This window comes from Amblyomma mixtum, chromosome 5 (assembly GCF_055824585.1).
Source record: "Amblyomma mixtum isolate Tamu chromosome 5, ASM5582458v1, whole genome shotgun sequence".
Lineage (NCBI taxonomy): Eukaryota > Metazoa > Arthropoda > Arachnida > Ixodida > Ixodidae > Amblyomma > Amblyomma mixtum.
In genome coordinates this window covers 200,855,373-200,927,461 of record NC_143016.1, presented here as the reverse complement: position 1 = coordinate 200,927,461, position 72,089 = coordinate 200,855,373, and the positions used below count along the sequence as shown (strand labels likewise).

Sequence of the window (72,089 nt, the reverse complement as noted above, 5' to 3'; positions counted from 1 at the left end):
TTTTCATTTTTCCGAAACAGAGAAACACAATATGCATCGCGCCCGTTTCCTGCATCCGTGCAGTATTATGGAGATAGCGCAACTGAAACATATAATCATTTTCATGAGATTTGCCATCGCATACATGATATAGTTTGATGCCCTTACATAGGAATAGCGCTTGCATTCACGCAACTTTTTGTTGACACTCTTCGCGCGCGCTCACACACGCACACACGCACACGCACACACCTAACAACTGATATAGGCCTAAGAGCTAGACCACCGATAGGCCTCCACCAGTGCTGGTGGAGCCTTACCAGCGGTTAGAAGGCGTTGGATCGGCACAGGACGTGATGCTTTGCAAGTGCAGGCGTCTGTCTTGTGATAGTGTAAATAAAATTCTAGAACGCAACAGGCAACCAGATCCTCCGGCTGTGTCGCTTTCGTCATCTGCAAATGATCTGTAGAGAAATGGATACCTTGGTCCATACGACTGGTTTCATGACACAGGCTGATAACACGTGGTTTCCGAAGCTTTCACCAATTACGTGACCGCACAAAGGTCTCGCCTGTTCATAATGGTTGTGTAATGGATTGTTTACGAAGTAAAGGCTCTAAGGTAGAGCTTTTTCTTGTACCGTCTTCTTCATTAAGTCAACAGACGAGAACCATGGCCGCACGATGATGCGTTTACACCGGGCGGTCGGAGAACACCTTGCCGTTGCCTCCGCATGGCTTATTTTCAGCATGAAATGCTTTTAGCTCCCGTTGTCGGCAGTGTGGTGACGTCACGCCGAGACCGAGAGCCATCATCCGGGCTCTGAAACGAGAACATCCGGGCACCGTACGAGACTTAACGAGATTTAACGAGACTCTCTAAGCCCTCCTACGCGACCGGCTTGCAAGCGCCGGTTGGTCTCCAGACGAGTCAAAAAAATAACTGCTGCCAGTGCCTTCTCAATGTTTATCAAGATATCAGTCGAGCTGTGCGTTTGATAATGCACGGAAATATAATTTCCGATTTCTAATAACGTGCAAAAAGCACATAAATGCCATGATACACTTCGTTGTCATACGTGATCTCTTAGGGGCTTCGCGCATCGAAGCAAAGCCGCGCAGGCGCACAGGGGCCCGGGGGAGAAGCGCTGCGTTCAAAGGGCAAGGCATCGCGCCGAACGGGTGGTGGCGTTCCTCCCTTCCTTTACTGTGCGGTTCGGGTGTCCACCGAGATGGCAGAGAATTACTGCGCCATTTCCTTTCCTCAAAAAACCTTGCGTTCAAATGGCAAGGCATCGCGCTGAACGGGTGGTGGCATTCCTCCCTTCCTGTACGGTGCGGTTCGGGTGTCCACCGAGATGACATTAGGCCCGTAAACATTTCATGCATACTCTACTCTCTGTTACGGGAGAGGAAGAGATTTTTTTATCCGGCGGTGAGGCTTTCAATCTTAGTGTTCGCCGAGGTCCGTCTGTATGTCTGGAGTTTTCTTGACCTTAAATAAAATTAACTAAAAGAAAATACCTTGCGGTCGCGAGTGGGTTTCCAATACGGACGGCGCGATTAGATTAGTTTTGCTGGCCACTGCATCAGACCACTACATCATCGCCTTTTGTTCTATGTACATGAACCATGTACAAACCATGAGGAAAACAGTGGCAGATGGACATGACACGTAATACGACACTCTACAGCAGCACAGCACTCGCTCTTACATCGCCGCAGCCGATCATCCCGTGTCCTAAACTACCAGTCTCTTGCGCTGTGCTTTATCTTCTGCATCAACATCCAGCCGTGAGCAGTAGATCCCAAATCGAAACTGCAGAGCTAGCACACCTAATTCGCATTTGCCGTAGCCTCGCCAAATCGACCAAAATTTGTTTTTGGGCCACCCTTTGTGCCTTGCACTGCGCTCTTCACAAAGCTGGTGGCAGTCCTGCGTAACCAGGACGTCAACGAATGCAACTGATTCTCTCCAAAAACTCTGATGTGATTTTTCAGAAATTTTTGACCGCTTCAGGACTGACCCTTCGCCAGGAGTGACACATTAGCCGCTGTAAGGTTTTTTTAGGTGAGCCGGCAAGGATGCGTTCATGCATGAGACCTTTCAGGACCGGTTTGGCAGACGCGCCAGCTTTGTCGTTCTTCAGCGTCGGAAGTAAAAAAACAGCGCACTTTAGAAGAATTCTCGGCCTGCGGTCCACGGCTCGAGAAAAAGTAAAAGGGGAAAAAGAGAAAGGCGCACGCAAAGGAACAGCAGGAGACAGCACCCTCTCCCTACTGCCCTTTGCTCTCTCCTCCCCCTTACCCCCGCAACCGGTCACCCACGTACCTCTTGAAAATAACGCCCATTTCTCCCTGTGACCCTGCTCACGTCCTTCTTCGCGCATAACACCATCGTCCCTCCCTATTCGTCATTCATTTAATTCTGCGAATCTTGTGTCGCGTTGTCATAGCCTTTTTGAGAGGAACTTTGTCAAAGAGTTGTGTCGGAAGGGTACGGTGAAATTCAAGCAAGTTTAGGTTGAAAGCGATTCCCAATTCTTCCTTGTTTATTTTGAAATCAGCGACAGCAGTGCTTTGCACATGCGGTTGGCGGGCGGTTTGGTTGTTCGATTCCCAGTGTCGCCGGGTAGCTATCAGTTTCCAATGCATACAAATTTTCTCGTGGTTTCTCTTAGGTGAAATGATTCAAAAAAAGTCTTTCACCTAACCTTATGTAGAAGAAAACACTGTTCCATAGCGCTCTTTGGTGCAAGGCTGCCCTTGCACCATTAAAACTCGTCGACAAAAGAAAACATCCTTATAGAAAAACACGGAACGAAAACAATTCTATGCATAGGCTAAGTATGCGCCAGGAGCAAAAACGCGTTTGCAATCCGTAGGTAAAAGGCGTCAGCAAAACCTTGGCCAGCATTCTCGGAAAGGAAGCAGTGCAAACTGGGTACCAGCCGGACACCATTATCAGGTGCCTCCTCCACTGTCCCAAAGACTCATTGTCCTATAGAAAATATGCAAGGCGTGGTACACAAAAACCCTGCTCGAGTGCTTGGCGTCTAGAGTGGCGTTTACTTGACGGGATTGAGTTGAGGAGTTGTGTTGAAAACCGGTTACTGGTTTCATGTAAACATCGCACAGTCGGGTCCGGGAGTCGAGGAAGTGAGTACAGTCGACTCCGCTGCCGAAGGGGGGTGGGTTGACTCGCTCAACCCCAACGGAAGATAGCACGTAAACCAGATCGAGATGAAGAGTCGGGTTAGCAGGAGGGGAGAGGATAAATTGCGATCCTGTTTTTACGCTTGTGCCATCGCGCCTGCGAGACAGCGGTGATATGCCGCAATCTTGGAGGCTGCCACTGCCCTCACCGCTACGCTGCTCGACGTTTGGTGTCGCTGCATTCGAACCGGTCTCGACTCGCTAAAATCTAGTTCATGCAAACACGAAATCGTCGAGTCGGGCTGACCTTACACAACTCGACCCCCGGATTCAATCTACCGCAGTCCGGTTCGTGTAAGTAGCGCTTAGGCTGGGGACACCAACAATATGACGGAAAGGGTGAAGCAGCACAAAGCTTATGCCAAGCAAATGAACAGCAGCACAGTGGTCGTACTTCCCAGCCATGCCACCACAGAGGTGACTTTGACGGCACTTCACGGCGGAATTCACGGAATTCACAGCGGGCGGAAGTCACAGGGAGAGCATAGCGAAGAAAAGTACACAGGACAGCGACCGGCAGAAAAGACGGGGAAGCTTTGTACACAATAGACCTCTCCCGGCCACACAATACACCTCTCCCAGCGCACGTGTTTCTGGTCGAATGGGCAAAACATGCGCCGTACCGTGAAGGCTCACACCGAGAAAAGAAAGGCTGCGAGGCGTTTCGAATCGGGGAACAAAGGTGGTGGGGGAGCGCTCGGCACCAGAAAAACCGGTTCAGAACCGAAGTCGACGATTTTGCCTATCGGGGCACACCTTTTTAATGTCACACTGTTTACATCAGGGAGAGGTATATTGACAAAATACAAAAAAATCAAGTTCGCGTCGCTCGCAAGCTAGTGCCTAAGCATTGTTGTACACATTTACAACACGCATAAATGCACTGCATATTCAAGGCCGCGTGCATGTCGCGTCCTGTCGCTAATGAACAGCGTGAGCGGCGCATTGCGCAAGTGGCCCGGTTGGAGCGCCCAGCTGCTGCCTTAAAGCAGAAACAGGGCCAGTTTTGAAACATCGTGTTATCCTACAAGATCTTATTTAGCTGGCGTTTACTTCTCAATTAAATGGAAATTATAATCATAAAATTTAAATTGGATTTGCCTCTGCATTGCAGTTTTCTGACAAAATTTGTCAGAATAGCTCACAACATGCCGTTCTATGAACTCTTCGTTATTGCTTCACAGTTTGCACACACTTTTGACATAAAGGCAGAAATTAGCAGCGATTAGCGCTGCTAATAAGTTGAGAATATCAGACTACTCAGCATGTGTATGGCCGGTGCGGAAAAGGCTTCATGCCACATGGATACTTTTATTTTCTGCAGTCTGCAGTCTCTCTTCTACAGACCTTCTCGTTTAGCTTTTTGAAAGAAGCAGGCATACATGAAAAACTAATTTTTGATCCGCTCGCACACTTTATTGCATGACACACCTCAGCTACTTTTTCATTCATAAGAAGGGTGAGGTTTTTATTTACCTGTTTGGGAGCCTCGGGATCCTTGCCCAGCCATGGATTGGTGCTGAGATGACCTGACCTTCTTCATTCCCAACTTTTGCCAGTTTCTTACTGCAGGCCATCTACACCAGCGATGATTTTTATCATTTCTGAAAATTCTACAGTAAACATATCCTAACCTCGAGCTTGGCACAAGATGGCCTAACCTGCCTAGTGCCATAAAACCCAACACAACACCCAGTCTCCAACATTTCCACCATGCCCGTCATTTCCACCATGGCTAGCATTTCCAGCCCACTCTCCTTCCGAGAAGGACAAGAGAACTTTCATGATGAACGAAAACAGATTTGGGGGCCCCACCTATTTCTCGCATCGTTATACAATAGCCATCATGGGAAGTAGCGGGGCCAGTTGGTTCATTTTTCTACTTCAAACAGTGCGCAGGGACAGGACGTAGTCGAGAAACACAGCAGACACAGTGCTCGAGAAACACAGCAGTCGAGAAACACAGCAGACAGTGCTGTGTCTGTGTGTTGCTCGACTGTGTCCTGTCGACCAGGCTCAGGCACTGGGTGAGATGCCACTGGTGGAGATGCCCGTCATTTCCACCATGCCCGACATTTCCACCATGCCCGACATTTCCGCCCTCCGCGCACGTTCATCACCACTATACCGTCATCCCATGCTACATGATGCCCTCATTTCCTCCCCCGGATACCTGTCAAACCGCATTGATCATTGTCACAAAGTTGGCATTGAAACGTGTAACACTGTAACTGCATTTCAGTCTTTCTTGCCTTGTACATCACGGGAATGGAACCGCCTTCCCGCAGATATCGTCGACATAAGTGATAACCAGCATTTTCGTTCTCCACTAGCTAACATTGTATAACAGGAATATGATAATACTTTGTTTTGTATCATGTATTGCATATGTTTATGTATTTGCTTATTTTTGTAACCACTCCCCTCTTTAATGCCTTTGGCCTTGAGGGTTCAATAAATGAAACGAAAAAATGAAATTTTCACCATGTCCGTCAGTTCGATCATGCCCACCGTTTTCATCATGCCCATCTTTTCCAAAATTCCATAATTCTATGCCTTTTCACTATGTGCACGGAAAGTCATTCGTTCACGAGAAATTTTCGTTATGCGATAGCCCCGACGTAGCCAGAAAGCCATGGAGGCCAGAACTACTTAGGCTGAAAGGCACATCTGGAAACCGCGCGGGAGTGATGTCATCATCATCATCAATGCGACTCTCTCCTTCCGAGAAGGGCAAGAGGACTTTCATGTGCAACGAAAACAGATTTGGGGGGCCATACCTTAATCCTCGCGTCGTTATACAATAGCCATCATTCGTATAACAAAGATGACCAGGCTCAGGCACTGGGCGAGATGCCACTGTAGGGCCTGATTTGACAGGACAGAATTCCGAGAGATGCTCCACAGAGCAACTTGCAAAAACAAATTAGAGAACATCGATCGACATGCATGGTATTCAAATATATGCTTATTCATGCGTAGAGCATATGCAGGGTTAAAAAAAGAAACGGCAGTCGTAATTTTCATGTAATCCCTTTCATCAGCCATATGATGAGTTTACAAGAAAGACAGAATGGGCGGTAGTGCTTGCTCCTCAACGGCGTGGACATCTTCAACCAATATTTTGACAGCCGACGTGCTCCATTCTCTCGCCGCCATTCTTTCACGCGAACCACTTAGCTAATCAAGGCCGTGATTTCGTGACATAAGTTGTATTTTTTTATGTTGTACAGCTTTAGCCAGGCACACCGCGAGGACAGAGGCACGCGAATGCGTATTTGCAAATTCTAGGAATAAGAACAGCAAGAAAACTTATACACATGCAGAGATACTTGCAACAATGAGTTTTTCCCCTTTCCTTAACGGCGACAATCATTGTTTACACAGGTTGGTCCCTACGATTTGGGTGCATGTGGCGTTGTTGTCGTGACTGCCTGGTGGCGTGTCTGCCACATAGGCAAACGCATCCTGGTTGTGCCGATATATTGGCACGAACAACAGTTTGCTGTGTCAAATGGTACGACTAAGAGTTTGTTCGCGTGTTCGGATTCCAGCACGGCCATAATTTCCATTATGCCCAACATTTCCAGCATTCCCAACATTTCCAGCATTCCCAACATTTCCAGCATTCCCAACGTTTCCAACATTCCCAACGTTTCCAGCATTCCCAACATTTCCAACATTCCCAACATTTCCAGCATGCCCATCATTTCCAGCATTCCCATCATTTCCAGCATTCCCATCATTTCCGGCATTTCCGGCATTTCCGGCATTTCCGGCATTTCCGGCATTTCCGGCATTTCCGGCATTTCCGGCATTTCCGGCATTTCCGGCATTTCCGGCATTTCCGGCATTTCCGGCATTTGCAGCATGGCCGGCATTTGCAGCATGGCCGGCATTTGCAGCATCGCCAACATATCCAACATGCCCGTCATTTCCACCATGCCGTCACGCCCGTCAGCTGTATTTTGTAAAAGTGCAGTTGCCTCCAGCTCCTTGATACTAACTTGATACTAAGATTTTTCAGCAGACTCAATAATTCCATTCTTCCAACACAATGGAAAGCCGGGAAGGTGGTTCCATTATTCAAATCAGGAAATTGAACCTCCCCTACAAATTATCGCCCCATCCCGCTTACTAGTGCTTGTTGCAAACTATCACAACACGTCATCTTCACTAACCTTCTGAACTTTCTCGAGTCTAATTCCTTTTTTACATCCGCACAGCACGGCTTTCAGAAGTCACTTTCTTGCGAAACCCAACTTGCCATCTTCACATCAAATTTCACCATATTTTCAGATCGCGCGTCAGAAGCTGACTCCATTTTCCTTGATTATTCTAAAGGGTTCGACAAGGTATGTCACCGCTTATTATTTTTAAAGCTAAACCTACTGAACATCGACTACAGCGTTCCGAAATTGATTGAATACTGTCTTCTTTACCGATCGCAGTTCGTTTCCACTAATAATTTTAACTCACCTTTCGGCGAAGTTTACTCGGGCGTGCCACAAAGCTCAGTGCTCAGACCCCTTTTATTTCTTATTTACACCAACAACCTCCCTTCCATTGTATCATCTAACATTCTTTTCTTTGCTGACGACTGTGTTGTTTTCCGCGAAATAAAATCCCCCGACGATGCTAACCTTCTTCAGCGTGATCTCTCTAACATTTCTCTTTGGTATAATGAATGGCTTATGGATCTCAACACTAATAAGTGCAAAATTATGGAAATATCAAGAAGTTCCAACTCTCCGCCTGTGTGCAACCTAAATAACGTTCCCTTAGAAGCGGTTACTTCATATAAATACCTGGGTGTTCATATTTCTGCTGACCTTAACTGGACGCGCTACATTGAGTACATTGCTAACAAAGCTAACCGAATGTTGGGCTATGTGCGCCGTAACTTTTCAAAACCTCAGTCTTCCTTAAAATTATTGCTTTATAAAACACTAACACGAACTAATCTGGAACGCCGCCGCCATATGGCATCCCGATCATGAAAAACTGATACCCTTGCTTGAGCAAGTTTAAAATAACGCTGCTCGCTTTATCCCGTCCAACTTTAACCGTACCGCAAGTGTAACAAGTATGAAAGCTAATCTTTCTTTGCCTCTTTTAGCATCCCGCCTGCAGACAATTCGTTTGAGCCTTTCATAAACTATACCATCATCCCATGCTACATGATGCCCTCATTTCCGCCCCCCGATACCTGTCAAACCGCATTGATCATCGTCACAAAGTTGGCATTGAAACGTGTAACACTGTAACTGCATTTCAGTCTTTCTTGCCTTGTACATCACGCGAATGGAACCGCCTTCCCGCAGATATCGTCGACATAAGTGATAACCGGCATTTTCGTTCTGCACTAGCTAACATTGTATAACAGGAATATGATAATACTTTGTTTTGTATCATGTATTGCATCTGTTTATGTATTTGCTTATTTTTGTAACCACTCCCCTCTTTAATGCCTTTGGCCATGAAGGTTCAATAAATGAAACGAAAAAATGAAATTTCCACCATGTCCGTCATTTCCATCATGCCCATCATTTCCAAAATTCCATAATTCTATGCCTTTTCACCATGTGCACGGAAAGTCATTCGTTCACGAGAAATTTTCGTTATGCGATAGCCCCGACATAGCCAGAAAGCCATGGAGGCCAGAACTACGTAGGCTGAAAGGCACGTGTGGAAACCGCGCGGGAGTGATGTCATCATCATCAATGCGACTCTCTCCTTCCGAGAAGGGCAAGAGGACTTTCATGTTCAACGAAAACAGATTTGGGGGGCCATACCTTATTCCTCGCGTCGTTTTACAATAGCCGTCACTCGTATAACAAAGATGACCAGGCTCAGGCACTGGGCGAGATTCCACTGTAGGGCCTGATTTGACAGGACAGAATTCCGAGAGATGCTCCACAGAGCAACTTGCAAAAACAAATTAGAGAACATCGATCGAGATGCATGGTATTCAAATATATGCTTATTCGTGCGTAGAGCGTATGCAGGATTAAAAAAAAGAAACGGCAGTCGTAATTTTCATGTATTCCCTTTCATCAGCCATATGATGAGTTTACAAGAAAGACAGAATGGGCGGTAGTGCTCGCTCCTCAACGGCGTGGACGTCTTCAACCAATATTTTGACAGCTGACGTGCTCCATTCTCTCGCCGCCATTCTTTCACGCGAACCACTTAGCTAATCAAGGCCGTGATTTCGTGACATAAGTTGTATTTTTTTTATGTTGTACAGTTTTAGCCAGGCAGACCGTGAGGACAGAGGCACGCAAATGCGTATTTGCAAATTCTGGGAATAAGAACAGCAAGAAAACTTATACACATGCAGAGATACATGCGACAATGAGTTTTTTCCCGTTTCCTTAACTGCGACAGTCATTGTTTACACGGGTCGGTCCCTACGGTTTGGGTGCATGTGGCGTTGTTGTCGTGACTGCCTCGTGGCGTGTCTGCCACATAGGCAAACGCATCCTGGTTGTGCCGATATATTGGCACGAACAGAGTTCGCTTGTCAAATGGCACCGGATTCCAGCACGGCCATAATTTCCACCATGCCCAGCATTCCCAACATTTCCAGCATTCCCAACATTTCCAACATTTCCAACATTTCCAACATTTCCAACATTTCCGACATTTCCGACCTTTCCGACCTTTCCGACCTTTCCACCATGCCGTCATGCCCGTCATTTCCACCATGCCGTCATGCCCGTCAAGTGTATTTTGTGAAAATGCAGTTGCCTCCTGCTCCTTGATACTAAGATTTTTCAGCAGACTCAATAATTCTATTCTGCCAACGCAATGGAAAGCCGGGATGGTGGTTCCATTATTCAAATCAGGAAATTGAACCTCCCCTACAAATTATCGCCCCATCTCGCTTACTAGTGCTTGTTGCAAGCTATCACAACACGTCATCTTCACTAACCTTGTGAACTTTCTCGAGTCTAATTCCTTTTTACATTCGCACACCACGGCTTTCAGAAGTCATTTTCTTGCGAAACCCAACTTGCCAGCTTCACTATCAAATTTCACCATATTTCAGATCGCGCGTCAGAAGCTGACTCCATTTTCCTTGATTATTCTAAAGGGTTCGACAAGGTATGTCACCGCTTATTATTTTTAAAGCTAAACCAACTGAACATCGACTACAGCGTTCTGAAATTGATTGAACACTGTCTTCTTTACCGATCGCAGTTCGTTACCACTAATAATTTTAACTCACCTTTCGGCGAAGTTTACTCGGGCATGCCACAAAGCTCAGTGCTCGGACCCCTTTTATTTCTTATTTACACCAACAAACCTCCCTTCCATTGTATCATCTAACATTCTTTTGTTTGCTGACGACTGTGTTGTTTTCCGCGAAATAAAATCCCACGACGATGCTAACCTTCTTCAGCATGATCTCTCTAACATTTCTTTGGTATAATGAATGGCTTATGGATCTTAACACTAATAAGTGCAAAATATGCAAATATCAAGAAGTGCCAACGCTCCGCCTGTGTGCAACCTAAATAACGTTCCCTTAGAACCGGTTACTTCATATAAATACCTGGGTGTTCATATTTCTGCTGACCTTAACTGGACGCGCTACATTGAGTACATTGCTAACAAAGCTAACCGCATGTTGAGCTACGTGCGCCGTATCTTTTCAAAAACTGAGTCTTCCTTAAAGTTATTGCTTTATAAAACACTAATACGAACTAATCTGGAACGCCGCCGCCATATGGGATCGCCATCATGAAAAACTGATAACCTTGCTAGAGCTAGTTCAAAATAACGCTGCTCGTTATATCCCGTCCAACTTTAACCGTACAGCAAGTGTAGCAAGCATGAAAGCTAATCTTTCTTTGCCTCTTTTAGCATCCCGCCCGCAGACAATTCGTTTGAGCCTCTTTCATAATCTATACAGTCTTCCCATGCTACATCATGCCCTCATTTCCTCCCCCGGATACCTGTCAAACCGCATTGATCATCGTCACAAAGTCGGCATTGAAACGTGTAACACTGTAACTGCATTTCAGTCTTTCTTGCCTTGTACATCTCGCGAATGGAACCGCCTTCCCGCAGATATCGTCGACATAAGTGATAACCAGCATTTTCTTTCTGCACTAGCTAACATTGTATAACAGGAATATGATAATACTTTGTTTTGTATCATGTATTGCATCTGTTTATGTATTTGCTTATTTTTGTAACCACTCCCATCTTTAATGCCTTTGGCCGTGAGGGTTCAATAAATGAAACGAAAAAATGAAATTTCCACCATGTCCGTCATTTCCATCATGCCCACCGTTATCATCATGCCCATCATTTCCAAAATTCCATAACTCGATGCCTTTTCACCATGTGCACGGAAAGTCATTCGAAAGTCATTCGTAGCCAGAAAGCCATGGAGGCCAGCCAGAACTGCCTAGGCTGGAAGGCCCTCCCAACTCCCAACTCCCAACTCCCTGTCCTGTCCCCATGTCCCTAGTTGGCGAATTTGGTTAATCAAAAATGCGTCCAATCACTGCGAATTGGGTCACGTGTCCATTTGTAGTGTTCCGCCCACAAGGACGTCCCCCAGTTCACCCTCGCCACTTCCTCGAAGATGCTGTCCGGCCGATCCCTCGCAGCAACGATGACAAGCCGTTAAAGTCGAGCCATCCGTCAGCCGAAACACAAGTCTGACACCTGCACTTCACAGCGAGACGCGGGGACGGAGGGCCGGCGTCGCACTTGCGTCGAACGGTTCCAGGATGACCGGAAGTCCTTACCGAAGCGCGAGCACGCCAGCACCCGCGCTGGCCACAAACAACACAGGGCAGCCGCCGACACACCATGCCGTTGCGTTTCGTTTTGTGTTTGGCACCGCTAATAGGAGTTGAGCCGAGGACCGTCCCCGCTCAGCGGATGTCCACCCCATAAACCACCAGGGGGCACACTAGTTGACGCCGCCCCCTGCTTTCGGGGTGCCGGAGCCGCCACGCCGACGCCTCTCCGAAGTCCTGTCTATTGACAGTTTCCAGATGTCTGGAGATTCTTTGTTGTCTGGCGCTTCCCGTCTTTAACACATAGTAGCAACAGCACCAAGGAGCCGTTCCGATGCTTCGGCGCGTTAGCGGAAGGAGTCGAGCGTAACACTAACGGTAAGTATAGCGGCTGTAGTATTTTGCTACACTGCCTGCATACAGTCGGATAAAGCTGAAGAATTCAGCGGCAAATGCCCGGCAAAACAGACCCTTGTTGTGTTTCTACCCCCCCCCCCCTAACTCTCTTTGTGTGTTCCCGTCACACCTGTCTCCACTTAGGCCATGCCCAGACGCAGTGCGTGATTCTGCGAAAGGGGTCTTTCTTCATGCACGCGCTCCAATGCAACCTCCTGACAGGTGGAACCGAACACGAGGGACGCATTCGACTCCTGGTTTCCACGTACCACCACTTCTGCCTAACTGCCACGACATGTTTTCCGGAGTTCCCCTTAAACGGCACCCAAGGCAGCAGTATTGACCCTGCGACTTTGTGTGTGTGCATCTGTCAGGGTGACATGTCTTATCACCTGCTGCCACCTGCGGATACGAGCGTCTGCCAAGCGTCTGCCATTCCTCTCTCTTTTGTCAACCGCGGGCTGACGCCGCAGCAGGTGTTCGCCTTTGGGGCATTTCCTTGGAACAAGATATGGAATCCACCTGGCCGGAAACCACTAGCCCGTCAACACGCTCTTCTGGACATTTCCGAGTACCCAAGGGCCTCAGCGGATGAAGCGAGGTGACGACGCTGCAGGTGTTCGCCCTTGGCGCTTCCTCGAAACAAGATATGGAATCCACCTGGCCTGACGGGCCACTTCTGAGTACCCAGGGGCCTCAGCCGAGGAAGACGACGAAGCGGTGAACGACCTTGGAGCACCCGGACGAAGTCCCTACGATTGGTTGGAAAAGGCGGGAATATCTCGGGAGTGTCTATTTGAAGCGCTCGACACATTCATCGAGGAGCCATTCCCGGGCGACTCCCTGAGCGATTCCCTCAACGTTTCCCTGAGACTTCTCAGTTTTTACCTTGTTTGTCATTTTTGTAAATAATCATGTAAATATTTTGTAAGCACGACATGCGACCTTCGTCTTCATCTGTACAAATCCATCATCATCGCTCAAAGCACGACATGCGACCTTCGTCTTCATCTGTACAAATCCATCATCATCGCTCAAAGCACAACATGCGACCTTCGTCTTCATCTGTACATACCATCATCATCGATCATCATCTTCTTCGAAGGGTTGGTCGCCATACTTGCGGGTGCCATTAAAGCTCGCTCCATCCTGCGCTCTGTCTCCTGTCTCACAAGTGGTGGAGTGTGCTCTCGATCCCTGCGTCCTCTCCGCCGCAAGACTGCAGCTACGTTCCGGTCGCCACCTGCTCGTACCATCCGCACCGATGGATACCGTCAGCGACAACACCACTCGTACTCCCGGTGGGCCCCCCGTTCTTCTTCCTCTCGACTCGAACCGTCTGGAGCCAGCAATGATGAGCCAACCCGGTTCTTCCCAATCTTCTGGACACCCCACTTGGACCATCACCACACTCCAGCGCGAGCCTCCCATTTTTGCTGGTCTTCGTGGGGACGATGTCGAGGACTGGCTCGACCAATATAACCAGCTCAGTGCCTATAATCGTTGGGACTCAGCGATGAAACTTGTAAACGTGTCGTTCTACCTCACTGCCGTGGCCAAGACTTGGTTCGTCAACCACAAAGATGCCATCCCGGACTGGGCTCACTTCTCGGCACAGATACGACAAATCTTTGGCACATCTGGTGCAAGCCCCGCTGTCTACAAAAAAAAGCTAGATACGCGCGTTCAGCTACCCGGTGAGTCCTACACATCCTACATTGAAGACGTGCTTGCCCTGTGTCGACGTGTCAACAGCGCTATGTCAGAGAACGATCGGGTACGTCATCTTCTGAAAGGGCTTGGGTCATTTGCCTTCAACACGCTTGCTGCTCAGAATCCAACGTCAGTCCAAGACATCCGAACAACTTGCCATCGTCTTGACGACCTTCAGTCGCTTCGATTAAAAGACATCTGGGACACCCCACTTTCACCTGACGTGGACTTACGCTCCCTCATTCGCTCCATTATCCGGGAGGAACTGCATGGCTCCACCTTACCGCCAGTTGATTCCCACCCGCCTCCAGCCCCGTCGTCCTCGCCTTTGCGTGATCTCATCAAAGACGAGCTCGCTTCGGTCACTCGCCCCTTGGCTGCGGAACCACCTGTACCGCGTTTTGTGCCTACCTATGCCCAGGTTGCTGCGACGCCTCCTGCTGCTGTTTACCCGTCGCATCCACAGCCCGTCCAGCAAACTCCGGTCTCTGTGTCCCCGAGCCCCGCTATGTGTCCTGTTTGGAGTCCGCCTGCACGTCGGCCGGTGTGTCACTACTGCGGAATTCGCGGGCATGTTGCCCGTGTGTGCCGTCGGCGTCAACGCGACGAGCGCGAGTGGTACCCAGACTTTCGCAACGGAGCTACGTACTCGTCACCTGCTTACCGTCCGGCGTTTGCCTCCAGTCCTCCTCGTCGCCCATCGTACGGGGACTTCTCCCAAGACGCTCCGCACTCGTCGTAGGCTTACCGCCCACCGTTTGCTGACCCTACCAATTATCGTCCCTCCTATCCCTCTACCTCTCCGGACCGCTCCTCGACCGACAGGCCGTCGCGCCCCCGCTCCCCATCGCCTTTCCGCCGCTCGTCGTCGCCTCTACGTCCACCATCCTCCCAGACAACTGGCCACACGGAAAACTAAACTGTGCAGTTTCCGGAGGTAAAACTGCACCGCACGCCGCCCTCTCAATTCCTCCTGCACAGCCATCGAACATGTTAACCGTTGACATGGACGGCACTGTAGTAGAAGCATTGATCGATACGGGCGCCGCCATTTCTGTAATTAGTTCTGATTTATGTTCTCGTCTTCGCAAGGTGCGCACCCCTTACAGTGGTCCTTCTCTCCGTGCTGCCAATGATGAATCAATGCGTCCTTCCGGATTATGTACGGCACGAGTCACTATCGACGGCATCCTGCACTACATAGTATTTGCTGTGCTTCCCTCCTGTGCTTATCCCCTCATCCTCGGCTGGGACTTCCTCCACTCTGCGCAAGCTGTAATTACCTGCTGTCCCCCTACTCTACAGGCTTCTGCATCCGACCTTTCAGCCGTTTCTGTCCTGCCTTCTCATCATCTGGTTACCACCGCTGATCATGTACTTTACCCCGGCTGCGAAGATGTCCTCTCTGTTGCTTCTGCCCACGTCAACGCTGGGGACGTTTTCGTCACACCAAGCCCCCGTCTTCTCTCAAGGGGCATCTTTCTCGTCGCGTCCCTGCTCCGCTTCACCAATGGGTCTTCACTACTGACTGCCTTCAACACTACGCCGGAACCCATTCTTCTGCGTCAAGGCACAGCCATCGCTTCTGTGGATACCACTCAACCTGTGGCCGTTCTTTCCTCTGCCCCATCAAGCTTCGCTCTTTCGACCCCTGCCTCTGCCTCTGCATCTATTTCAGCTGCTATCAGCCCCGGTCTCACTCCGACTCAAAAAGATGAATTGCTTGCCGTCTTGACCAAGCATGTCGCTTCCTTCGATACCCAGGCAACAACCTTGAGCCAAACCACCGCAGCTAAGCATCGCATCTACACAGATGGTTCGGGCATCATTCGCCGTCGCCCGTATCGTGTGTCTTCTAGTGAGCGCAAGGTTATTCAAGATAACGTAGCCGACATGCTCAAGCGCCACATCATACGCCCTTCTTCGAGTCCTTGGTCTTCGCCTGTTGTGCTCGTTCAAAAGAAGGATGGCTCAGTACGCTTTTGTGTTGACTATCGCGCCCTTAACAAGATCACTAGAAAAGATGTTTATCCGCTGCCTCGGATTGATTACGCCCTCGACTGTCTCCAAGGTGCACAATTTTTCTCTAGTCTCGACCTAAGATCCGGATACTGGCAAATACCAATGCATGAGGCCGACAAGGAAAAAACTGCTTTCGCCACTCCCGACGGATTATACCAATTCAACGTTATGCCGTTCGGCCTATGCAATGCTCCGGCCACGTTCGAGCGCATGATCGACACCGTTCTCCGAGGCCTGAAGTGGAAAACGTGCCTATGCTACCTCGACGACATAGTCATTTTTTCTTCGACTTTTTCTGAACACCTTGTTCGTCTCGATGAAGTATTAAGCGCACTTTCTGAGGCCGGCCTACAGTTAAACACGAAGAAATGTTGCTTTGCTTCCACTTCTATCAAGGTACTCGGTCACGTCGTTAGCCAGAAGGGTGTAAAGCCTGATCCCGACAAAGTGGCTGCAGTTTTGCATTTTCCTCGCCCATCGCGCGTCAAAGACGTGCGCAGTTTTCTGGGGCTAGCGTCATACTTCCGGCGCTTCATACGCAACTTTGCCTCTATTGCGGTCCCTTTGCATAAGCTCCTCTGCGCTGACCAGCCGTTTGTTTGGTCTGAGGCCTGTGAGGTCGCTTTTACTACCTTAAAGAAGGCTCTCACATCTGATCCGATACTGGCACATTTCGACGACAATGCTACAACGATTTTACACACGGACGCCAGGGACACGGCATTGGTGCAGTTCTTCTGCAGCGGCAGCACTCTTCGTGCGAGCAAGTCATCGCCTACGCCAGTCGTACACTGACTGCAGCGGAGCAGAACTACACGATAACTGAGCAAGAGTGCCTCGCTGTTGTCTGGGCCATTCAGAAATTTCGCCCTTATTTGTACGGCCGCCAGTTCACCGTTGTCACTGACCATCATGCCCTGTGCTGGTTGTCCTCGCAGAAAAACTTGTCCGGCCGCTTTGGCCGCTGGATTCTCCGTCTCCAGGAATATGACTTTACCGTCACCGATAAATCGGGCAAGAAACACCAGGACGCCGATGCGCTATCTCGTTGTCCCCTCGCCCAAACCCAACCTCCGCATCCGCAACCCGTGTCCTCCGCATCCTCATACTGCCAAACTACCCCTTCGACGGCTATTTCAACCTTGACCGCCGCACCCATTGACTTGATGCCAGCTCCCACTCTTGGCGATCTCGCCTGAGCGCAGCGGGCCGACCCTTACTGCCGGACTCTTATCGACCGTCTGAGCGGTGCTACGCGGCCACCGAATGCCCGCCTACGTCGCCAACTTAACTCTTTCAAGCTAGTCGACAACATCCTTCTTTGGCACAATTACAGCCCCTTCGGTGACTCATGGGTGCCTGTCGTACCCCGTTCTCTTCGCCGAGAAGTTTTGCAGGCCTTTCATGATGACCCCCCGGCTGGCCACTTAGGCTTTCAGAAAACTTATGACCGCATCAAGCGCCGTTTCTTTTGGCCTGGCCTCTCAACCGCTGTTGGAAAATAGATTGCGTCTTGCATCTCTTGCCAACGTCGTAAACGGAGCACGTCTGCCCCTGCGGGCCTTCTACAGCCTCTCCCTTGTCCTTTCTCCCCTTTTGAAGTCGTTGGGATTGACCTCTACGGTCCCTTACCATTAACACCAACGGGCAACCGTTGGATCGTCACTGCCATCGACCACTTAACTAGATACGCTGAAACGGCCCCTGTTCCTTCCGGCTCTGCTTCAGAGATCGCCCTTCCTGAACGCCATCCTTCTGCGCCATGGAGCTCCTCGTGTCCTTATTAGTGACCGCGGCAAGTCCTTCCTCTCCAGCATCCTTGCCGAAGTTCTTCACGCCTCCAGAACCGTGCACAAAACCTCTTCAGCTTATCACCCTCAGACCAATGGGCTCACAGAGCGCTTTCATCGCACGCTGTCCGATATGCTAGCCACCTACATCCAGCCCGACCACACCAACTGGGACACCATGCTTCCCTTCTTTACCTTTGCATACAATAGCGCCGTGCAAAGAACCACCAACTTCTCCCCATTCTTCCTTGTGTATGGACGTCAACCTACCTTCACCCTCGAAGCGTCTTTCTTCTCCGCCCCCTCAACCTCTTCCAGACTCTCACGAACAGTTTACTTCTCGTCTTACCTACTGCCGTGCCATTGCCCGCCTAAATACCGACGCCTCCCAAGCCTCCCGGAAAAACACCTATGATCTCTCCCACCGTGCCATATTTTTTCACCCTGGTGATGAGGTACTGCTGTGGACTCCAGTGCGTACCCCGGGATTGTGTGAAAAATTTTTGAGCCGTTGTATTGGTCCGTATACTGTACTCGAACAAACGTCCCCGGTGAACTATCGCGTTGCCCCTGTTCATCCTGTTAATGATCGTCATTGCCGAGGTGCCGAGATTGTTCATGTTTCCCGCCTCAAACCCTTTGGCCGTCCCCCTACTGTGCTCTAATCTGCGCCCGGGCCGGTCGCTTTCGTACGCGAGGGGAGAAAGTGTAAGCACGACATGCGACCTTCGTCTTCATCTGTACAAATCCATCATCATCGCTCAAAGCACAACATGCGACCTTCGTCTTCATCTGTACATACCATCATCATCGATCATCTTCTTCTTCGAAGGGTTGGTCGCCATACTTGCGGGTGCCATTAAAGCTCGCTCCATCCTGCGCTCTGTCTCCTGTCTCACAATATAAATACAGTTTTTCCTTCACTTCCCCTACTCCCCGTCTCCGGCCCACGTTCCTTCCTCCTTCGGCACTGCGGCGGTGCTCCTGGACCCGATGCCTGGTGGGACACGCTACTAGTACGGCAAAACATATCAATTGGTTGGCAGCGGCGGGATCGTCCACGCTTGGTCCTGGCTTCAGCAGTGGTGAGCGCTTGACTTTCTTTGAGAATCTGCCAGGCTGATAACTCTGGAAATTTATCAGTACCTCTAGATTAATCTTCTGCACGTGCTCGCTAAAGCATTTCACGTAGCAGCTTATTGTTGAAAGTCCTCGTTCGGAAGTTGCCATGGATTTGAGCAAACTAAAGAAGCCAGATTTGATTTTGCTGTGTGAAGAGCTGGGTATTGAGGTCGGGAAAGGTCGCAGAAAGCCGCAGCTGATTGAGGCTATTGAGGAGTGTGGGGTCGAGGACGACGAAATTGCGGAGTCCTGGGAGATCATTCAAGAGTGGATAAGGAAGGCTAAGGAGGAGGCCGACCGGGTTGAAAGGGAGCGCAAGGAGGAGGCCGACAGGGTAGAAAAAGAACGCCTTTACCAAAAGGAAGCAGCTAAGGAGGAGGCCGACAGGGTAGAAATAGAACGCATTTACCTCAAGAAATCCGAAGGAAGGCAACTTGCTCTAAAGCGTTTAGAGTTGCAAATTGCGGAGACAAAGCGCACCGAGAATAATTCGACCAATAATCAGGAGGTCTCGACGCCTAGAAAAATCAAAATCAAAGATCTTCTACAGCCTTACAAAGCAAATAAGGACATCGGGTTGTTCCTCGTAAACTTCGAGAGGGTTTGTGAGAAAGAAGGAGTACGACGAGAGACCTGGCCGCAGAAAATATTGCATGTGCTGCCTTGTGAATCGGCCGCAATTATTGCCAGGTTGTCAAAAGAGGATGCTAATAACTGTGACAAAATAAACGCAGCGCTTCTCAAGAAATACCGACTGTAAGCGGATGCATTCCGGCGCCGTTTTAGAGATGCCAGGCGGAAACAGGGCGAGACGTTCCAAGAGTTCTCATACAAGTTAAAAGCCGATCTCATTGAGTGGCTGAAAGCGGAGGAGGCTTATGAGAGTCGCGACATGGTCATTGAAGCAGTCTGCCTCGAACAGCTTTATGGTTGTCTGGGGGAGGAAATGCGCTTGTGGGTGCAAGACAGGCCAGATAAAAAGACCGTAGAGCGCGCGGCAGAACTTGCTGATGAGTTCGTGGCCCGTCGGGAATCGGAAAGAGCACGTGTTCGGCCCATGTCTCAATCTGACAAAGATAGTCGGGCGCGTTTTCCAGCAAATGAGAGAAGTAAGAAATCGGCGAGAAACATGTCGTCGAATAGTCCTCCCGCACCCAAAATAAAGATGCTAGCAACAAGGAAGACGCTAAGAAGGAAAAGGCTTTTGAAGCCAAAAAGACGATCGTGTGTTTCCGGTGCCGAGAGCCCGGACACCTTTCGACCAGCTGCCGTAAGACAAAACTTATCTTCTCATTTCTGGACAACGAGGACGACAACTTCCGATTGTTGCAGCCCTATCTACGAGACCTACAGGTTAACGGAAAACCATGCAAAGTTCTCCGCGACTCCGCTGCAACGATGGACGTTGTCCGCCCAGAGTATGTTAAGCCAGAAGAATTTACAGGTGAATGTGCCTGGATACGGCAGGTAGTGGAGGAGAATAGCGTGTGCTTGCCAATTGCCCGCGTCGCAATCGAAGGACCATTCGTGGTACTTCACACCGAAGCAGCAGTGTCACAAAACCTGCCCAAGCAGTATCCGTACATTTTTTCTAATCGCTCGGATATGCTGCTCGGAGAAAAGGGCCTTCGTTTTGGGGATCACGCTGTCTAGGTTCTCACTCGTGCAAAGGCTCGAGAAATCGCAGCGCAAGCAAAGCGCCTGGAGGAAGAGGGCAGGAATGAAACTTTGATCCAAGAGCATGTCCACAGTGACGAGCCAGACCAGGACTTACTCACTTCTAGCACAGGGGTAAAGAGTACCGATAGTAGTGCAGGCTATAGTGAGTCTTCCGAATCAGGCGCAAGTGATGAGCTGGGGCTAGGTGAGGAATTGAATACCGATCTTGTGTTGCCCCACTCGGATGGCTTTCTCGAACTCCTTCGTGTGGACAGAGCAACGTTCACCGCTGAGCAAAAGAAAGACCAAACTCTACGAAACTTGAGTCACCAAAGTGACATGGGTGTGTCACGGAAGAACTTTCCAACTCCGTTCTGGCCCGCTATACCGCCAGTATAAGGATAGGAAAGGTATCCAACACGACCCACTTATTGCCCGCGTCGCGATCGAGAGCCCGCTCGGGGTGAGTCTGACCGAGGCAGCCGTCTCCCAAAACCTGCCTAAGCAGCATCCCTCGATTTTCTCTAATCGCTCGGATATGCTGCCCAAAGAAAAGGGCCTGAGTTTTGGAGATAACGCTGCGCAGGCCCTTACCATTTCGAAGGCTCGTGAATTCGTAGCGCCAGCAGAGCACGTAGTTGAAGAGGGCAAACCTGACAGCGACTGTGGAGCTCCAAGCCAGAGCGCGGCGTTAGCTGAAAAGCGCGATGCCGCACAGATTGACCTTGTAACCCAGAAAGGCGTAGGCGCAGCGCAAAAATGTAGTCCTCCAGAAAGCAGTCGCGCGCTGAAAGCGGCAACTGCAAGTTCTATTGTAAGCGAGGAATGCGCCTCAGCGCTGCCTCAAAACAATGATCAGTTCAACGATGAGGGAACGACAGCCGCTCGCGACCAAACACCCGAAAATGAGTTATGCTCCAATGAAACCAGTGTGTCTTTGCCCATTGCCTGCGTCGCGATCGAGAGCCCGCTCGAGGTGCGTCTGACCGAGGCAGCCGTCTCCCAAAACCTGCCTAAGCAGCATCCCTCGATTTTCTCAAATCGCTTGGATGTGCTGTCCAAAGAAAAGGGCCTTAGTTTTGGAGATAACGCTGCACAGGTCCTCACCATTTCGAAGGCTCGTGAATTCGGAGCGCCAGCAGAGCACGCGGGTGAAGAGGGCAAACATGGCCCTGTAAGCCTGACAAACTCTCACAGTAGTGAGCCAGAGCAGGCTGGATCACAAACTGACAATTAGGCGGACGCTAGCGACTTAACCTGTGACGGTTCCACGTTAGGTAGTGACGCGTCGGGCAAATCAACAGCGAGGGTTTCCACAGAGCGGCAGCGTACAGAGGTGGCCAAACGGGAAGTGTTAATGAAGGGGAAAGTGCGGCTCATGTTGATTGCTGCACGAAAAACCGGACAACCGTGTAACCGCCCCAATTTGGCACCTCAGCGCCGCATTAAAGGAACACAAGCCAACAGAACGCAACGCGCGAACCCCATCCGAGAGAGGCGGATACGCTGGTACGGCATTCGCACTCGTTCGTTCCCTTCTCGCATTCTGCTTTCTGAGCGTCAGCCAAACTTCAGAATCGCGAGACTTGGACGAGGAACAGTTCAGGGTCCCAAGCTGAAGCTTCTATCCTTGTGTCATTTTGCACCTGTTAGAGTAGCTATCGGACCGCGGCCGCGCATGGGGCGGCTGAAGAACAGGAATCAGTACATTCCTTGAGTCGGAACGCTGTTTGTAGGCGGTTTGAGGAATAATCCCGTCTTGAGTTAAATGCTTGTTTCTTTTGTTCATTTAACTCACCTGTACAGAAATGCAAGCTGAAATTCATAGCATTGTGTAAATGTCTCATCTGCTAAAGCAGCTGTCGGACCGCGGCCGCGCAAGGGGCGGATACGAGGCATAATCTCATAGTGAGTTTAATGCTTGTTTTTTGTCTTTTGTTCATTACACTCTCTTATGCGAAATGAGAACGAAATTTCGGAGCTTCGCGTAATAGGGCGAGAAAATGGCAACGCTGATGGCCTCAGCCGAAGCTTTCCCGTGCAATGCCCTTTCCTGACTCCCCAGACGTTAATCCGCTAGGCAAAATTTGTATTTTTTTTGCTTTAGCGGAAATCATTTTTTTGTCTGCTTGTATGTGTGTTCAGCAGCTCCACCTTCCCTTTATGCTCTCACGGGAGGTGGCTTTCTGTGACATAAACCGTGGTACGGCACCCCCCCCCAAAAAAAAAAAAAAAAAAATTTAGAAAATTTTTCTCCCTTTTGGCTAAACAAGCTCTGTGTATTCTGGTTTGGTCAAACTTGTCAACTTTCGGAGGAGGACGTAAATTTCACACGACAGCTCATTTACTCGAAGGAGGTTTTGTTGACCGCAGACAGCTTGGCAGGTCTTAAAGTTGGTTTGGCGGTTTCTGCTTGTTGGGCTTTGTACCTTGCTGGTTGAGACCGTTACAGTTGTCAACGAAGCAAGAACCTTTGGGCCCAGCTGTGACCAAAAGCCGAACGGACACAACTCCAGGTCTCTGCGCGCAGCAGCGTTGGCTGCAACCAATACGAGACCTCATCGGGCGGCGGACGTGCTGTTGTGTTTCTACCCCCCCCCCCCTAACTCTCTTTGTGTGTTCCCGTCACACCTGTCTCCACTTAGGCCATGCCCAGATGCAATGCGTGATTCTGCGAAAGGGGTCTTTCTTCATGCACGCGCTCCGATGCAACCTCCTGACAGGTGGAACCGAACACGAGGGACGCATTCGACTCCTGGTTTCCACGTACCACCACTTCTGCCTAACTGCCACGACATGTTTTCCGGAGTTCCCCTTAAACGGCACCCAAGGCAGCAGTACTGACCCTGCGACTTTGTGTGTGTGCATCTGTCAGGGTGACATGTCTCATCACCTGCTGCCACCTGCGGATACGAGCGTCTGCCAAGCGTCTGCCATTCCTCGCTCTTTTGTCAACCGCGGGGTGACGCCGCAGCAGGCGTTCGCCTTTGGGGCATTTCCTTGGAACAAGATATGGAATCCACCTGGCCGGAAACCACTAGCCCGTCAACACGCTCTTCTGGACATTTCCGAGTATCCAAGGGCCTCAGCAGATGAAGCGAGGTGACGACGCTGCAGATGTTCGCCCTTGGCGTTTCCTCGAAACAAGATATGGAATCCACCTGGCCTGACGGGCCACTTCTGAGTACCCAGGGGCCTCAGCCGAGGAAGACGACGAAGCGGTGAACGACCTTGGAGCACCCGGACGAAGTCCCTACGATTGGTTGGAAAAGGCGGGAATATCTCGGGAGGGTCTATTTCAAGCGCTCGACACATTCATCGAGGAGCCATTCCCGGAGCGACTCCCCGAGCGATTCCCTCAACGTTTCTCTGAGACTTCTCAGTTTTTACCTTGTTTGTCATTTTTGTAAATAATCATGTAAATATGTAAATGCAGTTTTTCCTTCACTTCCCCTACTCCCCGTCTCCGGCCCACGTTCCTTCCTCCTTCGGCACTGCGGCGGTGCTCCTGGACCCGATGCCTGGTGGGACACGCTACTAGTACGGCAAAACATATCACCCTCCAGTGAATGGCAGCGGCTGATTGTCATGGTGCTGCAGCTAGTCCCACCGCACCTCGTACAGTTACACTGCAGAGGGCTGGAAGGTGCAAGAGGCTTAACCGCGGATTAACAAGATCAGCCGCGAAGTCATGTCAATCGGCTGACGCCAATGGCTTGAGGGCCTCCTTTGAGGAGCGTTTGCATCTGTACTCTTGAAGCTGTGCGGAAATAATTTTTAAAAAATTATCAAGGTACAGGAGATTAGTTGCATTGTCGCGCACAGCTTTCTTTTACTATTCATCTTCTTGCTCAAAATGCAATGAAAACGAATAAAACCTCTCTCGCAGATGGCACGACGCTCGTCCGAACTTACCCGAGCAACTCGTGTAAGCTCGGGTAGTAACTTGGGTTGCTAGGCAACGGCACAAGATCGTACGTGCCATTTTCACCAATACGATTGGGGTGTTAGCTTGTGGTTAAGCGTTTGGTTTAGAGGCCGGCACGACGCCGTCATGTGTGAAACCCTGCGCCTGTGCGAGGGTGGTGCCCTCTGGGTGTGTAGGCGACAGGATGTATGGATGGATAAGAGCGCCCCCTTCGAAACGGGGTGGTGGCAATTGCCACCATGCTCAGCTTTTCTTTCTTTATTTTTTTTAACTGTGTTGTCAATTCTCATTGAGATTCGCTATCTTCTTTAAATACGGTTTCCTACACCTCTAACCTTATGCCACATCTCTGCTTTTCAGCCACCAATCCTCCAATCGCTTTTTGCTAACTTCCACTGCACATTTATTTACGTGACCATTGTAATCCTTAAACCCTAGGGCCGCCGGAAGAGTGACTGTGCCTGCATCGACATCCGAATGGATACCATCACATTTCAGTATGAGGTGTTCAACTGTTTCCACAGATCTACCACACACTGCACATGTGTCATCTTCTTCGTTAAATTTCTTTTTGTAGTTGCGCGTTCTAAGACACCCTGACGTAGCTTCAAAATGTAGGGCACTGCCTCTTGAGTTATCATAGAAAAATTCTTTCCTGATCTGCCTTTTCCAGTATCGATATAGTTCTACACTGTTTCTTTTCCATTGCATTGATCCAATTTTTAACTTCCGCGTTTTTCACCTGTCGTTTAATGCTCTTTCTTTCTCCGTCCTCATGACCGGCATACTTACTGGTTAGTTTTCTAGTTCTTTTCCGCCACTGTGAGTCAACGCTCTTCCTGTATAAATATCTAAATACCTGAGCTGCCCACCTGTTATCGTCAAATTTCATCAGGCGTTCTTCATACCGTATTTTACTCTTAGCTCATATCCCGTGCTTCGAACGATGCCCAGCCCATATCTCCTTGTACTGCCTCGTTTGTGATTTTTCCGTGGGCACCTAGTGCTAATCTTCAACAACTCTCTGATTTACGTCTAATCTCGACTGAACTTCTGCCCTTAAGCACAGAACCGCATTGCCGAAAGTAAGCCCCGGCACCATTATTCCTTTCCAAATAGCTCTTAGTACTTCACATTTGTTGTACCCCCATAATGCCCTATGTTTCATTATCCCGGCGTCTCTTCGTCATTTTGCCCTAAGAGCCTGTTCGTGCTTTTCCGTGTATATCTGCCCTTCGTTTAGCCATATCCCGAGGTATTTGTATTCGGCCACTTTGGGTATTTCGTGGCCTTGTATTGTAAGAACCTGGTCAGTTGTATCGTTAAAAATCATCACACCTGATTTAGTCGCGCTAGAACTGAATCCCAGAGCGTCTCCTTCCCAGGCGGCAGCAGAGCGGCGCCATCTGTTGGAGCGCAGCTGAAGCGGTTGCTGGGGAACGGTAACTCAAGGTAGTTTGGTAGCCGCACCGCCACTAGCATAGGCGACGCGCCGAGCTGGGCTCCAGTGGTGTTGTTTTCGCAACAAAAATTGATCGCGAAAACCAGGTCAAAGGATGTCGAAATGGAAGAAAAGGAACAACTAAATAGTGCTCCTCCAACCGATGCAGCCACCGCGGTAACGCAGTGGTTATGGTGCTCGCCTGCTGACCCGAACGACGCGGGTTCGATCCCGGCCGCGGCGGTTGAATTTCTTTGGAGGCGAAATTCTAGAGGCCCGTGTACTGTGGGATGTCAGTGCACGTTAAAGAACCCCGAATGGTCGAGATTTCCGGAGCCCTCCACTACGGCGTCTCTCATAGCCTTAACCGCTTTGGGACGTTAAACCCCATAAACCAAACCAAACCATCAAACCAATACAAATACTATGTTCCGAATATTAAATGAATGAAAACTGGAAACATATGTTAGGATGGACAATAAAAAAAGGAACTCTCCTGGTCAAAGAGCATAACGTCAAAGAGACAAGTCCCTGTGGGAAAAATCGCCCACTTTTGCTTCTAAACTGGTTTTGCATGAGTCAATCATGTTCCCGCCGCCTTTCTTCTCCCGATTAGAGACGCCTTGGTAAGTGGGTATGAGTAGCACCTGCTGCCCCTCCCGGTCAGAAGCCACATGATTTGCCCGTCACACCAGAGACACGTGCGCCGATGACGTATGCAGGGAGCGGTGTATTGAAAGTGGGCGTTTTCTTTTTTGGTTTCTACCTCAGCAGGTAATATGGAAAGGCGCAGCACAAAGATGCGGCTCTGGATGCACGTGAGAAAGGAAGGAACGGGTGTTGGGCATTCTAGGACACAATTATTATGTGGTGCGGGGCGACTGGTTGTGGGAGGGAGGGGCTCTTGAAGGAGCGTGGCGACGCCTTGTGTTGTTGTGAGCCATGCCATGCACTCACTAGTTCTCTATTTCGTTTCTGCGAGCTCCGAGGAGCATGAGGCATGTCTCGGAATTCCGTACAATGTTTATGTTCTGGGTTAGCTAAAAAGTCGATTGCAAAAGTGTAAAACTTGGACTGAAATTTTGGTCATGTGTCGGGTACCTTTGTGGTCGGTGCAATCTGGATGACCGGTAGCTCCGTGCGCTCTGTCAAGAAGCTCCGAGCGTAGTTCTTGTGCTGATTATATTTTTCAGCTTTTCGTTACTGCAGTGCACGTCGTCAGGCACTTCCCACAGAAGATTTCGTTAATTAGGCCTTCATCTCTTTCTATTTGGGGGAGCGAGGAATATTTGTGTTATGAAAAAGATGCCCACAAATCAAGCTAGAACAATGCATAGCCGAGTGCCCCACTGGAGAGACATTTAATGGACAACAATCATCGCGTCCTGAAGAGCAAACCGTGTGTCCTTACTCTTCTCCGCAAATGAGGGGTATACCAAAAAAAAACACGAAATATAAACGCAGAGAAAAAATTATGGGGGCATCTGAGCAATTCTTATGATTAATAACTGCCAGGGCTCTGCTTTTTGCTGAGTTGTTTTTAGGGGCTCGGGCGCTGAACGTTCTGTCGCTGCAGCAGCTAGCTTAGCACGTTTCGCTGCGTTAGGTTCGCCACGTATTTCATCGGCAGTGAACTGCCGCCTCCGGCCACGCTTTGCTGTCTCGCCTCTCGGTGTAGATGCGAGCGATTGAACTTGGACGACGAAGGCCTCATAGCGCCGCAACCTCACTCACCGAAAGCTGAAGGCCAAATGTCGGCGGCGCCAGGGCTTCTCTTTTGTCTAATATCTAGCCGCGTTTACACGAATACGACAGTGGAGCATCGTATTTCCTAGCGTATCTCGCGGAGGCGACCCGCCATTGTTTACATGTACATCAGGTCAGGCGGTACAGTGGCATCTCGCCCAGTGCCTGAGCCTGGTCTTTGTTGTACAGGTGAGGGTTATTGTATAACGACGCGAGGCATGCGATGGGGTGCCGAAATCTGTTTCTGTTCATCACGGAAGTCGTCTTTCCCTTCTCGGAGGGGGAGAGTCGCATTGATGACGTAACTCGCGTGCGGCGTCTCTGCCACGCGTGCCTTCCAGTCTAGGTAGTTGTGGCCTGCCATGGCTTTCTGGCTACGTCGGGGTTTCGGCATAACGAGCCAAGTGGCTTGTCACACAGGAAGGTTTCGTGACACTTTCACGAAGGGCACTTCTCTTGAACGAATGACACTTTTGGTGCGCGCGCCGCCGCGGTGGCTCAGTGGTTACCGTGCTCGGCTGCTGACCCGAAAGACGCGGGTTCGATCCCGGCCGTGGCGGCTGAATTTCGATGAAGGCGAAATTATAGAGGCCCGTGTACTGTGCGACGTCAGTGCACGATAAAGAACGCCAGGTGGTCAAAAATATCCGGAGCCCTTCACTACGGCATCCCTCACAGCCTGAGTTGCTTTGGGACGTTAAACCCCATAAAACCACCAAGCTTCTGGTGCACGCTGTCACACGGCAAAAAGGAGTGTTATATGGCAATGATGGCAGTGACGAGGGATGTTGCAGCAGCTTTGAGAGGTTTTTTTTCGTGTTATTACCTATAAAATACAATTTTTTCGCAAATGTAGTTACTCCGAGTCAATTTTCAGATTTATTTCCACATCTGAATACATGTTCACGACGAAAAGCATCACGATCCGTTACAAGTAATACCCCTGCTACACGGGCGTTTGGAATGCCTTCCAACTGAATGTCAATCGACTCGACTGCCGCATTGTGCTGCTAGACAAATTTTTTAACAGCATTCGGCTGAGATACATTCCAGTTAACGGAGCTGCGCGAATTCATTCGAGATATTGGGATGCCTCCGAAGCTCGAACACAGCCCGCACTACCCGCACTGACCAACAGCCGCCGCCATCGCTTAGCGCCCCCCCCCCTCGGCCCTCCCCCCACAGCAACACCGGAGTGCTCTGGTTTTGTGGTTGTTGATTTTAATAATAACTCCTGTATTCGTGTCTCACACGGTACAGAACCGTGGAGGCCGACAGTCAAAGTTGTCATAAATGACAGCTTGACAAAGTCGCACGCCCCAAGCACTAGACAGTGGTACAGTGTGTGGGATATACAAATATCCTTCATCGCCCCCGCGCCGAGTCACGCGACGAAAGCGCGCGCCGCCGGGCGTGGGGAGAGGGGGCACCCGGCCACTCTCCTCACTCCCAGCTCGGACGTGACGACACGCCTACGCCCTGGCGTCTTAGGGACGGGGTGAACGACACTCCTTGGAGGTAACCGGTTGCCCAAGGGGGTGGCCATGTCAGTGGTCAAGGCAGCAGCCAGACAAGGCAGCCGCATCTAAACTTCCTGGTCATCTCTGTGCAGGTCCTTGCAGCGCAAATTTTCCCGGTTGCCTATGAAGATTCTGGCGGATACTCACGCTGCGACAACACAGCAGCGTTTGTGACAACACAAACGCCTACAGGGAACCCCAACGACATTGGCAGTGGAAGTTACAACGGCAGCAGCGGAACCGCTTTTGAACTTTTCCCGCCCTTACATGTTCTCCGCTCAACAACACTGACAGTCACGGAACCTTCGAGCACCGCCCACCAAAATTTCTGTGCCAGTGGGCAAGGCAGCAGCCGGACGATGCAGCCGCATCTAAACTTCCGGGTCATCTCTGTGCAGGTTAGTGCTAAACGTGCAGTGTGTGAATTCAAGAGTGATTCATTGTGCCTTATTGTGCTGCCTTGCCCACAAGTGTTGTGTGAATGCGTTGCGGGGTGCTTTGAGTCTTTGTGCGTAATTCGTCTCCTCTTGAGTGGAGATGTAGAATTGAATCCTGGCCCCTCGACGCAAGATCAACTGGCCGCTATTCTTGAGAACCAGATAGCTTCAGCGGCAGAAATCAAAGCAATTGGAAAAAAACTTGCCCACATTTTGGACACCAACAAAAGGTTGAGCTCAATTGAAGCCAGTATTGAATCCCTAGTGCAAACAGCCCAAAAAGTGGAAGAGTGTGAACGGTCAGTTGGTTTGCTTCGTGGGGAAATTGCTGCGATGACACGTAGAATTGATTACCTTGACAGTTACAGCCGTCGGAATAATTTGATTGTATACGGCGTGAAGGAGCAAGAAACAGAGACAACGGAGTCTCTTATGGAGGCAGTATTAACGGGAATCTTCCAAAAAACGCTGGGAATCAATGTGACCAGTCTCGAGCGAATTCATCGAATTGGGCAGAAAACAGCGGACAAAACAAGGCCAGTGATTTTGAGGCTATATGACTTCTCTGAAAAAATACTGCTGTTTAGTAATGCGAAGAAGTTAAAAGGCAAAAACGTGTCCTTGTCCGATGACTACACGCCTCGAATCCGGAAAATAAGGAAGTTGCTATGGTCGACAGTTGATAGTACTACGGAAACAGCTCATCTCAGGCGCGATAAGCTCGTTATCGGGAACGATGTTTACGTGTGGGACGAAGAAAAGAACGAGCGTCGAAAACTCGCCAACTTTGAGGACCAAATCGCAGATGCGTCAAGTTCCATCGGGAACGATGCCGATGTTCCAAAAGTGAATAAACATAGAGGCCGTAAGCAGAAAAAAATCGCCGACATGGCACCGAAGTGACAGCCCAGGGAAACAAAGTCTATGCGATTGGTGTCTTTGAACGCGCGCAGTGTCATTAGCAAAACAACCGATATTGAAGGTTTACTTTACGATCTTGATCCCCATGCTATGTTGTCAACTGAAGCATGGTTACATAACGATGTACCGGACAGTGATGTTGTACCGCCTTCGTACAAAATAGTACGGCGTGACCGGCCGTCTCGTGGGGGAGGAGTGGCTATTATTGTAAAGAACTCCATAAATCTGACACCACTCGATGGCATCCCTGGACGTGAAAGCTTGTTCTCCAAGGTAGAAGTTTTTGGTAATACTGTTGTTATCGGTGTTGCGTATCGCCCACCTAACGCGGACACTCTTTTTCTTGAGCAGTTTTGTGACTATGTGCAGCGTTTCAGGGGAGTTCATACAAAGTTGATTATAGGCGGTGATTTTAACTTGCCTCATATTGACTGGCTAAATATGACAGTACCGGGTGGCGATTTAAAACATTCTAACTTGCTTCTAAGTGTTACTTTTTCATGTGACCTCACCCAGGTTGTTCACGTGCCTACACGAATCACACCTTCATCTCGGTACACTTTAGATTTGTTGTTCGTTAGTCCTGCTATTTCCTGCACTCATGTTGATGTTATGAGTGGTGTGTCTGACCATGAACTAGTATCGGCAACTTTTCATCTCCAAAGTAGGTCTGAAAGCAATAATTCACCTGTTATTGTTAAAGACTTTAATAGAGCAGATGATGTGAATATTCTTGACTACCTAGAGACACGTTACCAGGGCTTTGAGACCCACGAGGACGTAAATATGTTATGGTCCAGGTTTAAAACATTATGCTTCGAATGTCTGGAACGGTTTGTTCCGAACAAGCTCAAAAAGAAAAGACATAATCCATGGATTACAAGAGATATTATACATATGAAGCGGAAGCTAAAACGACTCCGGCGAATGCCTTCTCGGCCACTAGCTGTCATTAGAAGCTTACGAAATGAGCTCAAGAATAGGATAAAGCAAGCTAAAGACAACTTCTCTTCCGTTACTCTCGGAAACTTTCTCCAACAGGCACCGGCAAAATTTTGGAGATTTATAAATGACAACAGGTCAAATGAAATTTCTTTATGTGTTAATGGCATACAAGTTACAGATTCTACATATGTAGCCAATGAATTTAACAAGTATTTCCACTCAGTGTTCGCGCCTAAAGACCAGAGCATTGGTTTTGCACCCGAGGAGTTCCAGTCGACAATGCACGACGTAGTTGTGACTTGAGAAGGTATTGTTAATTTACTCTTAAACTTGGATGTGAAAAAAGCAGTGGGGCCAGACAATATTCCTACAGCATTTCTGCCCCGTTACGCAGAGTGGATATCGCACTACTTGCACGCAATCTTTACTGCTTCGTTGTCAAGCTCAGCACTGCCTGCCGACTGGAAAAACCCGCGTGTTGTCCCTATTTTCAAATCCAGTGATCGTACAACGGTATCCAATTACGGCCCCATTTCCTTAACTTCAGTTAGTTCGAAGCTATTGGAACACATAATTTGCAGAGAACTAGTTCAATATTTAGAAGAAAACCGCTTATTGTCAGATGCCCAGCATGGGTTTGGGCACGGGCTCTCCACCATCACACAGTTAATTACTACCTGCCATACCTTTTTTCTTGCAATTAATGACAGAGGCCAAATCGATGCAGTGTTCCTTGACTTTGCCAAGGCTTTTGATAAGGTGCCACACAATAAACTGATACAAAAGCTTTATAACTTTGGAATAAACAGAATACTTATTGACTTTATAAAAGCCTATCTTGACAACCGAGCACAGTATGTTAACGTAAATAATAGTTCTTCAGATAGCCTTCCAATGACATCAGGTGTACCCCAGGGGTCTGTCCTGGGCCCGGTTTTGTTCCTTATTTATATCAATGATATTGTTACCGAGATAGACCCTGGAAAAGTAGTTAAACTTTTTGCGGACGATTGTGTTGTGTACACAACGGTCAGGTCACCACACGATCAAGAACTCCTTAACGCGAATCTTGGCAATATTTACACCTGGTGCGAAAAGTGGGAAATGGCTCTGAACATAAAAAAATGCTCTGTTCTTCGTGTCTCAAACAAGAAGCAAACATTCGCGGTGGCTCAGCGGCTATGGTGCTCGGCTGCTGTCCCAAAAGACGCGGGTTCGATCCCGGCCGCGGCGGCTAGAATTTCTTTGGTGGAGAAATTTTAGAGGCCCGTGTACTATGCGATGTCAGTGCACGTTAAAGAACCCCAGGTGGTCGAAATTTCCGGAGTCCTCCACTACGGCGTCTCTCATAGCCTTAGTCGCTTTGGGACGTTAAACCCCATAAACCAACCAAACCAACCAAGAAGCAAACATTAGCTCACACATACAATATTGGTCGGGATGTAATTAACGAAGTATCAGTTGTAAAATATCTAGGAGTCACAATAACATCAACTTTAACCTGGAACAAACATATTGACAACATATGTTGTACCGCACGTAAGGCCTTATGGGGGATTCGAAGAAAATTGGCGACAGCCCCAAGACAGGTGAAGCTCACTGCATACAAATCCTGGTTAGACCGATTTTGGAGTATGCGTCATGCATATGGGACCCCTACACCAAAACAAATATAGATAAGTTGGAAAAGGTAAAGTGAATGGCTGTCCGTTTTATTTGCAACCGCTACAGACGAACAGATAGCGTAACAAAGATGATTAATCTCTTGGATCTTCAGACCCTCCAATCCAGACGCACAGAATACAGGCTTAAGTTCTTGTACCTCCTGTACAATAATAAGCAAAAATAAACAAGACTCTCTACCTTACCCCTGCTCCTCGAGCTAACACACGGTTTAACCACGGGAAAATCTTAAAACAATACCAGGCTTGCATCGATTCATTTAATTATTCCTATTTCCCTACGACTGTGTCCGACTGGAATAAGCTGCCTCAGAATGTTGTCGATTCTTCTGACGAAGTGGAATTCATGGCTGCTTTGAAAAGTTTGAATGTATGACCTTTTTCTTTGACTTCATTTTGTATTTTTGGTATTATTCATGTGTGTTTCCCACTCCTGCTTGGACTACAGAAGGAGTCTGCAGTATTCCTAAATAAAAAAAAAGGTTAGAAAGGGAGCCGCGCGCGGCGGGAAGGGCTCTCTAAGCTCTCTTCTCGCCGCGGTGTTACTGCCGTTTTTGCCCAGCCGACGCCCTGCCTGCCCGCGCCTCCCGGACTACCCAACGCCGGTCGACGTCGACTTGGTAAGGATAGAAAATTCTTCCGCAGTGTGCTTTGCCTTGCGGTAGGTTAATAAACGGTTTCCTAGCGTACTCTGTTCGTTGCCTACTTCGTCCGAACCCGCCGTGGCTGTGACTTTGCGCCACGGGTTGGGGACACGAGAACGCCTGCGCATAGCTGGCACGGAAGCTCGCCTTTCCGACCGGCTGCACGCGGAGTGACCCCATATCTTGGCACCCGAACGTGGGGCGAACTAGGCATTGAGCAGTGTACTTTGTTGGAGCGAACGACTGTCGACGCGCTAACAAAGGATGGCAGCTGATAGGCCTGACTTCCAGTCTTTGTTCATGCTGTCAGAGCTAGCGGCACAGAGCCAGTGCTCCCTACTTGACTTGCCTTTGGAAGGTGTAAATCTTGAGTGTTCCACGCGGAATAGCCGAGTTGCTTTCCCGGGCGCGTCGGCAGGACTCAGGCCTGGTACGGAGGGCCCCTCGCCGCTCCGTGGTGCTAACAATGGGGCACCTAGGCCTCATCATTCGACACCATCAGCGGCTGCGCCCAACTCCGGGGGCATTAGTCCGCAGTCATCCGAGGTGCTCTTGCAGAACGCGATGTAAGTTGTGCAGAGCTTAGCGGGTATGTTGCAAAACAATTTGCAAGCCCCGGCCCAGGCACCCCGTCTTAGGATAGACGTACCTACCTACACGGGGTACCATGACAGAACAGGGGCTAATGAGTACCTCGACCGTCTGCTGCATTATCAGCAAGCGACAGGAATCGCAGACGCCGAACTTCTCGCGCGTGTTGTGCCTGTCTCTTTGACGGAGCAAGAGGCCCGCTGGTACCGACTAACCGGCAACCGAGCGAGGACAATGGAGGAGTTTAGCGCAAGCTTCCGCGACGAATTCTTTCCCGCTAACTACGAGTGGCGTTTGAGGAGAGAGCTGGAACTGCGCACCCAGCACCCCGACGAGTCTTTGTTAGAGTACGTCCGAGCGATGGACAAACTGTATCGCCTCGCTGACCCTCGCGCCACGAACATGGAGAAAGTTGAGCGTGTCACACGACAAGCGCATCCGTCTTTCGCGGCCTACCTAAGAGGAGGCAGGTTTAGAGACCTGGACGAGCTAGCTGCTGAGGCGAAGCGCATTCAGGGAGACATCCTCTCAGCGCGAGCGTATCGGCCGCCACCACCCTCATCGCAGTCACTTGAGCCGCGCTGCGCGTGGAATGGCAGCTCAGCGCGTAGTCCGTCTAGAGCTGAAGCGACAGCACAATTTGCTGACGAGCGTGTCCCGAGGGGTTGGGAGTTGTCCGACCGGGCTTTGGACCCATTCAGCTACGCGTTGCGAACAGCACACGCTGCCGCAGAGCGCAACACACGTAGCCGAGATTGCGAGGCCGACACGTGGCGCGCGAGCGGCCCCCACCGTCCGCACCGCGAGATCGAGATCGAAACGACCGACCGGAACGTGGCGACCAGCGCCTAGCCCGTCGGAGCCCGAGCAACCGCTGCTACAGGTGTGACCAACCGTGGCACTTCGCCCGCGACTGTGGCCGCCTCCCCGCCCGTGAGCAAACACGGTCGGGAAACGGCCACAGCCGCCGGTGATCGACCTTCGATCCCGCGCGGCGTACACAGAGAAACCCGGTTTATTAGTGCCTTTGGCATGTCGCGTAGGAAGTTCTGTTGACTTACCAGCGCCGTTCATTGAGCTAACGATAGTTCGAAAGAAATTCACCGCGTTACTCGATACAGGGGCAAGCGCTTCTTTGTTCGGTGACGAGGTGCTAAACCATCTCCGCCAGAACAAAATCCGGTTGAGAAAGTGCGATACCACTTTTCGCCTCGCGAGCGGCACAGCGCGATCTAGCGGTGCGGCTAGGATAGTGGTTCGCTGGGAAAGACGCGTGCGGCGACAACGCCTCGTTCATCTTCCCTGTTTATCCGTTCCTGTAATTCTTGGGCGAGACTTCCTAGCCAAGACAGGCATTGTGATAGACATAACCAGCGGAGGCTATCGGGAGCGCACCACCGGCGCCTTGAAGCTTTTTGCGAAAGCGCCCGCGGCCTCGCAGTCAATTACGGCTCGGAACGCGAAGCGAGCGGGGAGAGACCGTGGAAAATAACCCCCGCCGGCCCGGAAACAAGCATGCGGGCGGACAGTCGCCGCTGAGAGAGGGCCCACAGAGAATGTTGTCGCGGTAGAAATCTGTTCTACCGTGCCAGGGAGGGCAATGCACCCTTTGTTGTCGGAGGTGAACAGCGTATCGGAGAGGGAGAAGGCACGCTTGTCATCTCTCCTCTACGAATTCAACGCCACATTCACGGACCGGCCTGGCCTCACTACACTAGTAAGGCACAGAATAGACATGGGTGATGCACTGCCGTGGAAGTGCAATCCTAGACCAATTAGCTTGGCTAAGATAAAAGCACTAGACGACGCTTTAGACGAACTTATCGACACTGGCGTTGTGGAGAGGTCTAACTTCCCGGTAGTCTTAGTTCCAAAGAAATACGATACATATCGGCTTTGCGTGGACTGCCGCAGACTGAATGAGGTTACGAGAAAGGATGCGTACCCTCTACCAACCATTTCTTCCCTAGTGTCGAACCTAGGTGGGGCGAATTACGTTACTACGCTCGATTCTAGCCGCAGATACTTTCAGGTAGAAATGGATGAGCGTGATAAGGAGAAAACTGCTTTCACTTGTCACAGAGGTCTTTTCCAATTCAATAGAATGTCTTTTGGCTTGGTAGGAGCACCCGCTACTTATCAGCGCCTAATGGACCGTGTTCTGGGAGATGCGAAGTGGCAACACGCGCTCGCATACCTAGACGACATCGTGGTGTGCTCGCAAAAGTTCGAGGAACACCTGCGCCACTTGAGGGACATCCTAGGGAGGCTGAGGTCCGCGGGAATCACTTTGAACCCGAAGAAGGCGCAGATCGCCGCGACCCGAATAACACTGTTGGGGTTCACGATCGACAAAGGCCGCATTCTGCCGTGCGAGGATAAACTCGAGGCTTTGCTGAAGTTTCCGTCGCCGTCAGATCTAGCCGGTCTCAGACGCTTCCTGGGAATGGCGAACTTTTATCGTCAGTTCATCCCAGATTGCACAGCGCTGTAGGCACCTTTGACAAAGCTTTTGCAGAAGGGCGAGCACTGGAGTTGGGGTCACGAGCAAGAGGCTGCACTGCGCAACCTCACCAAGGTGCTCGCGGACACGGCTGAGTTGCAGCTACCTGACCTGAACAGGGAGTTTGTGATTCAAACAGACGCAAGCGACCTGGGCTTATGAGCAGTGTTGCTTCAGGAGCATGAGGGTGTCCTCCGACCGATAGCGTTCGCGAGCCGTTCACTGACGCCGGCAGAGAGAAACTACTCGGTGACAGAGAAGGAATGTCTCGCGATAGTTTTTGCTCTGCGGAAGTTCGACTACAACGTCGACGGGGTGGCATTTGTGATCGAGACGGATCAAATGGCGCTCACATGGCTGAGACGACTCAGCGAACCGAGCGGCCGCCTGGCGCGTTTGGCCCTGTTGCTGCAGCGTTACAACTTTACCGTGCGCTACCGCAGAGGGAAGAACAACGCCGTGGCTGACGCACTCTCGCGAGCGCCTGTCCAGAGCGAGGAAGGTCACGCGACCGACCGCCCGACAGAGAGAGAGAGTGAGGGATTGTCCCCAGCCGTAGCCGATGTAAGGGACGCGGACCGACCGTTGACCCCGGGCGAGAGCGTGAACCACGTGGACTACGCGAGTTCCGTGGGGATTGTGTTCAGCAGAAAGGAGTTGCTCGAAGCTCAGCAGATGGATTCGTTTTGTCGAAAAGTGTTCGACGGGCTCCGGTAGCCGGAGGGCCGGGCCGCCGCGCACACGGGGACAGCTGGTTTTGCTGTCGGTGCGGAGCGCCTGGAAACAGCTGGTAGTGCTGTGAGCGCGCTGGATTCTTATCTGCTGGATTCCGACGGCGTCTTGCTGAGGTATATCCCCTCCGAGAACGACACAAGCGAGGCGTTCAAGGTGGTGATACCGCGAGTGTTGAAAGCGGCACTGTTAAGTTACTTTCATGACTCGTGCATCGCTGGGCATACAAGCGGCCCCAAGACTTACATTAAGTTGTGTTGCTTTGCTACCTGGCTTGGCATGAAAAGGGACGTAACACGCTACGCCCGTTCGTGCCATGTGTGCCAATGCGTGAAGCCCCGGGGTGGACGACCGCCCGGCCTCATGCAGCCGATTAACAGCCAGACTCCCTGGCAAATCGCGGCGTGTGACATCATGAGACCGTATCCCACGACACCGAGTAGGAACAAGTTCCTGCTGGTGGTCACGGATCACTTCAGCAAGTGGGTTGAACTTTTTCCCCTTAGAAAGCTGACGGCACAAGTGATCATGGAGAAGCTGATGGACGTATTCACCAGGTTCGGTTTCCCAGAGCAGCTGAAAACGGACAACGCGTCCTACTTCACTGCGAAGGTGTTCGTAGATTCGTGCGCTGCACTCGGCATTAAGCACAAGAAAACGACCACCTATCATGCTCAGTCGAACCCCACGGAACGGGTGAACCGCAACATCAAGCACATGCTTGTCGCGTACTCTGAGAGGCACAAAGATTGGGACTTCTACCTGCCGGAGATCGCGTTCGCTTTTCGCTCGACCGTTAACCGCTCCACTGGGTGTGCGCCGTCTTCTCTCAATCTGGGTAGAGAGCTGCTAAATCCGATGGACCGGGTTCTAACGGACAGCAGGAAGACGCCAGTCGCTTAGTCGGCACGAGCTGAATACGCGACGCAGCTGCGCGCTAAAATGACGGAGGCCTTACGCAAGGCTCGCCGCAACTTGAGTACTGCTAGGGCGCAGCAGAAAGCACAGTACGACCGCTCGCACCGAGATGTTCACTACGAAGTGGGCGATCTGGTGCTTCGGCGCCAACACGTTCTGAGCGATGCTAGCAGACAGTTCGCGGCCTCGTTGGCACCGAAATGGATCGGGCCGTTTCGCGTGCGAGAGAAGCTTTCCTCGCTCGTTTACAGACTCGAGGACTTGCGGTCGAAACCGACAGGCGGACCGGTGCACGTATGCGACTTGAAACGTTACGTGCAGCGAGATGAGTGGGTCCAGGACACAGCCCGATCCGCGCCGCAGTCGGAAAACGAGCGCTGCGATCAGCCGGCGAACTCCGCGTCCCGCTATAACTTGCGCCGTAGGCAGAAATAAAATCTGCCTGCGCGGACTAGAGCGAGGGCGCAGGCCGACACGCAGTCTCGTTAGATGCATGAACGTACGGGCCGCTCATGCCGATCGATGTTACGTAAGGCTTACTTGCGTTAACCCTCATGACTCTCGTGACGGCCGTACAGCTACGTAGCACGCGCTGCGGGAGTTGGCTACATCTGTGTTGGCCTTTTTCAGCGCAGATGGAAAAGAAGCAGGGCACATCAGAACGAAATCGTTCACCACTACCGCCAACAAGCCACCATCCAGCTTCGGCAACGCGCCGCGCCCATGGCCCGCCGCTACGCCCAGCCCGCGACCTGAAGCCGCCACCCTGCTGCCACCTGGGCGCCCCTGCTACCTGCCACACCGCATCGGAGCTAACCGCCTGCCTAACGCCTGCCGACTGTACGCCGCTCCACCCGCCTACCCAAGAACAAGCTGGTCAAAACACAGAGAGCGCAGCCGTGGCCCTATTACCACCTCAACCCAGGGCGCTCGCCAGCTAACCAGGCATGCCAGGGCAGCCCAACCGGGGCCCTCGCCACTGTAGTCGCCTGACACAGCATCTCAGGGCGGCGCAGCCACGAACCTGCAGCCTCCAAGCCTTCTCGGCCGTTGCCACGGAGGCGGTCAACCACCTTGACCGGAGCGGCGCAGTCGCGCGTGCTCGGAGGACGGCGACAGGTGGCAAGCTAACGTCTGGCATCGGCATCACCATCTCGCGGGTGGCCAAACCTACGGACCAGCTGATCGGTGCGGGCGTGGCGCGGACGGCAACAAGTGTACGGGAGCCGAAGACCTTCGACCCCTGGATGGCGGAGAAGATCAAGTAACGTTGCGCCTACTTCTCTGTTCGGGAGGCTTCTTAAGGAGGGGAGGATGTGGGATATACAAATATCCTTCATCGCCCCCGCGCCGCGTCACGCGACGAAAGCGCGTGCCGCAGTGCGTGGGGAGAGGGGGCACCCGGCCACTCTCCTCACTCCCAGCTCGGACGTGACTTCACGCCTACGCCTTGGCGTCTTAGGGACGGGGTGAACGACTCTCCTTGGAGGTAACCGGTTGCCCAAGGGGGTGGCCATGTCGTAGGGGTTAAAAAGGGAGCCGCGCGCGGCGGGAAGGGCTCTTAAGCTTTCTTCTCGCCGCGGTATTACTGCCGTTTTTGCCCAGCCGACGCCCTGCCTGCCCGCGCCTCCCGGACTACCCAACGCCGGTCGACGACGACTTGGTAAGCTACTGAACCTTATATTATCGGATAGAACATTCTTCCGCAGTGTGCTTTGCCTTGCGCTAGGTTAATAAACGGTTTCCTAGCGTACTCTGTTCGTTGCCTGCTTCGTCCGAACCCGCCGTGGCTGTGATTTTACGCCACGGGTTGGGGACACGAGAACGCCCGCGCATAGCTGGCACGGAAGCTCGCCTTCCCGGCCGGCTGCACGTGTAGTGACCCCATAAGTGGTATTGCGTATTAAAAAAAGAAAACACAGTACACAATACGCCCTGATCAATGAAATTCCACCCTTGCAGAGTGAATAGAGCACATGGAATTAGCTTGTTATAAGGCAGAAAGGAAAGACAAAACAAATTCACTGAACGCACAAAAGTTACAAAACTGCATACACAATTGAAGTAGAGTGAGGCTGGAGAGAACAATCGTAATTACCATCCACTCGCCCTATGGCAAGGAGGTTATATTAAAACTCCCTATGGAAACAACTTGAGTGCATATACAATTACAACGGCTAAACCAAGCATGGTCACAAGGAGAAAGGACTTAACGGAAAGGGAAGTAGATTGAGAACAAAAAAAGCCTAAAAAACAGGCCTAAAATGAAGTAGTCCAATTGCGGCTCGTCACTGACGAAGCCAAAGACAATCATTCGGAGATGCAATATTTTCATGTGTGTTGTTCGCTTTTTTTGCTTCTCGTTAGCGAATATTTTGTGCACACGCTAAATGAGTGCTTGAAGACCATAGTACATGACTGAACATTAATTGTATAAGCGTGAAATTTCCCCAGAAATGCACAGGTGAGGTCGACTGGACTCCTGTACTGCTGTTTACGTCGCTGTGTACAAACTGCTACTGCTCGTTTGCATGACATAATACACTAGCTGCGCATCACTTATCTTAATTAATCTCACTGTTGTACCGGTTGTACTCTTGCTTATTTACAAAGTTCGACAACTCTGTAGGAAGCGCCGATGCGACTGCACGCTGGGAAACACTTGGTAGCCTGGTTGCTGATATGGCGTAGGACCGGCGCTTCTCGGTAATCGTTCCTTTCTCCGATAAAAAGAGTAGCTCATTTTGAATCAGTTTACGCAGAAACATATTCGGTTACCATTCGCATTCATTGAAGCGGCCTTATTTTTCACCCAGAAGCGGCGGCAGCGATTGTTGCCAGCTGCCGAAAGCGCTGAGCGGCAGTCTGAGTTCCACCGGCGCTTCCCGTTCAGCGCATGCGCGTCCTGTAAAGGAACCGACAGTCGATTTCCGATCACTTTTGGTAAAACTACACTCGCTGTCCATTTGGGTTCGCTGAAACTAGAGAATTCGCTCTCCAGAATCGCCGAAATTCAGTACACACACCCTGTGGACTCATCAGGCCTACCTCGGAAGGGGGTCATCTGCAAAGCGGGAGTAGCTGTTCAAGTGTGCGCATTATTTTTATTTGCATATGAATTAAAACATGGTTTCATTAAAAGGCGCTACCAAGGAAATGAAACGGAGGTTTTTAATTCCCAAAACAAAATTTCTGAATGTCGGAGAACTGCTGTTCAGGCTACGCACTCGCCTTGCCAGACCAAGTGGAGTTAGCCCAGCAAACTCACTACGAGGAAAGTATGTTCTGAAGCGAGTGTCACTGAAGCTCATCGTGTGCCAGTGCGCAAATGACACGTTAAGCGAATGCCACTTCCCACGAAACACAAAACGTCTTACAAACTTCTCGGAACAGCTCCAAATGACTACAAACGTCTTGCGCTGCGTTCAAACGTCTCATAGATGTCGACAAGAAGTTTACTCTGCGACGTCTCTTATACATCTGCAGTAAGACGTTTGCTGTGAAACTTCTGTGAAACATTTGTAGTGAGATGTTTTCTAGACGTTTCTAACACGTGGAACTTAAGACCACGTCAAGGAGACGCGCTATAGCAATCAGCAGAGAGTTGCCGCCGTGGATTAAACATGCTGTAAATCACGGCACATAAATTAGATGGTTCTCCTGCTTGACATTTCGAAGAGCAGGCGCGCCGGTGCAAAGACCGCTCTTTGTACTCGAACAATGACAGCGCGTTTTCTCCTACGGAGCCCGAATCACGTTCCACATCGAGTACAGCTAACCCGCCACTCGTAAGGCTGAATTTAAGTAACATATAATTTTCCTGAAAGCCGACGGTAGTTACGCAAGTAAAAAAATTTTCCTTCATGTTGCAAACGCCTCTGTTACGCCTCGGCTAGCCGGCGGCAGCACGCGGATTGTCAGGCGCCCGCCGCCTTCGCTGAGCTCACTTGTGCGCAATCTTTTCATGGCCTCCGAGATTACCCGCTGCGATCGTCTCGGGGGGGGCGAATCTTGGAGGCAGTAATCTTGTTTGAGTCACGCCGCAGCTTGGTGCTTGGTGTCGCTGTGTATGCTGGCGATGCAAGCTAGTTTTCCAAAGTGGTTTTAACCGTTTCAAGCACAAATAAATCTTAATGGAAGCTGAAAGTGCTTAGTTTAACATTAAAGTATGAGATTCAGTTTGTTTTTTTTTTGGTTCTTTGAAGGTTTGTTTATATTTACGTTTAGAAATTTAGTACTTCATTTGGCCATTTGGCGTTTCAGACTCTAGCGAAAGCTACGCGCGCGAAGTGGATGCTTCGTAGGTTGCACATTTCGCTGCGGTCTATTTTGCTCGCTGGTTGGCATTTCATGCCGCTGCAGTTTGCAGTTTCCCCTTTTTCTGCGGTACCGTCTACTACCAGTGTTGCACTGAGATGTGAGCCTCGCTTTCCGCAAAAGTGTGTAACCTTCCATTTCTCTTGTGTGGTGAAAGTCTCGGCCTTGCTGTAGGAAAGCCACTATCGCGCCTGATTGAACGGCCGGCTAGTGTGTCACTCCTTTAGTTTATAAATCACAAAACAGTATCAGCCAGTGTTCTACATACCAAAGTGCAGCGTTGAATGCATTAAAACAGGGCATTTGCATGTATTTGAGCTTTTGTTAAGTGGATACAGCTAGGCTGCTCTCGCATGCGAGTTGCTTTCTTTACCAAGGCGGTGACAAAGTGAACGTGACAAAGCTTCAAACCAACCAGCTTTGTTTAAGCGTAGGTTGATAAGACGCGAATTTTTTCCTACATAATGATTAAAATTCTTGCTAAAGACTCTCTTCTGGCCACCTGTGTGCTCCAATTCTCCTTGCTGTGATTGCCGTCAGTGAAACTCGCGTTAAAAAGGCTTTCGTTATCTTAACTGCGGAAAGGACTCTGCAGTATTAATTATCACGAAGTAAACATGAGGCCCGTCGTGACGGCTGTGTGGCATTGTCGTTCGGCTGCTGATCCCAAGGTCGGAAGTTTTTCGATGCCGGCCGCGGCGGCCGTATGTCGATGGAGTCGAAATACAAAAACGTCCACGTACTGTGCGAAGTCAGCATATCTTAAAGAACCGCTGGTGGTCCAAATTAACCCGGCGACTTCCACTACGGCGTACCTCAAAGTCAATTTGTCGCTTCGGTACGGTAAACCCCACAATTTACAAGTGATCATGAAGTGGAAGTTGTATCGATTTCATGACATTCAATGACTGCATGCGTAAACTAAGCAAACCACTGAAGCAATACAGTTGCTGACTGTTTTTGTTGCAGGTCATGATGAAAATATGGGAGAATACTTTGTAGAAAAACTATGATTGCCTAATTTTAGTTCATTTGTGCGGAACTGCCCTGAGCTATTTCTTCTGCTATGTGGCCTTTTGTATGCCTAGCTGCTGCAAGCTTTGTGATTTGCCTGAGGTCTGTGGTTGGTTATTCGCCCATAGTATTAAAATGAAACGAGAGAATCTTGACAATCCGGGTGTGTTACTGCACTGACTTGTCAAGCTTTTGTTTCATTACGATTGAGAGCCCTGCACTAAGGTAGTTTACTCAGTGGTGCTGCTCTGTATGTGTGCAGGCTGTTTGACTGTGCAGTGAAGTACTACGGCTCTTTGCAGGCATGGCTGCTTTTATTTTTTGGCAAACCATTGCACCGTGCACAGCTGGCGTTGTCCCTGCTTCACTGTGTACATTTCGTTATGGGTGCAGCCTGTTCAACAGTGGTTTTCAGAGGTCCTCCTTGCCTGCTGAACTCCTCAAGTTTTGGAAAGCACTCTTTGCAGCTGACACTTTTTCTTTCACTTCATGATTTCTTGTATAGGTGTAGGCTGTTTGCTAATCATTCCACAAGCCCCATTATTTGTTTGTCCTTTAGAACTCCAACTGTTGGCCGGAGGAGCAAGGACCTGGTCTAGTTTCACGCAAATTAATCGCAGCACCTTGTACTTGGTTGTTCAGACGACTTGGCCTGGAGATTGTTTCAGTTCTGAGGTGAGCATCTGGACTAATGCTTCTTGTGCAGTGGTGTAAGTAATCTCTTGCCCGCTATTTGAGCTTCATCGTACAGATTAGAATGGGCTTGTTTGGCAATGCAGTGTTAAAAACCTTATACACACGCACTTTTATTTGTCTTATCTTTCAAATGTGCCCCTGTGTGGCTGTCAAAGTAAGGTCCAAGATTTAACCCATCTCTGGTGTATACTGAAGTGATGCAGGTATTACCAGGGCAGCAGAATCTCTGCTGTGTTTTCGTGCGACGGTGCAAGATGTCAACCATCAACCACTTTTGATTCAGCCGCATCTTGCCGGTAAGAGAATGCCTGTTTGCAAGATGCAGCTTAGGAGGTTCTGTGAGTACAGTGTGCATCACAGTAAGGCAGTGCACTTGCTATTGACTGCTTGGCTTTCAGTGTCCATGCACGCTGTTTGAATTTTGCTTCTGTTAAAGGCCTCCACAGTGATTGACTTCTTGAGTTTATGTTGAACCGTAGCACTCTGCTGAAACGCCACTTGTAATGCCATCATATGCATCTATGTTTTTAGCAAGCTTATGTTATTGCCTGTGCCATCACTCCTTGCCATTTCCTGGTCTTATTTGCTTCCGACTCCTCACTGGCCATTCTACATGCACCTGACTGACTGTGCTTTTGGGGAATCTAATATTTTTCACTTCTGCAGGCTGCTGAACAGAGCTGGATTTGACTTCCCCTTGTTACCATCTAGTTGGCATCCTCCTTGCAAGAAAAGCGATTTTTGGAACACCTAGCGAGCTCTTCACTGCCATCCACATCACAGCAACAAGGCCCGGTGCCGAATTAATTTTTGATTTAACAATTTGTTGCTGCTCAACACTTTCCCGCCATCCAAGTGCTTACCGTTGTAATGTCAGCCAAACCAGTGAAGCTACCTCCTCCGTGGCTTCTAACATTAATTTCCTGGTGTGTGTGGGGGTGTATGCACTGGATTCAATAAACAGTAACACAGTGACTGAAAAGTGTGCTAGCACATGCATTTATGGTTGATTACTACAGCCATACATCCCTTGAAATGTGGGCTCAGTGTTCAGGTCATTGCAAATCAGCTTTGAGTTCATTTTTGAGTGGTGTATACCAGAAAAATGAGCTATAACATTTTTAAAGCTTTAGAGGGTTTACAGGCAGCACTAAAATCAGTCTTCAAATGCGTAAAATAATCCAGGCACCTTTTTCGGAAAAAAAAGGAACGTCTAAAAAAATTCTAGAAAAGTTCTACCTCAGAAGTTTTCTAGCCGTATACAAGCGTAGCGTTAGCAGAGCTAATAGAGGGCTAGTCAATGTCTTAAGTCTAAAAAACTGCTTAGATGAAACTTCTTTTAGATGTCAAGCTTTTTTACGAAGAAATTTTTTAGACGTCTATTAGCGCTTTTTGTGTTCCGTGGGTTGTTGAAAGTGGCACTAAATGCGCCATTGAGGCAGGAGTATAATGCTCTCGCGTTAAAAACTGTTCCAATCCGTGCTAAATCTGGAATACCACATTGCAGTAATGCATGCGTTGTGTGCCGTGTTTTGTAACAATGTATAGATATCGAGCGGTGTCACTACAGAAAGCTTTATGAATTTGTCTCGTTGCGCTTGCATTTCGTGCTGTCGCCCAGCCAGGACGCCTTCCGCGTGAAGTCTTCAAGAGAAACTTCATTTATTGTTCTGGCTTCTGTGGCCAAGTGTTCAAGGGCGTGTGGTGATGGCTTGGCTAGACTACATGCTGGGAATGCTGCTGCATGAAATGAACGTCGCTCTTCAATTCTCGGTCGCTGTTTGCGAAGGGGATCTCGGCGCCTCTTTACCGCGACAGATGCCCCGGCCCGCTGTCGTCTTGTCGTGGCGTCTCTGGCGCCAGGCGAAAGTGCGCCTCTTCGGACGGCTTCTTCCACCTCTGTTCCCATTCATGTCGCAAACTCCGCCTTACTGTGCACCCTAGGCCATCCATTTACTGTTTATGTCTCTTCGCTCAGTTTCTAGTCTTTTCGTCTTGCTTTTCTGCCATGAAGAAGTCGCTTCCCACCGCTCAGCATAGAGCGCTAATTTTTGCAAGTATAAATTCCTCCTAGAGACATGCACTGGTGACTTATGGCGATAGTCGAGCTGTTTACAAAGCCACACACTTTTATGGTTGCGCCTTAAAGGTTAGAAACGCGGTGAAACTTAAAATTATCCCACATGTACTTTTTTCGGGTGGCTTCTTGCGTCAAGTCGAAGGTGTAGCCTCGAAATGCATGCCTGTATTAGTACACGCTTGAAAATACTCATGGCCACAAGTGAAGAGCATCGCACAAAAACAAAATATATCAACTCTTCGCATTGATGGAGTGTAGGAAACTATCTCCTCGTTTTCCGTCACTCTTTGATTTTCTGAGTTCTGTTTCTATAATTTTACTTGGTCCATGGGGCAGACAGCGTGCTCACTTATTCCTCAGTCAAGGTTGCCATAAAGGCCATAAAGAACAATACTTCTCTTGCATTCTTGATCACTGATTTTGCGAATATAGTTTTCTCAAAATTCAGCGCATGTTGCCAGCGCGATATTCGCTCAATCGGTCGCATGACACGACGCAGTTATGAAGACGCCCGCTACGTGCGCTTTCGGGGCTCGTGCTTGCGTTCGTGCGTAGTGCGTGGGTGTGTGCAAACGTGTAGCATAACGCGTGTGTAACGAAAGATATGCACAACGTAGCACAACGTAGGGACGTAGCACAATGTATATTGCCGCGAATCTTTGTAGCGCTTGTTTGTAGTGTTTGTTTGTTCATGCCTCAAGGCTGCCGGCACGCCGCTTTATCGCTTCGTTTGTGACGCAAGACGCGCCTAGATGTATCTCGATTGATCGCATCCAGGCGGAGCCGATTCTACGCCCGAATGTTCTAGTAACTTTCCAGCACGGCTGACACCGGCAATGATTCTGTTCGATGACCGCCGAGCACGCTTGTTGCTACGCCGGTGCCGAGTGATTCAGTTCCTTGCGGGCGCAAGTCAGCCCAAATAAAGAGTTCCGTTTCGAAGACATTCTCGCTGTTTTCCTGTTTGCCCTACTGCAGTCACCACTACGTGACATCTGGTGGAGGTGCTAACGGATGTCCCGGTCGCCCTCACACCCTGGGAGACGTCAAAGCAGCCCGAGCTGTCTCGAAGAAGATCCCGAGAAAGCCGCAGAAGTCGTCCCAACCGAAGGCGAAGGGCGAAGCAGCCGTCGTCTCTACAGGCGTCCACTAGAATTCGGACTGCTACCGGACCACACGCGAGCGATGAACGACCCCTCAATTTCGACGTCAGCCATGGCTACGACACCAGCCCCTATTATTTTACACCAGCCCCGACTGCCGCCAACGTTCAACGCTTCACCGGGCGAGGATCCCGAAGAATGGCTGGAACAGTTCGAGCGTGTCGCCGTGTTCAACAGTTGGGACGACCAGACCAAACTGAGCCATGTTTTCTTCGCCTTGGAAGGACCCGTGAGAGTATGGTTCGAAAACCGCGAAGCTTCTCTAGCGACGTGGGAATTATTCAGGCCGGAGTTCCTGAAGGCCATCACGAGCAACATCAGGAAAGAAAGAGCTCAGCTCCTTCTACAATCACGCATACCACACCCGAATGAGACTAACCGCGTACGTAGAAGACATGAAGCGCCTTTTTCGACGGGTCGATCCTGACATGACAGAATTTGATGCGTGATGCTAAACAGGCACTTTTCGGCGCTCTCACCCGCAATCCACCGACGACGGTCGCGGAATTCACCACTGAAGCAGTCGCCATTGAGATAACCTTGCAAGCACGAGCCCGTCATTTTCCTCGACTGCCCCAAGTGACCTCGACTGCCCTCTCGGATGGCGAAGCATTCGGAGGCAACCTGCGGGATGTTATCGGCGAAATTGTACGGGAAGAGCTGCGTCACCTACTACCATCTTCCAACCAGCCTCAAGTAGCGACCCTTGAAATCGTACGCGAAGAATTGCAGCATGCGCTTGGCACCCCGTCATCTTCGCCTCCTGCTGGAACTCCAGCCTTAACCTACGCCGCTGCACTGCGCAGTCCTCAGCCCAACGCAAGAGCCAAAGTCCGCCTCTTCGACGTGAACCAGCTGTTCCCGAACGCCGCGCAAGCCCCAGGAAGTGCGACGCCTGGAGGACTTCCAACGACCGCCCACTGTGCTTACATTGCGGCGAAGCCGGTCATATACTTCGTCCTTGCCCGTACATACGCATCGGCCTGCGAGGTTTCGCCATCGAAGCCCCACGACCATTCCCTGGTCAGCGACCACGGAAAATTGACGACTACCTGCACAGAGGGGAGTACGTGTCGTCAAGCCGTCTGTCCCGCTCGCCGTCGCCGTACACCGCACGTTTTGCATCACCGGGCCGCAGCTACGCCACGGCTGTCCGAGGAAGGTCCCCTAGCCCCCGTAGGGGAAACTGAACAAAGCAACCTGTGGAGGCCAGGTTGCTTGCCGAGGAAACGACGAAGATCCTCCAGCGACCATGCCGTATCAAGACGTCGCAACCACTACGCCAACGCCGCATACAATGACAACCTCGATCACGACGCGAACCACCTTTAAAACGACGCCGTCATCGGGAAAAGCTTCGACCACACGCCCCACCCACAATTCACATACGTACCCGACGAAGCCGCAACCCGACGCCGAAGACTACGTGCAACGCCAGAGCCAGGACATCCGACTTAGAAGTCGTTATCGACGGCCGGAAAGTTACCGCTCTCGTCGGCACAGGAGCTGATTATTCGGTGATGGATGGACCATTCACTGCGCAGCTGAGGAAAGTAACGACCGCTTGGGACGGCCCGCAAATTCGCAACTCAGGGGGCCACCTCATTACACCATCAGGACGGTGCTCAGCGCGAGTGACTCTCAAGGGACATACCTATCGCGCAACCTTCGTAGTGCTACGGCAATGTTACCGCGAAGTGATCTTGGGCATGGATTTCCTTAATGAGCATCAGGCAATCATCGACCTGCGATCCAAGCTGATCACACTTTCCACGGACGAGGCCATCCCGTCGATGAGGACTCCGGAAATCACGTTGCACTTAGTGTCCAGGAGGAACAAGTGAGTGTCCCACCCCGCTCAAGCGTCATCGTCACCGTAGGCTTTACAGAACCGAATAACACTGAAGCCATTATCGAGGGGAACATGCAGGTGCTTCTAGACCGAGGAATCGGCATCGCAAGAGGCATCGCACATTTCCGCAAAGGACAAGCCGATGTACTGCTGACTAACTTGAGCGAAGAATACCGGCACGTTAACAAAGGAACGGCGATTGCTTTCCTCGACGAAATATCCGGCGTACGAGACTTCTTCGCCCTCTCCGACCAATTCGAAGACGATTCGCCTGACCAAAAGAACTCGCCCTCTTTCGACATAAACCCAGCCCTGCCCCGGAACAGACCCGACCCGATCCGCTATCTCCTTCGAAGCTACAGTGAGTGTTTTTCGTCATCGCCGAAGGTCCGAGAAACGCCGATTGCCAAACATCACATTACAACCGACCAGCACGCTCGACCACTCCGCCAAAGCCCCCACCGAGTGTCACCACGAGAACGACAAGCCATCCGGGACCAAGTGGAAAAAAATTAAAATGCTTCACGACGACGTCATCCAAGCTTCAACCGGTGCAGCCCCTGGGCTGCACCAGTTGTTCTAGTGAAAAAGAAAGAGAGCACACTTCGATTCTGTGTTGATTACCACCGCTTGAACAACATCACAAAGAAGGACATTTACCCCATCCACCGCATCGGCGGCACACTAGACCTGCTCTACAACGCTAAGTATTTCTCAACGATGGACCTCAAGAGCGGCTACTGGCAAATAGAGGTCCATGAAAGAGATCACGAGAAGACCGCATTCGTCACTCCAGATGGCCTCTTCGAGTTCAAGTTGATGCCGTTTGGTCTCTGTTCCGCACAAGCGACATTTCAGCGAGTAATGGATACAGTGCTGGCAGGCCTGAAGTGGCGGATTTGTCTGGTATATTTAGATGACGTCGTTGTCTTTGCCTCGAACTTTGAGGAGCACCTAAAAAGCCTTCGAACAGTACTATATAGACGCAATCAAATCGTCCGGCCTAACTTTGAAAGCAGAGAAGTGCCACTTTGCCTATGAAACGCTGCTTTTTCTAGGCCACATTGTTAGCAATAAGGGATTACGCCCAGACATGACTAAGCGGAGCGCGCCTCCGGCGCCCCATTTATCTTCTCCTAGCGAGCGCCCTCACGCGGCGGCCTGAGGAGGCCGCCACGTGGTAGCCGCAGCGCCGAGCGAAGGAACGACTACGGCCGAACAGACGAGTTGGGGCCCCTGCTCTCCTTTGGTCGCGACGTCACGCTGTCACGTGAGCGAAGGAACGACCTCCACCGACGGCAGAAAAGTGCTAGCAGTATTGCTTTCGCAATAAAAGACTTCGAACAGTACTAGACGCAATAAAATCGTCCGGCTTTACTTTGAAAGCAGAGAAGTGCCACTTTGCCTATGAAGAGCTGCTGTTTCTAGGCCACATCGTTAGCAAGAGGGAGTACGGCCAGACCCGCAGAAAACCGCTGCTATCGCAATGTTTCCGCCACCGGCCGATAAGAAAGCTGTGCGCAGATTCCTCGGACTGTGCGCATACTGCCGAAGATTTGTGAAGAACTTTTCGCGCATCGCCGAGCCACTGACCCACCTGACAAAGGCAGCCGAGCCATTTAAATGGGAAGTGTCGTGTATAGTGGTTGAATGCGGGCGCGAGAGATGGCGCCACCACCCCGTGTGGGGACTGGGGTGAACGCACAGAGCGGCGGGAAACGAGCGCGGGCAATTGCCCGGTGGCCAGCGCCATGGTTGGAGCTACGGCAGTGCAATAAATGTGTGTGTGCTGTTAACAAGGGTCGTCATTTCCTCGGTAACGCGACATGGTGGCAGCGGTGTGTCAACGGTGAAGTGAACACGGAAGACGACCGAGAGGTGAGCGACCACGCAGCCCTTAGTGATTTCGGCAAGGCTAGCGGCCAATTCTATTCTTTACGCCACAACAAATTGATCATAGGTAAAATATGCTACGCTTATTGTGCAGCTACTGACGAAGTATGCGAAATCGGACCAGCCAGGAGTGCAATTACCCCAAAAAGAGACATCACACCACCAGGTTCACCCACCGCACATTCAAGCTCAGCATAGCTATCTCATGATCGAACGCAAACAGACTACATATCGCTTCTTTTCACTAATGTCCGAAGTGTCATCAACAAACGTACATCACTATCGTCACATATCGATGCATGCTCGGCTGATATTGCTGTGCTCACCGAAACTTGGCTCTCAGCAAAAATAAAGAATAGCGAAATACTAGACTGCGAAAAAACATGCAAGTTTTACAGATACGACCGCGATTTCCGAACAGGCGGAGGTGTACTGATTGCCGTGAGCTCTGCTATCAATTCCTTTGCTATCTCTATCGATTCACCACTAGAAATCGTTTGCATCCATGTTAACTTTCCAAAGGGTGACCTTATCTTTTCCGCTTGTTATAGATCCCCATCCTCACCTACTACTTTTTGCGCCGACCTTCATGATGCCCTGAATAAATTAATTGTTCGACACCCGAAATCACACTTATTCCTACTGGGTGATTTTAACTTCCCAAACATAGTGTGGCGAAACTGTATTCCCTCCCTTAAGCACCCATCCTCCGAGTGCACTAATTTTTTAGACACCTGCGCTGATTTTAATCTAACCCAGCTAATTAACAAACCCACACGTACCACCAGCACATCGTCTAATATTTTAGACCTCTGTTTTACTACAGCTCCAGATTTGGTCTCTCCGCCAACGTGCCTAGAATGACTGAGTGACCACTCACTGCTTCACTTCACAATTAGGAAGAATGTTCGTCCTAAGAAAATAGTTAAGACCATATGTGATTACAATGCCGCCGATACCACGTCCATCACAGCTGAACTAGACTCATTCATTGCCGACTACACTGAGAACTTTTCCGAACTTACTATTGAAGAAAACTGGTCATTGTACAAAAATAAACTGATAGAATTAATAGATAGATACGTACCTAAAATTAGGATTGTCTCAAATACTACCTCTCCGTGGTTTACCAAAACCCTACGCCGCTTATGCAACAAAAAGAAGCGTATTTTTCGTCGCGCTAAAGCATCTAACCTTCCTGAACGCTGGGCAGCATATCATCGCATTCATGCTGAATATTTAATAGCTGTTAAAGATGCTAAACAGAACTTTTTTGACAACACCCTCCCATCACTTCTGCAATCTAATCCGCGTAAATTCTGGAATATTGTTGGGGGCAAAGAAGATAAGGTAATTCAACTAACCCGTTCTGACAATATTTCCATTCCTCCGAACCAGTGTTGTTCCGTTTTAAATGATGTGTTTGCTTCCGTTTTCCAGAAAAGTGCTAATATTTTATCGTCTGTAACTACTTTCTCTTATTTGCCTATGGACGCTATCAGTATTGACTGGGTCGGCGTGCAAAAGTTGGTTGAAAACTTGAAAATGTCTTCTTCGCCCGGTGACGATGCAATCAGCTCTAAAATGCTGAAACTCTCTGAACCCTACTCTTCTATTATGCTTTCAATGTTTTTTTCCCAGTCACTCTGTTCCTCAGTACTTCCAGGCGATTGGAGGGTTGGCAAGGTTGTTCCAGTACCAAAATCAGTTAACACTCATTCTCCCGATAACTATCGTCCTATATCATTCACAAGTATACCATGTAAAATTTTGGAGCATATCTTATACTCTCATCTGATTGATTTCATTGAGTATAATTCCTTCTTTTCAGCAGAACAACACGGTTTTAGAAAGACATTTTCATGTGAAACACAGCTTGTATGTTTTACTAATGACCTTTTTGCTTACACTGACTTGAACATTGATGTAGACTGTGTGTTTTTGGACTTCAACGAAAGCTTTTGATACTGTTTCCCACGATCTCCTAATTCTTAAGCTTAGCATGCTTAATATTGACCCTAACGTACTGAATTGGATTAAAATCTTCTCATCGAATCGAACTCAATATGTCTCTGCTAACGGCTGTTCCTCCTCTCACACCTCTGTGACATCCGGTGTACCACAAGGGTCGGTACTGGGACCTCTTCTCTTCCCAATTTACATTAACGATATTCCTGAATGCATCTCTCATTCTTCTATCAGGCTTTTCGCAGACGACTGCGTCATCTATCACAAAATATCTAACCAAACTGATTCTATTTATTTTCAGGATGGTCTCACAAGCGTATCTAACTGGTGTGATCAGTGGTGCATGCGACTAAACGTTAATAAATGTAAAACGATGCATGTGTCACGTCGCGCTAACATCACTGATAACAAGCGTACTTATGCTCTTCACGACATTCCACTTGAATCAGTGAACTCCTACAAATACCTAGGCGTTCATATCTCACGTAACTTATCATGGCATAGACACGTCGAACATGTCGCAAATAACGCCAACAGGACTCTTGGATACTTGCGCCGAAATTTCTCTACCGCGCCTCTGCCGATAAAACTAACCCTTTATAAAACATTAGTACGACCAAAGTTAGATTATGCATCTGCAGTTTGGGATCCTAATATAATCACACTGATAAACACACTAGAATCCATTCAAAATCGTGCAGCACGTTTCATCTTAACTAACTATTCCCGTTACGCCAGCATTACTTCTATGAAAAACACACTTGCCTTACCAGACCTTTCTTCGCGCCGGAAGTGTTTTCGACTATGTCTTTTCCACAGACTGTATCACCATAACCCTCTTTTAAAGGATCATCTTTTTTCGAGCCCTTCATACATTTCATCCCGTTCCAATCATATATTTAAAGTCGGTGTTCCATTTTCGAGATCAAAATTGTGTCATGATTCTTTTATTCCTAAACCAGCGTTGACTAGAACGACCTTCCTCCCTCCATCGCTGCCATTACCGATGTTGAGAACTTCAAGAAAACTGTTTTCTGCCATCATATAACTTGTTTTGTATAACTATGCACTGTATTTTTTTTTGTTGTACCACTCCTTTCTGTAATGCCTTCTGGCCCTGAAAGTATGTGAAATAAATATATAAATAAATAAATCAGCCTCCAGCATGTCTGACGAGAGAGAAGACGCCACAAAAAGGGCCGCCGCAGCGCAGCATGAAAATGGCGGGAATTTCTTCAATCCCGTCGCCATCGAGCTTCCCGAAAAGTTGGACTTCCGCGACCCAGCGGACTGGAAACGCTGGATTGCAAGGTGGGAACGCTACCGACTCGTCTCTTCACTCCACCTCCGTGACGAAACAACGCAAGTAAACACCTTCTTGTATGCAATGGGGAAGGAAGCTGAAGATATTCTAGCGTCACTGAAGTTGACAGGCGCTGAAATGGCGAACTATGCTACTGTTAAAAGCAAGTTTGAGGAGCATTTCATACCCTGCACGAACATAATTTACGAGAGGGCAAGGTTCAACCGTCGGGTTCAGCAAAGCAGTGAGTCGGTCGAGGCGTTCATTATAGACTTGCACAAACTTGCCGAGACGTGCGAATGCGGCAAACTCAAGGATGAGCTCATTCGTGACCGCCTCGTAGTAGGACTTTTGGACGTTGGGCTTAGCGAGAGGATGCCACTCGATCGCAAGCTTACTCTACAGTCTGCAACAAAAATGGCGCGAAACTCAGAGGTTGTGAAAAGGCAGCAGAACGAGTTGCACGAGACGGCTGAACAAAACGCTGCAGTTGAGGAGCTGCGACGCCCGAAAGGACGACCAAAGAACAAATACGCGCCACAGAAAGCAGCCAAGCCTTCAGGCGGACAGGAAACCGGCCAGAACGTGTGCAAATGGTGCGGCAGTGCACAACAGCACTTCAAGACAGTGCCCGGCATCGGGGAAAGTGTGCAATAACTGTGGAAAAACCGGTCACTTTGCCACAGTGTGTTTGTCTGCACGCCAGCAGTTATCGAGACGGCCATCGACGAGTATTCCTTGGGGAGATCAACAATACCGATGGTCAGGAACCTTGGTTCATCACAGCATTTGTTGATGGAAGTCCCGTCCAGTTTAAGGTCGATACTGGAGCAGATGTTACTGTCATCCCATCCTCATAGTACTGCCACGTATCATTGTAGTGTCCGTTCGTTCGCGCAAGGCCGCAGGAAAGTGGTGTTATCATTTTTGTTCTTGACGCGAGAAGCGACCGGTCTAATCTCGAATTTTCGCAGCCATGAACAGCTGCATCTACGTGTTTCCAGATTACTCTAGATGATCTCGACCTGTTATCTAGAAGTTTCCTTGCCGACTTTAAATTGAACGATGCCGTGAGCAGCGGGCATTCGTAGATCGACGATTGACGAGCACGCTTGTTGCTTACGCCGCCACCGAGTGATTCAGTTCTTTTGCGGGAGCAAGTCAGCCCAAATAAAGAGCTTCGTTTGCAAGTATTTCTGGTGTCTTTCTGACCGTCACTACAACGTGACATCTGGTGGAGGTGCTGGGTAGCCTTCCATGTTCCGGACACCCCCTACAAGTCGTGACGCAAGCCCTCTGAGTCATCTACCGCAGGACCTGAGTCCAGTCCACCGCGCAAGCCGATGCCTGCAAGGGGACGCACCTGAGTTCGGGATTCTGCCGAACCCTACCCGGAAGCGAAAGCCAGCAGAAACGTCTACCATGAGCTTGCCCCAGACGACGACCGCAATCATTCTTCAGCAGCCCCGAGTGCCACCAACCTTCGACGCTTCGCCTGGCGCCGACCCCGAAGAATGGCTGGAACAGTTCGACCGTGTGGCTGTCTTCAACAACTGGGATGATGCTACGAAACTTAGGTACAGCTGCAACGGAAAAAGATTAGCACAAGTGACTCATGACCGGAGCGGAAAAATTGCGAGACGCGGCGCTATTGTAGCCGTATGCGCAGATAGCGAGAGTGCCTGGCACATTCCACTTTCCAAAGTGGGGGTGGCCGACAGAAAGCAGCCCATCCGAAAGCAGGCACTGCCACACATTACTTTTGACCGTGCATCCCCAGCACATTTTTAATGGAAAACGGTGATAAAGATAACGTTGCTCGCCACGCCAGCGTAAAAAAAAAATTAAAACGAGAATATGTGCTTAGCCACCTTAGGACATGGTTTGGCTGATAAGACACCTCCAGGCATTCGTTTAAGATGTTGCACTTCTGATAGGCGAATATCTAGGTGGGCTGCTTTCTGCCGGCCACCCCCGCTTTAGGAAATGGAATGTTCCTGGCACTCTCGCTATCGGTGTACTCGGCCACAATAGCGCCGCGTGTCGTGATTTTTTCGCTCCGGTCATGATTCACTTGTGTCATTCTTTTTCCGTTGCAGCTGTACGTCTTCTTCGCCTTGGAGGGACCAGCAAGAATCTGGTTTGAGAATGAGGAAGCTAGCCTCACGAACTGGGAAACCTTCAAGGAGCAGCTTCTGAAGGTCTTCACGAACGTCGTGCGAAAGGAGAGAGCCCAGCAGCTGCTACAGTCTCGCATGCAACATCCAAACGAGACCGTTGCAATGTACACTGAGGAGATGAAGCGTCTCTTCCGGCGTGCCGACGCAGACATGAAAGAAGAAGAAAAAGTAAAGCTTCATATGCGAGGAGTCAAAGAGAGACTCTTTGCCGGCCTCGTCCGCAACCCACCGAAAACCGTCGCGGAATTTGTAGAAGAGGCATCCACGATGGAAAAAACTCTTGATGCCCGAGCCCGCCAGTATGACCGCCAGCAGCGCGTTTTTTCAGCAAGCTGCCTGGACAATGCTAACAGCAATGACCTGCGGGAGGTTATACGTCAAGTTGTGCGTGAAGAGCTCCGACGATTGCTGCCAACGGGAACGCAGCCGCAGCTTACTTCGCTCACTGACGTCATCCGGGGCGAAGTTCAGCAGGCCTTGGGTGTGACGCCATCATCCACGCAGCCTCTGCAGCCCCCAGTCATGACTTACGCCGCAGCAGTGCGCCGTCCTGCACCTCGACGACGGGACCCAAGCCCCTATCGCTCACAGCAAGCTGCGTTGGACCGCTGCCCTCTCGCCCCAACCCGCCCGTTCTACGAGCGCCGCACACAGACGAGGAAATGCGACGAGTGGAGAACTCCCGACCAGCGCCGTCCACTATGCTTCCACTGTGGCGAAGCCGGTCACGTCCTCCGGCACTGTCCATACAGAAGACTGGTCATCCGAGTGTTTTCTTACGACACTCCACGACCCCGACCCGGCCAGCGACCAGCCGAAATCGAGAAGTTTTTGCGTCGGGAAGGATGCTCATCGCCGAGCCGCCTATCACGTTCCCCGTCGCCATCTTCACCGCGCTTTGTATCTCCTAGCCGAGGTTACGCGATGCGTGGACGCTCCCCCAGCCCCCGAAGGTTAAATTGAATAAAGCAGCCTCTGGAGGTGAGGTTGCTTCTAAGCGCAAGGACCAAGATTCTCCATCAACGAAAACACAAGACTATGCCTCAACTACGACGACCCCTACGACGACGACGACCCCTACGGCGACGACGACGACCCCTACGACAACGACGACCACTACGACAACGACGACCCCTACGACGACGACGACCCCTACGACGACGACGACCCCTACGATGATGACGATCCCTACGATGACGACGATTCCTACGACGACGACGATCCCTACGACGACGGCGATCCCTACGACGACGACGATCCCTACGACGACGACGACAACTACGACTACGACGACAAATACGACAAAAACTACAACACCGACGACGACGACTACGACGACACGGCCAGACTTGAAGCTTTTACCGCTGTTCTTACACCTTATTAGGAACGCTAAAGGACTCTAAGTTCTCGAAGCATTCTCCGCGTTGATTTTCATTTTAAAGCATCGAGACGATGCTTCTTTGGGAGGGGGGTAATGCCACGTATCATTGTAGTGTCCGTTAGTACGCGCAAGGCCGCAGGAAAGTGGTGTTATCATTTTTGTTCTTGACGCGAGAAGCGACCGGTCTAATCTCGAATGTTCGCAGCCATGAACAGCTGCATCTACGTGTTTCCAGATTACTCTAGATGATCTCGACCTGTTATCTCGAAGTTTCCTTGCCGACTTTAAATTGAACGATGCCGTGAGCAGCGGGCATTCGTAGATCGACGATTGACGAGCACGCTTGTTGCTTACGCCGCCACCGAGTGATTCAGTTTTTTTGCGGGCGCAAGTCAGCCCAAATAAAGAGCTTCGTTTGCAAGTATTTCTGGTGTCTTCCTGACCGCTGGACTGCCGTCACTACAACGTGACAGTATGTGGACAGCCGCATGGAGAAGCTTAAACTGCCAGACAAGAGACTCTTCGGACCAGGCAGAACGCCGATCATGTCAAGAGGAATGTTGAGTGCTACCATTGCTTGGCGAAACAAAGCTCGTCAAAGAGTTTTTGTAGTGGAAGGTCTGCAAACGGCGTTGCTGGGACGACCCGCCATACGTGTTTTAGATGTCCTAGCACACCTGGATGCTGTGGATGCAAACATTCAACAAAGGCCTGCTCAAAATGGTGAGCTACCCGAGGCTAGAGCATAGTTCCGCTCGTTGTTCACTGGGCTAGGGGACATGAAGACGGCATACGAAGTGACACTCGAGCCAAAGGCTACACCTTGTGCTGTAGCCGTGCCTCGACGAGTGCCAGTTCCTCTCTTGCCCAAAGTAAGAAAAGAACTTGACAGAATGCAGAAGCTGGGGGTCATCAAGCAAGTGGACCACGCAACGGCATGGTGTGCACCGATGGTGATCGCTAAGAAGAAGAACGAGATACGAATCTGCATAGATTACACGCAGCTATACCAGCAGGTGATACGTGAAAGAGTCATCATGCCCACAGTCGAAGAGAACCTGGCAAACCTGGCAAATGCAAAAGTGTTTAGCAAGCTGGATGCAAATGCCGGCTATTGGCAAACACCGCTTGCACTGGAATCGCAAAAACTAACCACATTCATCACGTCATTTGGAAGATTTAAGTTCTTACGACTACCCTTTGACATAGCCACAGCGCCGGAATTTTTTCAGAGGAAAATGCTCCGCATCCTAGAAAGGCTACCAGGGCAGGCTTGCCACCAAGATGACATAGTCGTGTACGGCAAAGACAGGGGGGACCACGATGCCAAGCTCGCAGCAGTGCTCCGACGCCTCAATGAGGCTGGAATGACACTGAATCCGGACAAGTGGGAACTCCGGAAATCAAGAGTGATGTTTCATGGGCACATTCTCGACAGTGATGGCATCATTGCTGACCCAGAAAAGACAGAAGCCATTAGAAGGATGCCACCGCCAGAGAACACGGCCGAACTAAGGTCGTTCCTGAGCATGGTTAATGGGCATGGTTGTTACTGCTGCGCTCCAATTTTCCAGTATGGTTAATCAACCGGCAAAATTTCTCCCGAAGCTGACTGAGAAGACCCAGCCACTGCGAGAACTGCTACACAGTGAAGCGAGTTGGTGTTGGTCCCAGGTTCAACAGAGCATTCGAAGCAATCTAGGGAGACTTGATGTCAACTCCGGTATTATGATACTATGGTCCACAGAAGCTTTTGACCATATCAGCGGACGCATCGTCTTATGACATGGGAGCCGTACTCCTCCAGACAGACAGTGAAGGCAGGCGGCAGCCTGTAGCCTATGCCTCACGAGCGATGACATCGACAGAGCAAAGGTATGCTCAAGTGGAAAAAGAAGCACTTGCGACAACATGGGCGTGTGAACGCTTCAGAATGTGCGTTCTGGGACTGCGCTTTCACATCGAAACCGACCACAAGCCATTAGTGTCTCTGTTCACAACGAAGCGTATTGATGAAATGACTCCAAGACTTCAACGTTTCCGCATGCGTGTGCTCGGGTACGATTTCACCATCACACACACACACCGGGGAATGACATGCACACAGCAGACGTGCTATCACGCAAGCCACTACACTGTTCAAGTGGAGACCTTGCATCAGCTGTTCAAGACTACGAGCTCCTGACAGTCTAACTACTGCCAGCCTCAGCTGAGATGTTGGAGAGAACCAGAGTTGAGCTCACAAAGGATGCTGCAATCTCATTGGTTATTCACTACTGTAAAACCAAATGGCCTAAAACAGAAGGATTGACTCCGGAAGTACGGAAATATGCAAGTGTGGCTGACGATTTGTCTGTTGTGCATGGACTGCTGCTTAGGGGGACAAGGCTCGTCTTTTCACCAAGTCTACGCCAAGAAGTTCTGGAACGACTGCATACTGGACATCAGGGCATAGTTAGATGCCGATCCAGAGCACGTGAGGCTGCATGGTGGCCAGGGATCAGTCATGACATTGAGGTATTCGTGAGCAGATGCCCAACCTGTACCAAGCACCGCCGAGTACCAACCGAGCATCTCCTTCAGACTGACCTCCCAGAGCGCCCATCCATGGCAAACAGTTGGCACCGACTTGTTCCACCTGGATGGTAGGAACTACATCATCGCAGTCGACTACTACTCAAAGTTCTTCGAAGCGGAAGAGCTACATGGAACGCAAAGCAAGCGGGTTGCTAATTTCTTCAGCCAACAATTTGCTCGCTATGGCATCCCAGATGTGTTGCGGTCAGATAACGGCCCACAGTTCACTTCGCTAGAGTTTGCACAATTTCTGAGCAAGTGGGGTGTCAAACACATAACTTCCAGCCCTCACTATGCTCAAAGTAATGGGGAAGCCGAAAGAGCTGTACAGACTGCAAAAAACATACTTCGTAAGTCAGAAAGTATCGCTGAAGGCCTTCTTGCTCATAGAGCAACACCAGGACAGGAGGGATACTCACCATCTGAACTCCTCATGGACCGCAAACTGAAAACAACTGTTCCTACACTGCCCCAAGCACTTTTACCAGAGTGGCAGTACAGTGAGTGTTGTTATCATCGGGGCTATGTCGAGATTCCACCCCTAGCTGTACGGACGACTGTTAAAGGGGGTCAGCGATCGCCACGCACTGTGCTGGCTTGCCAGTTTGAAGGACCCCTCCGGCCACCTCGCTCGATGGAGCCTGCGGCTCCAGCAGTTTGACGTAGCCGTCGTTTACAAGACCGGACGCGAGCACTCTGACTCCGACTGCCTGTCACGAGCCCCTGTAGATGCAGTACCACCGCCGGACGACGATGAGGACGCCTTCCTGGGACCCATCAGCCCCAGCTCTTTTGAACAACAGCAACGCGCGGACCCCGACATAAAATGCATCATCGAATACTTGGAAGGCAAGGTTTCTCCACCGCTGCCTCGTTCAAGCGAAGATTGTCTTCGTTCTGTTTACAAAACGATGTCCTCGAAGAACTTTGCAGCAAACAAGACAGCCTACCTCCTTGTTGTACCTGTTAGTCTGCGCGGAGAAGTTCAGGCCTCAAACGACGAGCCGACAGCTGGACATCTCGGGTTTTCTCGCACCCTTCGCCGCATTCAAGACAAGCATTACTGGCCCCGACTGTCTTCTGATGTCGCACATTATGTGAAAACCTGCCGAGATTGTTAGTGACGTAAGACCCCTCCAACTCGACCAGCAGGATTTCTGAACACCATTGAACCCCCCTCAAGGCCCTTTCAGCAGATCTCCATGGACTTGCTTGGCCCTTTCCCGAAATGAACATCTGTAAATAAGTGGATCATCATAGCGACCGACTACCTGACGCGATACGCCGAGGCTAGAGCCCTACCGAACGGAACAGCAGCAGAGGTCGCCAAATTTTTCGTGGAGAACATTCTTCTGCGACACGGCGCCCCCGATGTGCTCATCACTGACAGAGGAACAGCATTCAAGGCGGAACTGACGCAAGACATCCTCCATTACAGCCAAACCAGCCACCGGAGAACAACTGCATACCACCCGCAGACCAAAGGACGGACCGACCGCCTCAACAAAACCATCGCCGATATGCTCGCCATGTATGTTGATGCCGAACACAAGAGCTGGGACGTCATCTTGCCTTACGTAGTCTTCGCCTACAACACCGCAGTGCAGGAGACCACCCAGATGACACCATTTAGGCTCTACCGTGGCAAAGAGGCCACGGCCACGCTAGACGCCATGCTGCCGAACGTTACCGATTAAGATAACGTCGACGCCTACTTTCAACGCCTCGCAGAAGAAGCCCGGAGACTTGCCCGATTATGGATCAAAAACCAGCAGCGGACCAACGCCAGACGCTACAACCTACGAAGAGACAACGCGGACACCGATTCGCCGCCGAGGATTGAGTGAAAAATTTTTGCGCCGCTATTTCGGCCCGTACAAGGTTCTTCGTCGGCTAGGTGAATTGGACTATGAAGTCGTTCCTGACCAAATGACTGCATCCCAGCGACGCCGCGTGCGACCAGAAGTAGTCCATGTCGTACGCCTAAAGCCCTATCATGCACGCTAAAAGACGCCGTGTTTCCACATTCGGTGTTTATTTTTGCACAGTCAGTTTATCATTATTTATAGCCGCATTATGTTCTAACGCATCAAGTCTATGCTTCTTTGAGAGGGGAGTAATGCGGCGAATCTTTGTAGCGTTTGTTTGTAGTGTTTGTTCATGCTTCACGGCTGCCGACACGCCGCTTCATCGCTTCGTTTGTGACGCAAGACGCGCCTAGATTTAGCTCGATTGATCGCATCCTGGCGAAGCCGATTCTGCTTTGAGCCAGAATGTTCTAATGTTCGCTATCAGCTTTGAAAAGAGCACGGCGGACTGCGGCGGGGATTGTGTTCGACGACCGCCGAGCACGCTTGTTGCTATGCCGCCGCCGAGTGATTCAGTTCTTTGCGGGCGCAAGTCAGCCAAAATAAAGGGTTTTGCTTCAAAGACATTCTCGCTGTTTAGCTGTTTGCCCGACTGCAGTCACCACTACGTAACAATATCACCGGGATGTATCGTTTTTTTTTCTCTACATTCTGGAGGCACCTTTTGGAAACATTATACCTTAGTTTCTGTAGAGTTCAATAGATTCACTATAGACCTCAATAGGTTTTCTATAGAGTTCAATAGATTTTCTGTAGAGTTCAATAGGTAATATCTATAGGAATAGATTTTCTATAGAGTACATTATATATTCTATAGATTTTCTATAGAGTTCTATAGATTTCTATATGTATTCTATATATTTTCTATAGATTTCTATAGGTATTCTGTAGGTTTCTATGTTTTTATAAATTTTCATAGCGTTCTATTGATTTTCTATAGAGTTCCATAGATATTCTATAGATTTTCTAGAGTTCTATAGATTTCCTATAGAGTTCTATAGATTTCCTATAGAGTTCTATAGATTTTTTATACAGTTCTATAGATTTTTATAGAGTTCCATAGATTTCCTATAGAGTTCTATAGATTTCGTATAGGGTTCTGTAGATTTCTATAAATTGACATACTAGAGAACCTAACCTAACCTTACCTGACCTGACCTGACCTAACCTAACCTCCCCTCATCTAACCTAACCTAGCCTAGCCTAGCCGAACCTAACCTAACCTAACCTAACCTAACCTATGGAATGAAGATGATGATTCAGCACCGCCACCAACGACGACGAAGCGCTAGCGCCGCCCGTGAAAGGCTCGTGCTGGAGAACTGCCGCTTGTGTGCCGGGCTCTCGCCTCGCTGGTTCCTAGACGACTTGCGCCCGGGTCTTCGTTGCCGGCGCTTCAACGTGCCAATAAACCACTCTTCATTTGGTGGAGGTTGCTGCGTTCACCGTTCCCCATCACCGTGGACCTTCGCAGCCGCACCATCCCGATGTCCAAGACCAGTCAACAGCCCGCCCCCCCGCCGCAGCCCGTCATCTGCTCCGGTGCCGTCCGGCAGCGCGACCCCGCTGTTTTCAGCGGCCACAGCGACCAGGATGTAGAAGATTGGCTGGAATCATACGAACGGGTGAGCCGCCATAATAATTGGGATGACAACGTCAAACTGACCAACGTTATATTCTACCTGAGCGACGTAGCGAACCTGTGGTTCCGAAACCACGAGGCCGACATCCCCACCTGGACCGTTTTCAAGAGCACACTTGCGGAGGTTTTCGGCCGTCCCGCCGTCCGGAAACTGCGCGCTGAGCAAAGCCTGCGTGTCCGAGCTCAGCACAAGGACGAGACTTTCACGAGCTACATTGAAGATGTAGTTGACTTATGCAAGCGTGTTGATCCGGCTATGTCCGAAGCTGACAAGATTAAGCACGTCCTGAAAGGCATCGACGACGACGCTTTTCAGATGTTCCTGGCGAAGAGCCCCACCACCGTCGCCTCGGTTTATACACTGTGCCAAAGTTTTGACGAGTTGCGTGAGCAACGTCTTTGCGCTCGTCGCCCTCCCCTGCCTGCCGACTCCATCTCCGGCCTGGGCATCAACCACGACTTGCTAGCCACAATCAAAGACTTCGTGCGGGAAGAGGTCGCCCGGCAGCTATCGCTCATATCTAACCCACACCCGTCACCTCCCGTCCTCAGTCCTGAGATCTGGAATGCCATCACGCAGGAGGTCGCCGATGCACTTCCTAGTCTTCGGCAACCGGCACCTTTGGCTCCCCAGGCCGGTCTACTTCCGATCCAGCCTACCCCAGTTGCCGCCCCGTTAAGCTACGACCCTCCAGTAAGCGTGCCGCCTGCGCCCGCACCCGTGCCTCTCACGTATGCAGAGGCTGTCAGAAGACCACCGCGGCCGCAGGCCTATGCCTATGCTCCTCCTGCGGTGCCTGCGCCTGTTGTTTCCCGACAGCGTTTCGCGCCCGCTGCCTACAATCCTTGGCGCACGGCTGACAACCGACCGATCTGCTACGCCTGCGGTTTTCCAGGCCACGTCGCTCGCCTATGTCGACGTACTCTGCCTGCGCCTCTCCACCCCCTGCCGGACTACCGCGATACAGATCGCACCTTTCGCGCATCTTTCGAACCACCGCATCAGGGGACCTCACCTGACCGTGCGCTTGGTCGCCAGCCCTACGTTTCCCACCGCTCGCCCTCCCCTCGCCGCCGCTCCTTGTCGCCCATGAGGCGTCGCCCCGTCCCCGCCGATTCGGAAAACTAGCAGCCGCAGTTCCTGGGGCACGAACTGCGCTATCATCGCCCTGCTTAAGTCCTCGCCTTTCACCGCCGAATTTTCTTGACGTGTTTGTAGACGGCGTCAAGACACTTGCGCTTGTGGACACTGGGGCCTCCGTTTCTGTCATTAACGAAAACTTCTGCCGTTCGCTTCGAAAAGTTACCACCCCATCTTCTGGACTCTCCCTCCGTACAGCTAGCGCCGAGCCCGTTCATCCGTCTGCCGCTTGCACAGCACGCGTAGTCATCGCCGATGTTTTATATTGCCATGGACCTGGCTCGAGCTACCTGCGCGCTAAGCCGTGACGAGGACGAAGTGGTCGCGTCGCAAGTGACCCTAGCCAGAATACTCGCCCGTGGAGGCACCGTTAAGGCATCGTCGGATATACGCAGTGCGGCTCTGCAATTCTCGGGGGCGGGTTTGGTGGCGGCGAGTTCAGTTGAAAATGTAACGAATCGATTTCGAAGGCCTAAGTTCGCACCATTTTCTCGAAGAAAGTCGAGACCGAGAATGACGTCTCGTGAGCATTCAGGCAGAATGAGGAACGTTGCCACGAACGTGCATCCGCGCACCGTAATTCTGGCCGTACACATTCCCAGCGGCGTAACCACGTGGCCACCAGCCGTACGTATCTGTGACCCTGCCCACGGCATCATAACTTTCTTCAGTACCTTAGCCATCCTACCGCTCATTATCGAGTAGTCCGCATCCGTATCCACTAGTGCGCTAACCTCCTTAGAGTCAATCAGCACGGGTATGTCAAGGGAGACCTTGGTCTTACCAGACCCAGTCGTCGGCGCCGTCTTCGTCGTCGTCGTCGTCGTCATCGGTATCGTGGTCGTCAATTCGGGAAGGGTCAGTCGGCGCGTCGGTGGAAGCTTTTCGGCATGCGGCGTTCGGCGGCCTCGCCTCCAAAGGTCGCCTGTTCTAGTTTTCCCGGTGCGGGCTCGAGGACCCACGCTGTGCACCAGGTCCATAACCGGACTGATGAGGCGACGAATGGCGAGGTGAAGGCGATCGGGACGTTCGGCGCGGAGGAGGTGGTGAACCACGCCGGCGGGTGACGTATTCGTCAAACTCCTGAGGCTGTTCGGCATGCCGCGGACGGGGACTACCTGCAGACAAGCCTCGGAATCCCAGAGGCCGATATGGACACCGCCGGAAGACGTGACCGGCCTCGCCACAATGGTAACACAGGGGACGTCGGTCTGGCGCACGCCAAATATCGGTCTTTCTCGGCGCCTGTCCTCGAGCATGCCAGTAGGGAACCGGCTGCTCGGCGTGTACTGCGACTACCGAAGGGGCATACGGTGGCGCGCAGGGAACCGGCGCAGGACGGCGCAGCACGTCCGCATACGTCGCTGGCGGCCAAGCAACTGGCTGTGGTGGCGGCTCTACTGGAGCGACGGGTGGTCTGAGCGCCTGCTGAACTTCCTCCCGAATGGCGCTAGTCAGAGAGTCCACAGGAAAAATCCCCCGAAGTTTCTGCAGCTCCTCACGGACCACAGAACGCACGATGTCCCGAAGGGAGCTTGTATTGGCCCCCGAAGCAGCATCCAGGGGGTGTAGAGCCGAGATAGGGTTTAGCTGCCGGTCGTAGAAATTGTACCGTTGCTGGAGCGCCCTCTCCATGAGCACAGCCTCGGAGAGGAACTCGGCGACTGTTCTGGGCGGGCTTCGCACAAGACCGCAGAACAATTGCTCTTTCACGCCTCTCATCAGGTGTCTGAGCTTTTTCTCTTCCGTCATGGTCGGGTCCGCTCGGTTACAGAGGCGCGTCACTTCCTCCACGTACATCGCTACGTTCTCATTTGGTAGCTGAATGCGAGCGGTCAATTCACGCTCGGCCCGTTCACGGCGATCGCTGCTGGTGTAAGTCTCCAACAGCTGGCGACGAAAGTCCTGCCACGTCGTTAGACTCGTCTCGCGGTTTTCGTACCAGATACGAGCGGCGTCTTCGAAGCTGAAGTAGACGTTCCGGATCTTAGCACTGTCGTCCCAGCCGTTGAAACGCGCAACGCGCTCGAACTGATCAAGCCAGTCTTGGGCGTCCTCCGAGTATCCGCCGTGAAAGGGCTTCGGGATCCGGGGATTTTGCAGGCTCACAAAAGAAGCAGGTATGAACGGGGCGCTGTCTGACCTTGCTGCCGTGGTCGTAGCCATGGGTGCGCTCTCTTGAGGCCGGAGTCCGAATTCTGGAGACAAGCCGCGGAGCCTGCGGCTGACACGATGGACGGGGGTTCGCACAAGAGGCACCGGGCTTGTGCTTCGGCTCTCCGAGGAAGGATGGAGCATCAGCCGAGAATACCCAAGCGACCTCCACCAGATGTCACAGGCCAGACGGAGAACAGTCGTAGACGTAGAGGGGGACCGCAGAACGGCCGAGGGTTTTGCCACGGACCTGGCTCGAGCTACCTGCGCGCGAAGCCGTGACGAGGACGAAGTGGTCGCGTTCGCGTGACGCGCGCTCGAGCTGGCTCTGTTCTGGGCGATGAAAACCCTCGGCCGTTCTGCGGTCCCCCTCTACGTCTACGACTGTTCTCCGTCCAGATGGATAGCTGTTGCAACCGATTACCTGACGCGTTACGCCGAAACGCAGGCTCTCCCTCAAGGCACAGCGTTCGAAGTTGCGCACTTCTTTATGCGTGCAATAGTGCCTCGACACGGCGCTCCGTCCGTCGTCATTACAGACCGAGGGAAGGCATTCACAGCTCAGCTTGTCCACGACATCTTTGAGCTGAGTCACACCAGCCATCGAACAACGACAGCATACCATCCCCAAACAAATGGGCTCACAGAACGCCTGAATAAAACACTGGCCGACATGATTTCCATGTACGTGGATGTGGAACACAGAATCTGGGACCAAATACTCCCTTACATCACATTCGAGTACAACACTGCGACTCAAGAAACAACCCGCTTTACACCATTCCGTCTAGTCTACGGCGGAGAAGTGCGGATGATGCTGGACGCCATGCTCCCGTGCGTGGATGATGACTTGACACCAGATGCGGGCTCCTTTGTCGAACAAGCCGAGCAAGCTCGCCAGCTTGCTCGTTTGCACATCACAGCTCAACAAGACACGGACTCCAGACGTTACAACCGGCGCCACAGGGAGGTTACCTACAACATCGGTGACCGTGTGTGGGTGTGGACCCCTGTCCGCCAAAAGGGATTGTCCGAAAAACTGCTGCACCGATATTTCGGACCTTATGAGGTGCTCCGTCGTGTTGGAAACGTGGATTATGAGGTTGTTCCACGTGGAACTGTGTCTACCGGTCGTCGGCAACCACGGACTGACATTGTGCATGAAATGCGACTTAAGCCATACTTCTCGCGTGAGAGCGATGACGCTCCACTTTAAACTGTGTTCGGGTTCTGCGTTTTAATTTATTTCTTTTTGTTCGTTTTTTTTTAACATTGTCTTCCTGCTTTTCCTGTTCGTTTTCTGCTTTGTACATACCCTCGCATCGGGACGATGCTCTTCTTTTTCGGGGGACTAATGCCACGGACCTGGCTCGAGCTACCTGCGCGCTAAGCCGTGACGAGGACGAAGTGGTCGCGTTCGCGTGAGGCGCGCTCGAGCTGGCTCTGTTCTGGGCGATGAAACCCCTCGGCCGTTCTGCGGTCCCCCTCTACGTCTACGACTGTTCTCCGTCTGGCCTGTGACAATATGTTGTCGAATTTTTAGTTCTCCGTGCAAGCTCCCATGACGTCATCCTTGGCTGGGATTTTCTATCCCGCCACAGCGCCGTCATTGACTGCGCCCGTGCGCATGTCGTCTTTTCTACGCTCTGTGATGCGCCCCTCGACGAGCCTTCGATTCGCCGTGATGCTAAGTTTGTTGTCGCCGAGGACACTCACATTCCCCCTGACAGTGCTGTGCTTGTCCCTGTTTGCGCGCCTCTGTTTCTGACGCCACCGTTCTCTTCACGCCTTCCCCCATCCTTGCTTCTCGCCGACGCCTCTCTGTTCCCTTCGCCGTCATCGACATTCAACATGGTACTGCCGCCATCCTCGTCTCTAACACCTCCTTCTCTGCCCTCTCCCTGCTCCGTGGCGAGTGCCTTGGCCATTTTGAAACCGCTACCTTGATCACTTCCTTGGACACTGATGTGACCTTCTCCAGTCCCGACATCGCTGCCCTCACCCCACGTAGCCCTACTCCCGATCACCCACTGCCTTCGGACATTTTCGACCGCTCTATTGACCGCGCCCTCGACACAGCTCAACACGCGCAGCTTCTTGCCCTGCTCAACCAGTTTCGCTCATCGTTTAACCACCAGTCCTCTTCATTGGGCCGTGCGACCAATGTCGAGCACCACATTGAAACCGGTACCCATACTCCTCTCCGCCAGCGCCCCTACCGTGTGTCACTTCACGAGCGCCGCCTCATCGCTGAGCAAGTGGACGACATGCTACAACGCGGCATTATTCAGCCATCTGCCAGTCCTTGGTCATCCCCAGTTGTCCTGGTGAAAAAGAAGGACGGCTCGATACGATTTTGCGTGGACTATCGCCGGCTCAACAAAATTACGCGGAAAGACGTCTACCCGCTACCCCGTATTGACGACGCCCTTGACTGCTTGCAAGGCGCCGAGTTCTTCTCATCTCTGGACCTTCGTTCCGGCTATTAGCAAGTTCCGATGTCTGCGTCCGACCGTCCTAAAACAGCATTCGTTACGCCTGACGGCCTATATCAATTCACCGTAATGCCATTCGGTCTGTGTAACGCTCCCGCCACGTTCGAACGAATGATGGACAACATCTTGCGCGGCCTCAAGTGGAACATTTGTCTTTGCTATTTAGATGATGTTGTGTTTTCGCCAGATTTTCCAACGCATCTCCAGCGCTTGCGCCAGATATTGAGCTGCCTGACACGTGCTGGCCTTCAGCTTAACCTCAAGAAATGTCACTTTGGTGCCCGGCAACTGACAATACTCGGCCACCTCGTATCCAAAGATGGCGTCCTACCTGATCCTGCCAAACTCCGGGCTGTGGCTGAATTCCCTAAACCAACCTCTACGAAACAGGTGCGCCGATTTGTGGGCCTCTGCTCCTATTTTCGGCGCTTTGTCCCTAATTTCGCCTCTATCGTCGCGCCCCTTACGAAACTCCTCAATGGTCCCGCCGACCTGTCTACGTGGAACTCTGCCTGCGATGAAGCTTTTGCTGCGCTCCGTCGCCTTCTTACTTCGCCCCATATTCTTCGGCACTATGACCCCAGTGCTCCTACTGAGGTGCACACCGACGCAAGCGGAGTCGGCCTCGGTGCTGTTCTGGCCCAGCGCAAGCCCGAATTTTCTGAATGCGTTGTTGCGTACACTAGCCGTGCTCTCACCAAAGCAGAGTCGAACTACACCGTGACTGAAAAGGAGTGTCTGGCCATAGTGTGGGCTCTCACGAAATTCCGCCCATACTTATACGGCCGCCCGTTCACCGTCGTTACTGATCACCACGCCTTGTGCTGGTTGGCCTCCCTCAAAGATCCCTCAGGACGCCTTGGCCGCTGGGCACTCCGTCTTCAGGAATTCGATATTACCGTAGTCTACCGGTCGGGCCGCAAGCACTCCGACGCCGACGCTTTGTCACGCTCGCCACTGCCCTCTCCTGCACCTTTCTTCCCCCTTATCTGATCCCCTACTCGCAGTGCTCACTACTATGGACATGCCCAATCAACAACGCCAGGATCCATGGATTTCGTCCTTGCTCGATGTCCTTCGTGCACACTCTACGTCCCCCTTCCCTCGAGCTCTTCGTCGCCAAGCTTCCCATTTTGCCATCCGCGACGATCTCCTGTACCGCCGCAACTATCGTCCGGACGGCCGAAAGTGGCTCCTCGTGATTCCCCGACACCTTCGGTCTGAGATCTGTGCACACTACCATGCCGACCCTCAGAGCGCTCACGCTGGATCGCTAAAAACCTACGAGCGACTACGGCAGAGGTACTACTGGCGAGGCATGTACAACTTCGTTCGTCGCTACGTTCGCTCCTGCACAGACTGTCAGCAGCGGAAGTCGCCGCCTCGACCCTCGACTGCTCCGTTACAGCCATTACCGTGCCCGGCTCGAACTTTCGATCGTGTGGGCATCGACCTATATGGGCCGCTCCCCTTCACGACCGCCGGAAACGATGGATTATAGTTGCCGTGGACCAGCTCACTCGGTATGCTGAGACCGCTGCCCTACCTGCGCCTACTGCTCGCGACGTCGCCCTCTTCCTTCTTCATCACTTCGTCCTGCGTCACGGCGCTCCGCGAGCACTTCTCAGTGACCGCGGCCGTGTTTTCTTGTCTGAAGTTGTTCGCGAGCTTCTCGATGCGTGCCACTCAGTCCACCGT

At 50.8% G+C, this 72,089-nt stretch overlaps 1 protein-coding gene across 2 annotated transcripts; it reads left to right on the top strand.

Annotated features, from left to right (window-relative positions):
• The first annotated feature begins 29,411 nt into the window (after positions 1 to 29,411).
• LOC149345432 (uncharacterized) lies at positions 29,412 to 48,160 on the top strand. Of its 2 annotated transcripts, XM_089542752.1 has the most exons (3): positions 29,412 to 29,692; positions 44,558 to 44,673; positions 47,753 to 48,160. In XM_089542752.1, exons 1-3 carry the CDS (start codon positions 29,654 to 29,656, stop codon positions 47,925 to 47,927), a joined length of 330 nt encoding a protein of 109 aa, XP_089398878.1. In that variant the 5' UTR covers positions 29,412 to 29,653; the 3' UTR covers positions 47,928 to 48,160. The 2 variants fall into 2 exon arrangements, 1 of the variants encoding a protein (XP_089398878.1); XR_016282853.1 differs by lacking the exon at positions 29,412 to 29,692 and having other exon boundaries at positions 44,527 to 45,489.
• The last annotated feature ends 23,929 nt before the right edge of the window (positions 48,161 to 72,089 follow it).

What these genes read in the sequence shown, in the direction of transcription:
- LOC149345432 (XM_089542752.1), top strand. Translation starts at nt 29,654, where the DNA reads ATGCAGCCGCATCTAAACTTCCGGGTCATCTCTGTGCAG. An exon ending in TCCGGGTCATCTCTGTGCAG is followed by an intron (nt 29,693 to 44,557) that starts GTTAGTGCTAAA and finishes TTTGTCCTTTAG; the next exon opens with AACTCCAACTGTTGGCCGGA. An exon ending in GAGATTGTTTCAGTTCTGAG is followed by an intron (nt 44,674 to 47,752) that starts GTGAGCATCTGG and finishes GCCCTACTGCAG; the next exon opens with TCACCACTACGTGACATCTG.